At 42.8% G+C, this 70,655-nt stretch overlaps 2 protein-coding genes across 7 annotated transcripts; both read left to right on the forward strand.

Moving 5' to 3' along the window:
• Positions 1 to 17,178: 17,178 nt before the first annotated feature.
• LOC103716461 (25S rRNA (cytosine-C(5))-methyltransferase nop2-like) lies at positions 17,179 to 28,021 on the forward strand. Of its 4 annotated transcripts, none has more exons than XR_003387451.2 (17): positions 17,179 to 17,513; positions 17,625 to 17,785; positions 17,877 to 17,940; positions 18,059 to 18,192; positions 18,292 to 18,375; positions 18,574 to 18,648; positions 18,736 to 18,807; positions 18,910 to 18,983; positions 20,750 to 20,802; positions 21,475 to 21,584; positions 22,321 to 22,389; positions 22,488 to 22,565; positions 23,450 to 23,712; positions 23,803 to 23,902; positions 26,941 to 27,215; positions 27,393 to 27,544; positions 27,755 to 28,021. XR_003387451.2 is itself a non-coding variant. In XM_008804470.4 (17 exons), the coding sequence occupies exons 1-17, from the start codon at positions 17,243 to 17,245 to the stop codon at positions 27,430 to 27,432; spliced, it is 1,833 nt and encodes a 610-aa protein (XP_008802692.2). In that variant the 5' UTR covers positions 17,179 to 17,242; the 3' UTR covers positions 27,433 to 27,721. The 4 variants fall into 4 exon arrangements, 3 of the variants coding, with proteins under 3 accessions (XP_008802692.2, XP_038975948.1, XP_026664025.2); XM_008804470.4 differs by lacking the exon at positions 27,755 to 28,021 and having other exon boundaries at positions 23,450 to 23,542; positions 23,633 to 23,712; positions 27,393 to 27,721; XM_039120020.1 differs by lacking the exon at positions 27,755 to 28,021 and having other exon boundaries at positions 17,179 to 17,311; positions 17,399 to 17,513; positions 27,393 to 27,721.
• Positions 28,022 to 31,392: 3,371 nt separating this feature from the next.
• Positions 31,393 to 36,394, forward strand: LOC120106922 (pentatricopeptide repeat-containing protein At5g65560). Of its 3 annotated transcripts, none has more exons than XM_039120011.1 (4): positions 31,393 to 34,285; positions 34,357 to 34,424; positions 34,533 to 34,618; positions 35,779 to 36,394. In XM_039120011.1, exon 1 carries the CDS (start codon positions 31,428 to 31,430, stop codon positions 34,152 to 34,154), a length of 2,727 nt encoding a protein of 908 aa, XP_038975939.1. In that variant the 5' UTR covers positions 31,393 to 31,427; the 3' UTR covers positions 34,155 to 34,285; positions 34,357 to 34,424; positions 34,533 to 34,618; positions 35,779 to 36,394. The 3 variants fall into 3 exon arrangements, with proteins under 3 accessions (XP_038975939.1, XP_038975940.1, XP_038975938.1); XM_039120012.1 differs by having other exon boundaries at positions 31,393 to 34,203; XM_039120010.1 differs by having other exon boundaries at positions 31,393 to 34,424.
• The last annotated feature ends 34,261 nt before the right edge of the window (positions 36,395 to 70,655 follow it).

Raw genomic sequence — 70,655 nt, forward strand, 5'->3', positions numbered from 1 at the left:
ATTTTGCTGCCAGCCGGCGCCAGCGGCGGACATCGGACTCCTTCCTAGATATCAAGCAGAAGGAGGGGGAATCTCTCAAGGAGTATCTCGACCGCTTCACTGCCGCGACGTAGGAAGTTCGCGAGCTTGACCAGTCAATAGCCATGTCGGCACTGAAGACCGGGGCTCGCTCCTACAGATTCCTCTTCTTTATCGAGAAGAACTTCCCCGCCGACTTCACCGAAATGCTGGCCCGAGCTCGAAAGTACGCTAAGGCCGAAAAGGCTATTGCCTCCAGGCGGGGTGCAACCGAACAAGCTTCAAAGAAGCAGAAGAAACGTCGCGAGGAGCGCGGTCGTCAAAGAAGCCGGTCCCCCCGCTGAGAGAAGAACCCTCCCCGACTGAGGAGCCCGCCTCGGCAGCGGGGACAGCTTCGGCCGAGGTCTCCTCCTTAGCCAAGGTCTCCGCTACGACCTCGGATGCATCTGGGGAGGTACGAAAACTACACCCCCCTCAACGCACCCCGGACTGAGATCTTAATGGAGATTGAAGGTCGGGACTTTTTCCGACCTCCGCCTCCTATGCGGGATACAGGAGTCCCGCGCAACCCTAGAAAGTATTGCCGCTTCCACCGAGACCACGGGCACGACACGGAGGACTGTTTCCAGCTCCGAGATGAGATCGAGGCGCTTATTCGCCGTGGGGTACTCAATCGGTTTGTAAGGAACCGACGTGAGGAAAGGAGGCCAGTGGAGAACGCCAGGCCGCCCGAAAATCTGAATGACAACAAGCCTACTGCCGGCACCATCAATGTAATGGAAGGAGGAACCTCAGCGGGAGAGCCAGCCCAGGAAGGGATTCCCTCAAAGCGCCTGCGCACTTCTGAAGCCATCTCGTTCTCGGACGAGGATTTGGAAAGGGTTGAGACCCCTCACGATGATGCTGTGGTCATCTCTATGATTGTAAACAAATTTGATGTAAAACGTGTCTTAGTTGACAATGGAAGCTCAGCTAATATTTTGTACTACCACGCCTACCAAAAAATGGGGTCAACGGAAAGCCAGCTTCGGAAAATGAATACCCCGCTAGTCGGATTCATCGGAGACTCGGTCCCGGTCGAGGGCAAGGTCAGCTTTTTTGTTACGATTGGCTTCGCCCTCCGAGAAAGTACTGTGAGGACGGACTTCCTTTTGGTCCGCCTACCCTCAGCCTACAACGCTATCCTCGGACGACTAGGGCTAAATACCCTCCGAGCCGTGGTCTCGACCTGCCACCTACTCGTGTGATTCCCCACCAACCAAGGAGTAGGCGAGGTCTGCAGGAACCAACTGATAGCCAAACAGTGCTACATGGCGACCTGCAAAGCGAAGCAACCAACTGAAGCGTCGAGTCGGCAAGAGCTATCAGCCGAGGCGCCAACTCAGGCAATGGGCCGCACGCTGCCCATAGAAACCTTGGACGTGAGGGACGACCTCTGGAAGAAGCAAGTAGAGCCCGGTGAGCTTCTTAATCAAATTCCTTTACAAGTAAATTGCCCAGGGCTAACTGTGCAGATTGGCTCCGGCCTAAGCCCCTGCGAAAGGAAACGCATGACCGAATTCCTCCGGACCAACATTGACGTCTTCGCCTGGTCATCCGCCGACATACCGGAAATCGACCCTGAGGTCATGGTCCACCGACTCCAGGTGAAGCCGACCTGCAGGCCTGTAAAACAAAAGAAACGGGGCTCTGCCCCGGAACGGCAGCAAGCGGCAGCCGAGGAAGTGGATAAGCTCCTTGAGGCCAGCTTCATCCGGGAGGTCTCCTACCCAGATTGGCTTGCCAATGTGGTCCTCGTAAAGAAGGCCAACGGGAAATGGCGCATGTGTGTGGACTACACCGACCTGAACAAGGCCTGCCCGAAGGATAGTTTTTCCCTCCCCAGCATCGACCAGCTCGTCGATTCCACCTCGGAACATCAGCTGCTGACCTTCATGGACGCCTTCTCAGGATACAATCAGATCCGAATGGCGCCAGAAGATGAGGAGAAGACGGCCTTCATCACCGACAAGGGCACTTATTGTTACAAAGTAATGCCATTCGGGCTGAAGAATGCAGGAGCCACATACCAAAGGCTGGTCAGCCAAATCTTTGAAGATCAAATCGGCCGAAATATGGAAGTCTACGTGGATGACATGTTGGTGAAAAGCCGAGCGGTGGAACACCATGTAGCTGACCTCAATGAAACATTCTCCAAGCTCAGGAAATACCAAATGAAGCTTAACCCTGCGAAGTGCGCGTTCGGAGTCACCTCGGGCAAATTCCTGGGCTTCATAGTAACCCAGCGTGGAGTTGAAGCCAACCCCGAGAAGATCCGAGCGCTGCAAGAGATGACACCTCCAAGGACAGTCAAGGAAGTGCAGCGGCTCACTGGGCAGGTCGCAGCCTTGGGAAGGTTTGTCTCCAGGTCGGCCGAGCGCTGTCTTCCATTCTTCAAGATCCTTAAGCGGCCAAAGAACTTCCTGTGGTCGAAGGAATGCCAGCAGGCCTTTGAAGAGCTCAGGTGCCTTCTGGCCTCCCCCCCGCTACTCACTAAGCCTCGGCAAGGCGGGTTCTTTATTTATATCTGGCCGTCTCTCCGGTCGCAGTGAGCTCAGTCCTGGTCCGGGAAGAGGACAAGCTCCAGAAGCCAGTCTACTATACCAGTCGGGTCCTCAGGGATGCTGAGACCCGATATTCTAAGCTTGAGAAGACAATTTTTGCCCTGATCATTTCAGCTCGGAGACTCCGGCCCTATTTTCAGGCGCATACCATAGCCATACTGACCGACCAGCCTATGAAGCAAATACTGCAAAGGTCGGATCGTGCCGGAAGGATTGCCAAATGGGCGGTTGAGCTCGGGGAGTTCGACCTTGAATACCGGCCCAGGCCAGCCATTAAAGCTCAAGCGCTCGCCGATTTCATCGTGGAGTGCACCTTGCCAGACGACCCCGAGCTGCCACTCACGCCAACAGAGGAAATCCCCGAGGCCGCCATGGGTCCTATATGCGGACGGCTCCTCGACCTCGGGGGTTAGCGGGGCGGGACTCATCCTCACCAACCCGGATGGGGTGGTGGCTGAGCAGGCCCTACGCCTCGAGTTCCCAGTCTCAAACAACGAGGCTGAGTACGAGGCGCTCATTGCCGGGCTCAAGTTGGCAAAGGAGCTGAAGGCAGAAGACCTAAAGGCCTTCAGTGACTCCCAACTAGTAGTGAGCCAGGTCCAGGGAGATTTTGAAGCAAAGAAGCCATCAATGCAGAAATATCTTCAAAAGGTGCGGGAACTTACATCCGCCCTAGGCTCTTTCAGCATCCAGCATATCCCCAGAACGGAGAACCTCAGGGCTGACCAACTGTCAAAGCTGGCGACCTCCCGCATGAGTGAGCTCTCCAAGGCAACAGTGCTCGAATACCGCCAAACACCCAGCACAGAGGAACTTGAACCGACCATGTGCATCAACATCGAGCCGAGCTGGATCGACGGGTTCATCAACTATCTGCAGGATGGGACCCTCCCTCACGACGAGCTGGAGGCTCGCCAGATCAGGCATCAAGCTCCCCGGTACGTACTATATGAAGACAAGCTCTATCGTCGGTCATTTACTTCTCCTCTTCTTAAATGTCTCCGCCCCTCGGAGGCAGACTATGCTCTGCGAGAGGTCCATGAAGGAATTTGTGGGAACCACCTGGGAGCCCGAGCACTAGCGCATAAGATCCTGCGCCAAGGTTACTTTTGGCCCACACTTCAGAAAGACGCAACGGACTTCGTCCGGAGGTGTGATCAGTGTCAACGGAATGCCAATATCCAGCGCCGACCTTCAGCCCCGCTGACCTCGATTATCGCCCTCTGGCGGTTCGCCCAATGGGGGATTGATATCCTAGGACCTTTCCCCCTAGCCACCGGGCAAAGAAAATTTCTGGTCGTCTCCATCGACTACTTTACCAAATGGGTTGAAGCCGAACCTGTGGCCCGGATCACCGAGCAAAAGATGCGGGACTTTGTTTGGAAGTCCATAATCTGCAGATTCGGACTCCTCCATATCCTTATATTTGACAACGGTCGTCAGTTCGACAACGTCCACTTCAGAAAATTCTGCTCCGAACTCGGCATTGACCACCGCTTCACCTCGGTCGCCCATCCCCAAACAAACGAAGAAACTGAGGTAACAAATCGTACCATTTTGCAGGGGCTCAAGGCTAGGCTTAATCGGTCCAAAGGACAGTGGGTCGAGGACCTGTACAACGTCCTCTGGGCTTACCGGACTACGTTTCGATTACCCACTGGCGAGACTCCCTTCAACCTGGCATACGGGACGGAGGCTGTTATCCCGCTGAAAATCGACCTCCCATCCTCGAGGGTGGAGCACTACGACGCCGACTCCAACTCTTCTCGGCTCAGGAATAACTTGAACCTCGTCGAAGAAATACGAGAGGTCGCCCGAGTCCGCATGGCAAGGTACCAGCAGAAAACAGTCCGGTACTATAACTCCAGAGTCAAGCCCAAGCTCTTCAAGGTGGGAGATCTCGTCCTCAGGAGAGCCGAAGCTTCTCAGCCCACTGAGCGAGGAAAGCTCGCCCCAAACTGGAAAGGACCGTACCAAATCGCCCGAGTACAACGACCCGGAGCATACAAGTTGGAGTCTCTCGAAGGAACCCCTATTCCACGAAGCTGGAATTCCGAAAATCTATGGATGTATTATCAGTAAAACCCTAAAGGGTCCCTGGTGATCAGGAACATGAATCCCGTCTCCTCCTTACAATGATTTACCTCCCCGTAATGATTATGTTATGTCTCTCCTAATATTGGGACATTTGTGATCCCCAGGTTCCTCGACTAAGTTCGGAATGCCCCGTGTGTCGACCGTAGAGTCTCAAGCTCCCTCGACCTCGGGAAGCGCCACTAGGTCGACGGTGAGCCCAAGCTCCCTCGGCCTCATGATCGAGACCTTGACTATGTTCGGGATGCCCCGTGTGTCGATCGTAGAGTCTCAAACTCCCTCGACCTCGGGAAGCGCCACTAAGTCGGCGGTGAGCCCAAGCTCCTTCGGCCTCATGATCGAGACCCCGACTAAGTTCGGGATGCCCCGTGTGTCGACCGTAGAGTCCCAAACTCCCTCGATCTCGGAAAGCGTCGCAGGTCGACAGTGCGTTCCTAGACCCCTCGACCTGGCGCACGATACCCCGACTAAGTTCGGGATGCCCCGTGTGTCGACCGTAGAGTCCCAAACTCCCTCGACCTCGGGAAGCGTCGCAGGTCGACAGTGCGTTCCCAGACCCCTCGACCTGGCGCAAGATTCCTCGACTAAGGTCGAGATGCCCCTTGGGTCGACCGTAGAGTCCCAAACTTCCTCGACCTCGGGAAGCGTCGCGGGTCGACAGCGCGTTCCCAGACCCCCCCGACCTTGTATATGATTCCTCAACCAAGGTTGAGATGCCCCGAGTGTCGACCGTAGAGGTCCAAACTCCCTCGACCTCGGGAAGCGACGCCAAGTTGATAGCGAGCCTAAGCTCCCTCGACCTCGTGCTCGATACCTCGACCAAGGTCGGGATGCCCCGTGCGTCGACCGTAGAGTTCCAAACTCCCTCGACTTCGGGAAGTACCACCAGGCCGATGGCGAGCTCAAGCTCCCTTAACCTAAGGAGACCGGGGACAGTGCCTTGGCGATCCTCCGGGACACTCGACAGCGACAACGGAACAACGTTCGAGAAAACCTTCAACAACGGCAATACCTCCCGATTCGATTGGTATTCTCGAAACAGACCCCAAGCTAAAGGGCGACTCTGAAGGCCGGCCAAGAATCAAAACGACCTACTCTAGCACGAAGCGCTCGATCTCGGAGGTGCAAGAGGTACATCCCACTTGACACCCGCTTTGTTATATTCATCTACCTATGTATTGCCAGCGAAATCCCGATTGAGATCGGGACCTCATCCCGGCCAAGGCCGGGATGCCCCTCTGACTTGATCTAAGACCGAGGTCCCACCGACCTCATGCGCGCTTTCTCTGCTGGTAATCCCCATGTTAATTCGTACAACCCTTTCTGCATAAGGGCTCGACTCAGCCCCCCTGTACCGAGACATCGACGTTAACCTGTGGAAACGACCTCGACCACGGGCGCGCTGATCGAGCTCAAGAGGGCCAAGGCACTCTCTATAGAATCCGACTCCGCTCGCCAGAACCTCGGCTGAGCCCGAGGCCAACAACCATGAAAGCCTCGACGACAGTTCGACTATTGGCTCACGATCCCCTTTAGGAACCAACCCTAACATTTTTACGAACCTATGCTCGAAAAAGCCGAGCTTAAAAGCTTAGCCAAATACCCCAGTAGTGGCCCATGCAGGTCTAACAATACCCCTCTTGGGGGACCGAGGCCCGAGCCTGGTGCCTTAGAAATCCAGAAGCCAAACCCGGCGACCCCTGCAAGCTTCAAGTCCGAGCTCCAAGACTTGGTGAATCTTCCTAGAGTCCGAGCTCGGAGTCCCCCTAATCGGCGTGATCGGAACTCGAATACATAGAACTCAAATCTACAATTCTAACCGGGCTCAAAGACTTGGTGAAATGTCCTAAGACCTGAGCCCGACCCCAAAAAGTCATTTTTATCGAGCCTAAGCCTGATAGTGTAGCGAGCACATCCAAACTGAAGACATTGAGCTCAGCCGGGCTCGAATACTTGAACAAGTCAGAGGAAAGAAAAGCAAAACACATAGCTAAAAAATATGTTACTATTGATAAGCAGCCCAAAGGCTAGGATACAAAATTGAGGGTCGGTAGAACAGTAAGATGAAGCACCGACCTTGGTTACAACTGAAGAAAACGAATGAAAAAGAGAAAAAGAATTCAAGTCCTAAGGGGCGGCAGTCGCGCCAGCGTCACTCTCGGGGTCATCTATGGTGATGACCTGGGAGCCTTCAGCGGACGCGGGCTCGGGGTCGGCCGCAGGGACCTCGGCGGGCGCCTCGGGAGCGTCTTCGGCGACTTCCCCAGGAGGAGCCTCCATCGCCGCCTGCTCGGCTGCATCCGCCTCGGCCTCGGCAAACTCCTCCTCGGACGCAAGGGCAGCGGGGACGTCGTCATCGGATTCGGCGCCCAACCCCATCCTCGGACGGATCGTTGAGAGATCGAGCTGGGGGCAGAACCGAGCCATCTGCCTCCGAAAATTTTCGAAGCCGCGGAGAAACCCATCCACGGTCTCCTCCTCCAGCATGTCGCGGAATTCTTCCGAATCCTTGAAGAAATTCACGGCATGCTCGGCTCGCTCGAGCGCCCTCCTCTCCCGGGCCTCAAGTTGCTCGATCTTCAAGCGCAAGACCCCGCCTTCGTATTTCAGGCTCGCAACTTCAGATCGGGCCTCCATCAGACGCGCCTCCGAAGCGCGCAGGGCCGACTTGGCCAGGGAGTGAGCAGCCCTCTCCTCCTCGAGCTCCTCGACAATGGCCAGTCGCCTGGCCTCCGTCGCCTCCCTCCGCGCTTCAGCCTCCGCTAGCGCGGCCTCCAGCTCGGCGACCCTTTTCTTGACCGGCTCCAATTGCCGGCTGAGTCACCGAGTCTCTTCCTGACATCCTTGGGCGATGAATATCAGGGTGTCGACCTCGTGAACATGCTGCAAAAAAAAAAGGAGAGCAATCATAAATAAAAAATATATATATATATACACTAGTAGCCGAAGGAAAATTAAAAGAATGGCTTACTCGAACAGTGTTGCAGTAAGTGCTGTCGACTATTTCTTCCAGCGATAAGTTTCGGAACTCGGCCCGGTCCGCTGGAAGCATAGCGCGCCGAAACACCGCGCGCGCAACATCGGCGTCATGGAAGGCCGAGCTCCCCTTAAGGAGTGGGGACCCTGGCTCGGCCGATTCTCCCCTTGGGCCCCTCAAAGAGCTCGGTTTGCCCGAACTTGGGGCCTCAGGGTGAGCGGCATTCGGGACCTCAGGGCCCCTGCTCGGCTCGGGCTCCGAGCGCCGCAGCTGGATGGTCGTCCGCCCCTCCCGCTGGGAGACGGGGGCAGGGCAGGATGGGGCCGCCGAGCCCACGTCCCCGGCGGCCGATGCTCGCCTCCGAACGGCCGCCGAGGTTCCCACCTCCGGGCCTCCCATCCCGGTAGAGGCGGAAGTGACGCCCGTTTTGGACTTCTTTCGGGGCTGAGGAATAGCCCCGCCGGCCTCGGCTTCTCGCCTCTTCAACCGAGAAAAGAGGGATGTGTTGCTGGTCGGCATGTGAGGAATGTCTGAAACAAAGAAACCCTTCTAAGTGTTAGACCAACATCAAAAGAACGAGAGAAAGAAGCGAATAAGGCGAAGACAAAACAATGTGACTGCTCTTACCCTCGGGACGCGCCAAACTCAGGCCAACGCTCGCCAAGGCATCCTCTTTTTGGAGGTCGGTCAGGTTAAAACCCTTCCCGAGGCCCCGCAGAGCGTCGAGGACCCTCTGATCGCTCGTCGAGGGCTCGGAGAGCCTGTTAAGGGCCTTCAGCCGGGGGTGCCCCCACCTCGGGTCGAATCCCCATGGCACCTCGGACGCAAGAAAGAAAAATTTTCCCTTCCACTCATGGATAGAGGAAGGGGCACCTTGGAAAAGCGACATACCACCCCAAAAGGCGAAATATAGCCACTCTCCATCCGCCGGATTTGTCTTTAATAAGAAATACCGGCGGAAAACGCTCACCGAAGTCGGAATTCCGTATGCAAGGCAAAGGGACAAAAATCCTACTATGGTCCTCCATGAATTCGGAGCGAGCTGTGCTGGGACGAGTTGGTACTCCACCAGCAAGCTGTTCACGAACTCATGAAGGGGGAACCGCAAACCGGCCCAGAGTGTCTCGAGATGAATCCCGATCCGACCTGGGGGCAGCCGCGTCACCCTGTCCTCCCGCCCCGCGGTTTCGAGACGAAACCCAGGCCGGAAAAAGAACCGAGTACGGACTAACTCCAGCTCCTCCCCCGACAAATTAGATCCAGCCTCACCCAGACCAAGACCCATTTTAGAAGAAAGAAAAACGACCAAAAGACGAAGGAGACGGGAAAAAGCAAAAAGGAGGAGAAAGAGGGACCCCCTAGCTAACACAAGGAGGGAACCTACGGGAGAAATCGCCGGAAATCGCTCCGAGCACCGCCGGGGAGGTTCTGTTGTGACTGAGAAAGAAGATGAGAGTAGAAACGGCGGAAAAGAGAAAGCAACCAAGCAAGACTTCTCTTAGGGCCAAATTGAAGGGTTTATATAAACCTTTCTAACGGCTCAGATCGACAGGGCTGGTTCCCACCCTCCGTCCAGATCACACCACGTGTCGGCCTCGGAAGTCGAAGCATCGCATTCATTCTGGGCTGATGCCTCGAGTACAGAACCGAGGCGCCGTCCCATCGGATCTCGCGGCCTCATCATGGACCCGCTACGCCGAATCGCCTCGAAAGGCGAGCAAGTGCCGCCCCCGCTCCCCTAATTAAAGGAGCCCCGGGACGCGCGGAGCGCCGACATAATTTTAGCCTCCCAAGTCCCCATTTGGCCGATACGAAACTAAGTACGTCCGACCTCGAGCAACTAGCCTAATTCTCAGCCCTGGACGACCGACTTGGCTTTAGGCCCCGAACGGCTAATCTAACATCCGACCTTAAGGCGTTCGACTCAATAAACATCCTCCGTCTAGATCATACCACGTGTCCGCCTCGAGGATCAAGACAGCGTATTTATTTAGGAAGGACGCCTCGAATACGGAATCGAGTCGCCGCCCCACCAGGTCCTGGAACCCCATCATGAGCTCACCATACGAGACGGGAACGAAGGGTCAAGAGGCGCCACCCCCCGCCTCCCGTCCGTTATAAACGCTTCGGGACGCGTGAGGTCACCAGCATAGTTCAACTCTCCTCGGTCCCTGCCGCCATAATAAAGACTACTACTTCCCACGTCCGAGCTCGTGAGCAGCTCGAACTCGGAAGTCGGGGGTAGTGTTGAGGGAATGCAAGTTCCCCCGAGTACATGAGAACCTTGCCGGTACGGGACCGGATGACGGCCGACCTCGGGCGGCCGAACTTGATGCCCGACTTCAGAACGCCCGACCCGAAGAGCGCCCGACCCCGGGAGTCAGACTCCAACTGACCACTGTGGGTACTTTCCCCTACGGACCGACGCAGGATCACGCCTTAGGTGGCTTACTCCACAGTTAATACGCCCGACCTGGCGCCCCACCAAGCGTCTAGCTTCAGGGCTCTTGACCTCGGAAGTCCGACCTCGCCGCCCACCTACCGCGGTTGCACCCTTCTGAAGTCCGGTCAGGGGCCATACCCTGCCACCGCCTCCAGCATTTAATGCGCATGATCTCTGCAAACCCCCGACTCACTCAACAATTAATGTATATCTCCGGCTCACTCAACAATTAATGTATATCTCCGGCTCACTCGACAATTAATGCGCGTGGCTCCTATTATCTACGGATCTTCAGTCCTCCACGGCAAATCAGCTCGGCAGCGTTCGGTCAGCCGTGACAACTCTCTGATCCCGGCCTCACCACCGACATCAAGGCATTAATTCACCTGGTTGCGCACCAACTCAAGCGACGTGCTAAGTCGTACGACAACCTTGCCCCATCACATCGCAGGTAATCCGACCCCCCTATAAAAAGGAACCCCTATTTCTCAGTGGAGGTTGGACTCAGAAAAAGCCCAGCAGAACATATCTTCCCCCTCTCTCCTTCTCCAAAATTAAGCCCCCCTTCTGATTTAAGCATCGGAGGGCCGGCGCCGGAAACCCCGGCCACCGGCTTTTTGCAGCCCCCCCCACGGAGGACGCCGCTCGCCGACGGATCGCCGTCCGCCAGTGTTCGCCAGAGCTCCTCCTCCTCAGCCGACGGCCGCCCCCGGGACCAATTTTCAGTAACAAAAATTGTGCTCATTTTACACTTTAAAAAAAAGCAACTTGCTTTAATAACCGATAGTGATGATCAGAATTGATATGTGATCTAAAGGTTCTTGACCTATGCATAGTTACAGGAATCTGTGTACATTACTGTTAAAATGTGAAATTATTTCATGTATAAATTTCTTTGATTTTTGATGAATTCTGATAATTTTGTTCAAAAATTTCCTAGTTTTCTTGGCTTATGGGATTGATGGATTGTAGTTCAACATAAGCGGTCATGGGTGAGGAATTAGAGTCGCTAGCTATAATATATAATATATCATTCCTACATTTTGAGGAATTGGAGTCCCAAAACAACACATGAAGTGAGTCTTGGAGGATGTTTAAAGGCATATTAAGATTATAAAATTTACAAGGAGTTGTTTTAAGAATATGAAAGCTTTCAATTGGGTTATTGGCATAAAAGTATAATTTTTAGGATTTTCAGATAACATAATATCATGTAAATTTTCAGTATTTTCACTTGATTTATTGGTCCATTTGCACAGAGATATAACTTTTAGAGTTTGAGGATAACGGACTGTTATAACAATAAATAACACATTCTAACTGTCGTTATTTATTCCGTCCGGGCGCGTGTGAACTTCTATTATAACATAACGGCGGAGGGCTGAAACTGTAATTACAGTCCCCTGTTGATTAAGCCACGTGCACCGCACGCACGGGCAATGCGGCACTATTATTATGAGTAAATTACGGAGGTCAAGATTTACGTTTATTCAGTAAAACTTGCACTTGCACCCATCAAATTAACACTTAATGAATTCATTTATCGTATATAAAAAAATCAAAATTTCTGCTGCATAATGAATAAATTACAAAAAGTTTCTAAGATTAGAATTAAATTATACTTATATTCAATAGTTTAAAAAATCTATATTTATCCTCATAAGATTTATTTTTATTCAATACTTTAACCCATAACTTAAGAGGTTATTAGCCATACCATTAATTTAAATGGAACTTAATGTCACGCCATAAAAAATTAAAAAATGACCAAAATAGCTTTAAATAATATAACATCCACTCAAGTAGGAGAACAGATATGAGGTGCCTTGGGTCTGAGCTTGATCTTGATGAATTATTAGAAAAGAGCCATGTACCAAGAAAAAAGCAATCCAAATCTCTCAAATAAGTGGATGGCTCTAAAATTTTTTGCTGCAAGGAACATTGATTAAGAGTTTTGTCGGTTGAGTCAGCCTATCCATGGTCAAAGCTAAACTATGGAATCATAACCGATGCACCCTTCCAAAAGAAGATGATGGGGACATCAGAGCCCTTCATCCAGATGATCCTGAGCCCCCGGATTGAGTCAGACCCATTTATTTGCATATTTATTTTATTTTTATTTCTGGGCTTGTTTGCATTTTAGGGCTTATTTGTGTTATTTGTGGGCTTATTAGGAGTTATTTTTGTGTAAGGGGGTTTTATGTTAATCGTATTTATTTGGCCCTATATATAGGGGACTATTTTCATGATTAGGATTTTAATGAAGTGATTTGGAATTTTCTTCCCCCTATGTTCTTTCTTCTCTTTTTCTCCTCTCCTCCTCTATTCTTCCTGCATCTCTACAACCTCTTCTTCCTTCTCCTTCTCTTATTCTTCCTTCTTCTCCTCTTTCCCTGCACTCATGCTGCATCAACTTGGTATCAGAGCCTCGAGTTTTGCCTCTGTGCCAAAACCCCGGTCCCTAAACAGCGTCTTTCTCCCTTGCTGCCACTTGAATCCACCGCCACCCCGCTGCGCAGCCTCACCCCACCGCCTCCGCCTCCCCGACACTGCTTCTCCATCGGCTTCCCACGGCCCACCACCCCTTTCCTCTCTCTCTCGATGCTCATCAAAAAAAAAAAAGAAATCCTTTCTTCCCCTCTCGGTTTTCACTTTAAAAAAAAAAAAGAAGTAGAAAGGGGAAACCTTACGGCTGCTCTTCCCCTTCCACCCGTCACCGCGCCCGAGGCCACCACTGCCACCACCAGGTGCCGCCAACAACATCGAACCCCCGTCGGTCGCCCACGCCGCTGGTATCAGGCCCCACGATAGCGCCGCCGCCCCGAGTGTATTGCGTCCGCTACCAACCGTCGGCGTCGGGTCCACAGAGGGGACTGCCGCAGACCTTCGCTGCAGGCCACGAAGCCGTGGCCGTGATCTCGCCGCCGTCGTGATCCCTGCCCTGGGTCCGCAGCCGCCGCCGCGAAGATCGGCGTCCTCCCGAACCGTCGGGAGGTTGAAGAAAGCCCTAACGGGTAAGTACCGAGCCCGTTAACCCACAACCCATTAGCCCGGTTCAAAAAAAAAAAAAAAAATCACGTGCCTTGCACGTGAGGACTAACGGGTTATCGGAGCGGGTCACGCCTGACAACCCGAATCCGACAGGATCCAAGGTTTTTAAAAAAAACGCACGTGACCCCACGTGTTAAAAAAAAAACAAAAACAAAAACAAAACCCTTACCTGTTCTTCTTCCCCGATCGTCTGCCCGCCGACGCCGTCTTCGCCGAGCAGCCGAGGTGCCGCCGTTTCGTCCACGGTGCCTCCCCGCCGTCCGAGTCCAACCGTCGCCGCCCCATCGCCGAGCGCCCCCTCCGGCTCCGCCGCCTCTTCCGAGCACCCCGAGCCGTCACCGCTCGACCTCCGGTGACCAAACCGTCGTCGCCCTCCCCGACGAGCAGCGTCGCCGCGCCGGCCAGCCTTGTGCACCTCCTTCTCCGCGGCTGACCGCAGCGCTGCTCCACCGCCTTTGCGCCGCACCGCCACCGCACCAAGCTGCCGCTGCACCGCACCGCCTCTCACCACCGCTCGCGCCTCACGCCGCCCGAGCTTCTCCCCCCCTCCCCACAACAACTGGCATCGGTCAACAACCCTAAATCGAGCCACCCTTTTCCCACCTCCCTTATCGGGCCAGCAGGGCCTCACCCGAGTCCCATCAGCCCCCTGTGAGCCGCAATCCACCAAGGCCTTCGGGCCCAATTTCCCCAGTCCTTCTCTAAAGGTACATCAGTCCATTGTTTTACAGGCCCATAGGCCAGTCAGGTTCCGTACAGCTGATTGTTTCCCCGCCAAGTTGCTATGATCAGATCCAAGTTGAAGCCCATTGAAAGTGTCCATAAGCTGCAACCGCACACCGATCATCGCCCCAGCCCACGAGCACACATTCTGGTCATCTACTTCACGACAGGTAATGAGGTTTCCACTTTTCTTGGGCTTGTTCATTTAATTATGTTCTAGTTCTCTTGCATGATAACCATATTCTTGAAACTTACTTTTGTTGTCAAAATTTAGAACATAGAACCCGTACTTTCAAACCCATTCTATTCGCCTTTTAAAATCTAGATATTAAATTAGCACACTTTAGTAACAGGACGTTTCTCGATATTATTCGATCAGATTACTTTAGGATCAGAACAACTGTACTACTTGATTACAATCTAACTTCTTAAATTGAATAATCTTAATCCTTAATTCTGAATAACCGAAGTAAAAATCAGCAACATTTAAATTTTAAGTTATTATTGTGAAGACTTGCTGATTTCTGAAATCATAATAGATTGCATTAGTAGGTTGTCCTGCATCAAATTTGGTCTTACATTATAGTTATTAGGGTTTCATTAGTGACACTGCATTTCACATCATCACCCAGTGTCATCATTGCATGCCAACCTGTAGTGATATGGAGTACTATCTCAATCAACCTAAAACCTCTGTAGCTACCATGAATTCCGACATTTTGAGATCTATCATAGAACAGATCGTTGCCATGCGGGCTGGAGACAAGGAATTCACACAAGAGATCCGTGAGCTCATGCAAAATTCTAGGACCTCTACACCGCCAACCCCATCTGTAATCCTTCCCCATTTTCTTGGGCACCAAACCCAATACTCAAGGTGTCAACAATTCGACCACATAGCATCCCAATGTTCCATTAGAACCTACCTAATTACTAAACCAGAAGTTAGGAACCAAGAGGTCGAATATGTCGAAGAAGTCTACGAACCAAATATAGAAGACTATGAAGAAGACTTTGAAGACGAACCTACAGAATTAGACTTTGTCCAAAATGATTCCCAAAGGAAGACTATTGATCTAAGTACAACCAAGCCACTTCACATCACTACTATCGAAGAGGTAGTGACAGATATTGAGAGACAGTCACCTGAATTGGCACTTGTAGCTAAAGATACCCATGTGGCGTCCAATCTTGAACATTCCCCTATAGTAGTTTTTCTTCTAAAGGAGTTTCATAATGTAGTCCCTGATGATCTTTCGGATGCACTTTCTCCAATGCGTGATATCCAACATGCAATTGATCTAGTTTCTGGAGCATCTCTGCCCAACCTTCCACATCATAGGCTCAGACCGAATGCATATGGTAGGACCTGGAATTTAATGTTACCGACAATTGAGTTTGCATGTAATAGTTCGGTTAACAAGTCCATAGGTATGAGTCCATTCGAAGTGGTGCATGATTACAAACCTAGGCAACCCATAGACCTGTTTTTCATGTCTTATCAGTATAGAGTCTTTGAGTCTGCACAATCAATTGCATCACATCCACATTCATTGCATCAAGAAATCAGCAATTGTAGTCACTTTAATAACTTAAAATATAAATCCCTTGCTGATTTATACAGACGTTATAAAGAGTTAAGTGAAAAAGATTACGTCATGATAAGAATGAGGCTTGAACGATTTTCTTCAGATACGTTTAAGAAATTGCAAACTTGTAGTGCAGAACCGTTCAAAATCTTAAAGAAAATCAGTTCGAATGCATATGTTGTGGATCTTCCTGATGATTATGGGATTAGTGCGACATTTAATATTGAAGATTTAGTCCCATACAAAAAGATAATATTCATGCCTTCTAACCCCTTTATTGATATACCTACCCATGTTGGACACCCTGATCTATTACCTACTGTTGAGCCACCACCTCCCAAATTTCATGCACGCAGAGAACAAATAGAACATATATTGGATGAGCAGGTTATTTCAACCAGGAACGGTGGTTACCAACGTTACCTTGTTCGGTGGAAAGGTCGACCAATGTCTGATGTGACGTGGATTTCCAGAGCACAGTTGCAGCACCTTGACCCCGATCTTTTGGAGCAGTACGACAGCCGGTCAGACTTGTACTCGACGGGGTCGAGTTTTTCTCATCCGGGAGGAGTTCATGGGGACATCAGAGCCCTTCATTCAGATGATCCTGAGTCCCCGGATTGAGTCAGACCCGTTTATTTGCATATTTATTTTATTTTTATTTCTGGGCTTGTTTGCATTTTAGGGCTTATTTGTGTTATTTGTGGGCTTATTAGGAGTTATTTTTGTGTAAGGGGGTTTTATGTTAATCGTGTTTATTTGGCCCTATATATAGGGGACTATTTTCATGATTAGGATTTTAATGAAGTGATTTGGAATTTTCTTCCTCCTACGTTCTTTCTTCTCTTTTTCTCCTCTCCTCCTCTATTCTTCCTGCGTCTCTACAACCTCTTCTTCCTTCTCCTTCTCTTGTTCTTCCTTCTTCTCCTCTTTCCCCACACTGGTGCTGCATCCGAAGAGTTCTCACGTACATACTGATTTGGATCTTTTTTATGATAGGCCGTCAAAACTATTATAGCTCCATATGTGGATAGAGAAATCTACAATGACAATGTTAAAAAATTATGTCTACAGTATTACATAAATAGAACTCAAAATTAGCAAGTAATACATTGATATCCCTGACTTCTATGATGTGGTGGGCAGAAAAGCGAGAATAAAACTTGATCAAGAAGGACGGAGACTGGTCGGGAAGGATGCTTGTTATTGGATGTCGATTGAGAAGGAAGTTTGTTGTTAATCGCTCATCGAAAAGTAATGTTCGTTGAGAAGGGATACTCGTGGTGGGGTGGTAAAGCGGAAAATAACCCCTACCCTGTTAATCTTAAAAAAAAAAAACAAACTCTTAAAGATACAGTACTTTGAAGAGTTTCGAGAGTGAGGAAAGTGAAAGAGAAGCTCTATTTTCTTATAGAAATAATTTTGATTTTATACTAATGCTGTCAATTTAAATGGATGGGAGTGTAAGTTTTACAAAATATTAAATGCAAGAATAATAAATCTAAACCTTAAGAACATTTTTGAAAGGTTTTTTTGGTTTTTTTTTTCATATGATATTTGGGTCTTGTTAAAAATTAATGATTTAATTAATATTTTGTTAAGTTATGCGTTGAATTATTGGGCAAAAGTAAACCTCGGCTAAATTTATTAAAATTTAACCTGATCTCCGGTTCCGTTGGAAATCATAAACCCTAAGCCCCCTTCGCTGTTGCTCTCTTCTTCGCCCGCTCCTCTTTGCTACCAAATGCCGATGGCGAAGCCTCCGAATCCCAATTCCCAGAAGAACGAGAAGAGACCGCAGGGGAAGGTCGATGAGGAGGAGGGCGAGGGAGACGTTCTCTCTTCCAAACTTCCCGAAGAGATGGAATCCCTTGACGGTGATTCCGCCTCCGACAACGAGGAGGAGGAGGAGGAAGACGGCAGCCAAGTGTCCGACCTCGACGACGAGCAATCTCGATCGGACGTCTCCTCCGATGGGGATCCCTTCACCGATGACTTCCTTGGAGGCAGCGATGGTTCCATCTCTCTCTCTCTCTCACACACACATACATACTCATTCTTGTGTTCTTTTGGGGAGTAGAGTTCGGGGACGGGACTTATTGTTATTGTTTATTGGGTTATTGCAGAGGAAGGAGAGGAATTGAGGTCAGAGTCGGACGAGTCTGATTTAGAGGCGAAGTCAAGAGCGATTGATGAGGCGAGAGCGAGGGCAGAGGTGGAGGCAGATGAGGAATTGAGGCTCAATATAAAGGAAGAGTCGGATGAGTTCAGATTGCCGACAAAAGAGGTTATCTTTAGTAAATTTGCTTCTTCTTTTGCCTATTTCTGGCTTAATTTTGGATTTATTAGCTCGTTTTTGTGGGAAATATTGCTTTCAGGAGCTCGAAGAAGAAGCTCGTCTGCCACCAAACCTTTCAAATCTCCAGCGGAGGATAAAAGAGAGTGCGTAGGATTGATCTCCAATACTCTGAGCTTTCAAAATTGCTTTTTTCCTGATAATTCTCAAACGGTTCATTTGCTTTTGGTTGATTGAATTCGGCTGGGTTTATTGTCTGTCCAGTTGTCCGTGTGCTCACAAATTTCAAGACTCTGAGGCAGGAGGGTGCCTCGCGGAAGGATTACATTGATCAGCTTAAGGCGGACATAATGGCTTATTATGGCTATAATGAGTTTCTAGCTGATACTTTCATTGAGGTATCTAGAAGTTCTGCCTTTTCTCGGTCTTTGTGCCTACAATTACCGATTTTCTTGCCTTTTCCATTGTTTTACTTTTTGTAATTTATTCTCTCTTAGATGTTCCCAGCTGTTGAGCTCATTGAACTACTGGAGGCTTTTGAGAAGAACAGACCTGAATGCTTGCGTACAAACACTTTGAAGGTACTCATTGCATATTGTTTTGGTTTAATGAAAATGTAATTATTGAGTTGGCATTATGCCCATTTGTGCTGCCTTTAAATAGATAATTTTCATCTAGCAAGTTCCATGTAGATTTTAACACTGTTCTTTTTTAGTTTTGTGTAAGTTGCTTATTTAGTTGTATGTGCTTAATCACTCCATATTTTGTTTTTGGTATAGACTCGGAGGCGGGATCTTGCTGGTGTTCTAATAAATAGAGGGGTGAATCTAGACCCAGTAGGGAAGTGGTCTAAGGTACAAATGATTGTTTAGTTGTTTAATTTGCACATATAAATTTGTTACTGAGAGTACAAAGAGCCATTCATGATGTAAAAATGACAGGTTGGGCTCGTTGTGTATGAGTCACAAGTGCCTACTGGTGCAACACCTGAATATTTGGCTGGGCACTACATGGTAATGTTGCAACTCTATAATGATCTTATTATTTTTCTCCATCAGTGTTTCTGAATTTTCTTGAGCAAGATGATTAATATTTTAAGGCTAATATTTGTGCAGAGACAAGCTGCAAATTCTTTTTTACCTGTTATGGCTCTTGCTCCCCAAGAAAAGGAACGAATTGTTGATATGGCGTAAGATGTCCTGGGCCTATGCTTGAAGAAAGTTGTTTATTCTTGTATCAGAGAACTTCATTTCTTCTTCATTCAGTTAACTGTTATTCATCACAAATGAAAACTCTTATTACATAATTGCATAAAGCATGGCCACTTTAGATTTTATCATAATTGAATAAGTTAGAAATATCGTTTAGTCATTTATGATGACTCAGACTTGTGGGTACTGTCTAGAATCAAACTGCCCTGTTTGAAAAAATGATAAATTCTCTTGTGTTTCTCACCATAAGAAAAATATGTTAATTAGGAAAAGGCAACATAGGTGCCCGGTTTCCCTGACCAGACTTCAAATTCAATCCAAACTTGAATACATGTGGATTTAAATATAGTTGGTACGCAACCCAATCTGATTCCTCTGCCGGGTGTTGAAGTTAAACTGCAAATCAGTTGTGAGCCAATATTCTTTGTAGGTGGTGATGTTGTAACTAAATGCTGGCCCCAAAATATAATTTTTTGCTTCTAGGCTATGTGAGTTTCATACCATCTTTATCATTCGCACTCTAACATTGTTTGGTAGAAAAGGTGGAACTTTACAGTACGTAACTCGAGAAAAATGGGGACCTTGAATCTAATTCTGGCAGAAGTAGGTGTTTGGTCACTTTAATAAGAACCAGAGTCGGCGGAACCGGCACCGTACCGGGCACCGTACCGGTTTTCAGGCGACACAAGTAGGTACGGGCCGGGCCGTGTTGTGCCGTGCTAGGCCTTTACCGACAAAGGAGCAGGCGACATAGATCGTGGGAGAGAAAAAGAGAGAGAGAGAAGGGGGAGAGGGGGATGGAGAGAGAAGGAGGCCGATGGATGGTGGCCGAGGCCGGCGCCTAGGTAGGACCAGTCCCCTGTTTCGTTCGAAACAGGAAAAACGGCCATGGCCTTACCTCCCCCCTAGGCGTCGGCCTCCGCCACCCTTCGCCGGCGTCCGCCACCCTTCGCCGGCTTCCCTGCCTTTCTTTTCCTCCCTTCCCCGCTCGTTCTTTCTTTCCTCTCTTTCCTTTTCCTTCTCGGCCTCCGGCAATATTTTTCGTTTCCGTTGCCGGAACCGTACCGGTGAGCTGCCGGTACGGCTCAGAATGGCCGGAACCGCCCAGTTCAGGATGGTTCCACCGACCCTAATCTAAACCTTACAGGTTGCACTTTGTTTAATTAAGCAAGGGGGGTTAGGCTCTTTCTCTCAAGCTTATTGCTTCCAAGCTTCAAGCTCCAATACACCTTTATAGGCAAAGAATAATCTTAATGCTGATTTGTAGTGATAAACAAAAGATGTTCCCAAGTAACAAAATGATGATGTGCTTCTGAGCTTCCCCAAACTAGTCAATTCTATGAAACAAAGAAACTAAACCCTGAAACATTGACTTAAAGAAAGAAATGGAACCTTTGAGACGCAATCTGTTTGATGATAATCTGAAATGGTTTGTGCTTGCAATAGTATCCATCAAGATACGGTTGCAGCATTGGTTCCTCTTATGCACTTGGCAGGCATCTTCATGTGCGCTGAAGTTGTCTTTGTTCAAGTGGTTGTTGCAGTGGGAATGTCTTAGTAATGAGGCACTGTTTAAATGTTTTTAAATCTATAAGTTGATAATTAAAGGGGTTGAGTATTATCAAAGAAGATTGGTTGCTTTATTATCCTGTTTTCCAAAAAAAAAAAAAATCAATTTTAAATGTTACATGTTAGTTTTGTTCCACATTTTTGTGCTTGATAATATTATTATATGCTCCTTCAGGGCTGCTCCAGGTGGTAAGACAACATACATTGCAGCTCTTATGAAGAACACTGGTAAGTGCAACTTATATTCTACTTAAGTGGTTGCTTCCCTAACTGATATACTTCTTTAAATTAGTTTTACCAATCTTGTTTGCATTATTTCGGATGGCTTCAGGTGGGTTGGCGGGCCCAGGTCTGAAATTGCCACCCTAGTTGTAGCCATGCACACAATATATCTTTCCATACTAATATTTAAAACAATTTAGTATCAATGATATAGAAGTACTTGTGATCTTCTAATCTGAGTTGCCTTTTTGTAAACAACACTATGGTGGCCAAATTTCCTTAAAAAAATTCTGTATTTGATGAAATGTATAAGCGGAGCTGATGCTAATCTTGATAATTCAAAAAAGTATTTGTTATTTGTAATTCACAACTTAAAGATATCTCATACAAACCTTCATTATGTGTACCTTATCTCATCTTTCCTATCTGAGATGCAGCTGCAGATAAGGATCTGCCTTTTCTATTTTTTGCATATTAATTGATTAGTAGATGGTCCCATAACCTAAAACTGAAAACTCTAATGATTGATTAGATAGGCATGTTATCAAATCAATGTTTTTCTGAGCTAACATTGGCCTTTTTATTTCCAAGCTGTTAATCTTCTTTGTCATTGTTTATTTCATTGTGCATTATCTCTATTTTTTAAATGTTTTCTTGAAAGTTGCTTCAATATTCCAGGAGTAATTTATGCAAATGAGTACAAGGAACCAAGGCTGAAGTCACTACTAGCCAACATACATCGTATGGGTGTGACAAACACTGTAGTGTGCAACTATGATGGGAAGGAGGTTAGTTTGTAGACAAATTTACCTTTTATGTGGTGCTGAATATCAGCTGTATGCTGTTGTTTCTTAACATGAATAGCTGGCTGATCTTCTCTGTTTAGTGGCTTTTATGCTTTGTGCCTTTTCTTAAAACTAAATGAATTGAAATTTTTAATCTCTGTTTTTCTAAGGGTGTTCTTGATTCGTGTATTTTGTTAAATCTCATGCTGCACGAACCATATTCTTATTTTCATTTAATCAATATTATATATTTTTTTTCAAAGAAATGTCTCTGCTCATTTTCTAAGTATCTCGAGTGAATTTGTGTTCTTCGATTTTTTGTGTCGGCATAGATCATTCATCGACCTGGTATCTTTTTTAGTGTTCTTGATTGATGTGTTTTGTTACATCTCATGCTGTACAGACCATATTCTTATTTTCATTTGATTAATATATTTTTTTTCAAAGAAATGTCTCTGCTCATTTTTCTAAATGTCTATCTCGAGTGAATTTGGGTTCGTCGATTTGTTGTGTCGGCATAGATCATTCATTGACCTGGTGTCTTTTTGGGTGCTTTGCGTTTGCATGCTTTCATCTGTTTTATAATGATGAAAATGATTTTTTGGATATAATTGCTTGTTTAGTAGAACAAAGTATTGCAATAATTACTGAGGATTGTTTTTGCTGAATACAAGAGATAGAGCATTGGTTAACTAGAGAATTGAAGTATTATTTATGATGTGGTATCTTTTGAGTTCAGCTACCGAAGATTCTCGGATTAAATTCTGTTGATAGAGTATTACTGGATGCCCCCTGCACCGGCACTGGGGTGAGTTTAGCAAGTTACCTTTTATCACAGCATGAAGTTCCTTGTTTTTTGTATGAACTGTTCAACTAATAAGTGCATTACCTTTTTATTCTTTGAAGACTGTATGCCCAGATCAACAATCTATTAAAACATCCAAGTCCATTGAAGATGTACAAAATTGTGCTTTTCTTCAAAAGGTAAATTTGCATTTTCTTTAGTAGGTGATGTTTCTTTGACACTAATGAAAATATCAGATCATGCCTTTCTCCAATTTTTAGGATTGAGACTTGATTGACATTTCTTTTTTCTGTTATCATGTCCTCTGAAGCACTTAGCAATGGTAATATCCCTAAAAAGGCTTGTCGTTTGTTGCTGGGTTGAGCTTAGGGCTGCTCTTATTCTAGTTTTACTTGATTAAATGTTTTTAATGTTTCTCTAGATGAAGTATGAACATTAATCTAGATTCTAGAGAACCTATTAGTACTTAAGGTTCATAATATTGAAACATGTCATGCAAATTAAATTATGTTTTCTTGTGTAAACTACTACCGCGCACACACAATGAGAGACAAAAGAGTTGTCAAAGATACAATAATACATGCTAACATTTGCAAAAGTGACCGAAGTTCTTATTTTCTAGATTCTTTTAATGTTATATCTTTTAATTAAAAGAACAATTGATTTATCTAAACAAATCACAGATTCCTTATCATGTTTAACATTACTGCTGATACCGAAAAACATATCATGTACACCATGCTGACAAATGGTCTCTGTTACTGGACTAGGACTAATCCATTCTGTAGTGGCAAAAATGATATTATTTCTCTTGGGCTACTCCATGACTTTCTGAAAAAAGTATCAGCTGTTTATATTTGTGAACAGTCTCTCTTGATTTGTTTATCAGGTGAGGGACTTATTTGGGACCTATTACCACCTCACCTATCAAAACCATCTGCTTGATATCCAATTATCTATTTATTTTTTCATGTATATTTTCTGATTTATGCTCTCCAAATATTCAAATTCAGATGGGCTATTATATAATGGTCTCCTGATTGTGTATTAATATTTCTTGCAGCAACTGATTTTAGCAGCAATTGATTTAGTGGATGCTAATTCAAAATCAGGGGGATATGTTGTCTACTCAACTTGCTCTGTGATGATTCCAGAGGTTTGTATAAAGAACATGAATGCCTCGTCACTTAATCAAAATTCAAGATTAATGTGTTATCTTTTTAAGGCATTCCTTTATATTGTGCAGAATGAAGCTATTATAGACTATGCACTTAGAAAGAGAGATGTAAAGATTGTGCCATGTGGATTGGACTTTGGTCGCTCAGGGTATGTTAATTTATAGGAATTTAGTAAAATTTTATGTTCATTATATTCTTATAATAGTTTGAACTTCATTGCAAGTTTCTTTTTGTCCAGATTCATCCGCTTTAGGGAGCATAGGTTTCATCCCTCTTTGGAAAAAACAAGGCGGTTTTATCCCCATGTAAACAACATGGAAGGATTTTTTGTGGCGAAGGTAAATGATTTTCTAAAATATATCAAATGAAAAAGGTTCAACTCATTTTTTGGTGATTTATATTCAAAAGATAGTATCTTGTGTTATTTCATGCTTACAGCGTACAAAGTTGACTGCTTGGCTATGAACTAGCGCTGTGCTTTGCCTTGCACTCATGCACCTGTAATAATATCATTTATTGTTGATATGTATCTTGGATTCCATAGGGAGCATGACTAATTAAGCTAATATAGGACCATGAATCACATCCTGTGAGACTGATAAAATTAGAATTTATCTAGAGCATCTTAAAATGAATTAAACACCAAACTATTCTCTTATCGTATGCACTAATAAAGTACATATCATGCCATTTTAACGAATAAAAAGTTGGCAGTACATTAATTCTTTGAAGATTCATAGATGTTGTATGAGCATTGGTTAAATACAATAACTTTGAGAGACATAGATAGATTAAAATAGGTCAAATATAAATTATAAAATAAGGGAGTACAATTTTTCTTATATAATTGCACACACTATACACCAAGATTGGATGTGATTGAAGAAGCACTGAAGCTATTTTAATTGCTCGTCTCTTCAGACCTGTTGCAAATTAGTTTTGGAGAAGAGGTTGAATGGTGCATGTTGTTTGTGAACAATGCTGCTAATGGAGAAGATGAACATGTGCTGTAGCTAAAATTAATGTGATGGACGAAAGATCAGGGAAGGTTTTAAATAACAATGAAATGGAAACTGGAAGTACATAGAAAGCCACAGAGCATAATTGATGTCTGAAAATCTACCTTAAAATTTTATTTATTATCTAGGATCAGTTAAACCAAAAGACTGCAAGGACAGAAGAGTGCTAATAAAAATTTGAAGTCTTACATGGGATCTGCAAGCCATATGAGTTTGGAAGCTGCAAAATGAGAACGTTGATATATCATTGTGGTTAGAATTTTCCATGATAAAAATGGTGCATATGTTTAAGGTGATCCATATGAAAATGAAATTGCTTTCTCAGATACGTGTTATGATTTAGAAGGATATGTTGTGAATAATTATATTAGAGAAAACTTTACAATTTGGTATAAGACGAGGTCATGGAAATCTGTTGGGTTTCCTAAACACGTTAAACTAGTATCTCAAGAGGCCTTGGTTGTAGTTGCATGAATTTGTGTAGAATGGCTGAACAAGAAGGTTTGATGTAAGACATCTTGGATGGAAATTGTGGGGAACAATTTGGAAATGCTTGATTTGACAAAAGGTGTACATTGGTGGGAAGGAATGAAAGAGCTGTAACTAATATTAAAAAAATGGTGGTTTATGATTTATAATTTGTTTTACCATATTGAATTACTTGGATTGAAGTTTGAATGGCATAAAAAAAGGTTGATTTGTATAAGTTCGGACAGAGCTGATATGTTGGCTTATGGTTAGGAGTAGCTTTCAAATCATTTGCAAATTACTAATGGTGGCCTAAGTTCCTGATAATTAGACAATCATCCCTTTCTGATGCCAGCAAATTTCAGTGATTTTCTTGCTAGCATGGGCCTTCTTTGCATCGTTTTAATTTAAGTGTGGGGGAGTTACATAAACAAGTCTCTGATAGTTAGTAAAAGTTGGTTATGCTACATGTAATAGTTGGGATCATGCATTTTAAATTGAATGATCTATATTACTTTTAGGGAATCTTCAATTGTAAGCGCACATTTTTATCCCTTTTCTGATCTTTTGAACCACGAGGCTTGTGCAGCATAGGTATCCTGGAAACCTGCAAAGACTTTAGGCGATTCTTCCCAGATGACCGAAAGAATTCAATCTTGTCCTTCCACCATATTTGCCGCTTATACATCCTGCCTCACATTGAACCTTTGTTAATTCTATTCCCTTGGCTAAAGTTTGATATGAGCATCATTCCAGCAAGTTTTCCACCTCAAATTAAGGTAATCTTGCCCACATTGACACCATCCCACCCAACAAACAAATGAAAAAAAAAAGCAGTAAATCAGCTTCGGATCAATGTCCCCAGAAGCAAGGAGTATGCCTGCGTGTTCCGACGAGAACCACACACAGAAGGGGGGAATTCGAGCCTGCAATTTCAGTCCACATTCCGATGTATCAGTAAATCACACAAACAAAAAGGGGGAAATCAGGCCTGCAATTTCAGTCCACATTCCGATGTATCATTCTATATAAATGAATTTCTTTTTCTTTCTACTTACATTTAGGAGTTCCTGGTCCCCGGCACCCAAAAAACAAGAAGAAAAACCTTAATTCCTTGAGGGTAACTTAATCCTAATTTTGCCCACTTGAGTGTCCTGGTCCGTATTGCATTTTCCCTTTGCATAGTGCCACCCTTACTGTTGTATAACTTTCCCTTAACTTTCAGTTTATGGTCTATCACACAACACTCTGGTCATGCCTTTCACCTCTTTCCTTTCCCCTTGATCCCTTTGGGAAACTCTCCATTTATCTACTCATTTCTTGCATAACAGATCCAAGTTATCATGGAGTACTTGTCCATGACTTGTGATCGACGCCTTATTTCAATCAATCTTCCATTGAAGCTACTCTGTCATCAGTTTTAAACTTCCAAATAAACTGTACTTTAATAACTTAATAGAACTTATGAGTTGCTCTATCATTATGTGAAATGATGTATAACTGCAAATATAAAATATCAATCAAAAGGAGAAGAAACATATTGAAGTCTTTTGAATGCATCAATATGAAGCTCTAGTATCTCCAAATTTCCATGCTTTTCCATATGTCAAAACAACTTCATTCCTCAGATTACTGACATCTGAGCAAATTATCTGTTTTTGGGTTGCATACTTAAAGGCCTCATTTTTCAGTAGTTTATCCTGCTCGGCTTTCTTTGCCCATCAATTTGAGTCTCTGCAGACAGAGTTGCACATGTGTCCGAATTATGCTCCTCTGCAAGGCTTGCATATATCTCTGTTTCCATGTAGAACAATTGGTAATATTGCCACCATGTGTTTATTTGATATAGTATCTAACTTTCTTGATTAATGCCATAATGCTTCCTACAGTTGAAGAAGCTAAGCAATTCCAAACCAGCAGCTCCAGGAGCTCCTAACACATCAGAAAAAACAGAAGAGGCAGCAGCTATCGATGACGATAAGAAGCTACGGAAGGATGCCCCAAATGGAAAACCTGAGCAGCTCAAAAATTCAAGGAAGGGTAAAGGAAAGAAAAAGATTGGTTTTAAAAGCGGAACCCACAGCGAAGGAAAGGTATCACCATCCAAACCCAAGCTGAGGAAAAAACGGAAGTTCGCTTCTAGAGAGGAAATTTCACAAGCCAGGTAAGGGCTTCAGGGATCTGCATCCTCCTGTCTCCCTGTCATTTATGGACATGATATTAGCTTTTCCATCAGATTCCCATTTACATTAGAGTTTTAAATTATGAATTGAAGAGTAGATTTTTCTCTGTCCTGAATGAATATTTTCTTTTTGTAACCTTACAAATGGATCACAAACAGAGAGGAGAAAAGGAAATCCTTGAAGAAGAGAAAGGTCTGAGGAGCATGGTATTGGAAGAGCAAGGGAGAACAAGCTGTTGAATTGATGTGGGGAGGAGGAAAAAACCCTCGGCTGCTCGATCGACCGATTGGGACCTATCAACTGGATTCAGGTTGGGGCAAAGCAAATTTTGACTCTGAACATTTGTATCTCGAAATAGTTAAAAGTCTGATTTGCAGGCTTATAATATATCCTGAGCCTTTGTGCTATTATTTCACTTTTTTTAAAAAAAAAAATTCTACTCGTCGTGATATATATCTAATTATTTAGCGTTTTCTTGTGCTATTGATATTATGATTCTTGTTGTCTTCTTATTCTTCAGAGGCTGAAGCAATGCGGCGTATTAGATGGTTTGATAGAAAGATATAAATCCAACGCCTCCAGACTCCACTCTTTGGTTTTCTAGTTGCCACTACGAGGTGTTGGAACTGTCGGTCAATTACAGTATTGTCTTTTGGAGTTGGGTGAGGTCTTCTTGGGGATGTGGCTGAAATTTTTGTGGACTCCTTGACTCTCGAAGTTTTGTTAAAATTTTGGGGCTGAGCTGGTTTGAGTATGTGTTTAGTTTTACATTGGTTATTCGCTGAAAGAATTTTGAATACTTATAGGATTAAAAAATCTAAAATAATATTTTTCGGCTAGTTTTTTTAGATGAGGTTCTTAAATTATGATTTACCATTCTCCATCAAAGGGCAACGGCTAATGCTTGGTTCAAAATCAAGTGCTTGGGTTGGGCATCCTATCCTGGTATGTGTCATAGGCGGCTCGTCATAGCATATAAGCTTCATGGCGTCTCTACAGCCCGGGATTCCTTTGCCTACCAATCCCTAGTACTGTTAAGTTGGTAAGTTGGTATGAGCAATGAGAATGAGAGATGTTCCTCTCTGGAAAATGCCAAAACTTAAATGAAGACACACATCAAAGTAGGACTCTCCCTTTGTCATGGCCACGTGTCCTCCACCATAAAACTCCAATTAAATAGTAAAAAAAGAGAAAATACTAGCTTAGTCCTTAATTATTATATTGAAAAAATTGAGAAGGAGATATTTTGCCTATCTCACCCAAACTATCACAATCATATGGTCTAACCTAAGGGGAGAGCCACTAATAACATCCAAGAGTGTTTTTATTTGTTTTTATTTTTTCTTGGTGCAACAAGCCTAGTCGATGAGGATTGTGATCTCCGGATCTATTAAATTCAACCATTTGAAGGTTTAGAGCTTCTAAAGCAATACTTTTGCTTGTCGTTTCTTCCTGCCAACTCTCCATATCAGGATCTGTGCAAATGTGTATTTAGTCCCACGTCAGTTATATACTCGGTAGATTTTGAGTATTTATATAAGACTAAAGAATTTAAATAAGATTTTCTGCTAGTTGTTTTAGATGAAATCTTATGTTCTTACATATGGTATTCAATCCATAGTCTATGTGGACTAGGAAATACTGTAGCATAAGACTATTTGAGGCTGATCATGATCCAATGATGTTCTTTGTATAGACACTTAAATATAGCTCAATGAAGATAAATAACATCTTCCAACTAATTTTGTTGGTGAGGACAGAGATGATACGGGAGAGGATGATGGAAAGGTTGGCTGCTATGTTGGCCTTCCGATCTGTGAGCCTGAAGATTCCAGCACCGATGACGAACTAGATGAGAATCATGAGATCACACCATGAGAGCTTTTTCTTTCATCTGGTGCCCGCTCTTTGCTCACACCTAATGAAGCCCTCTCTCTAGTTCAGTGACCGGGGCATGCCAATCCCCTGGAGCCTGCCTATAGTTAGGTTCCCATCTTCTCCATGGAAAATATTTTTGGGAGCAAGAGGAGAAAGGTTTTTTAAAGACAATAGGACTGTCATAATAGGATCGCTACAAGGTGGAAGGAGGAACAGAAATAGATAAAGAATCGGGCACCGCTTGAAGGCCTCGTAATTTGTGCAAGCAAGTTTGACCATGAATGGTGCAGACATGTATTTGGAAAAAGAAACAAAGTTTCTGTTCAACAAATACAAATCCCAGCGATTACAAAGCAAACACATAAATCAAAGCAATTATTTTTGCCACTAAACTCAAACATCAAATTTGGAACAACACAGAAATAAACAAATATTGCATCCAGGAACAAAAATGAGATACACCAGAAATAAAGAATAACGTAAAATGATGTGGAAGAAGAACTCTAGAAATAACAAATCAGAGAATCCAATGTTTCAGAAATCTATAAGATGCCTCTTTTCTCTTCAACCATATATTTATAAAATCCTATTCAAAATTGATCGCCAAAATAATATTAATGCAACTATCATGGGTGATGGATTGGAAGCCTACACATCAATTCCCTTTGTCGAAAGAATTCATCGAGGGAGAATTAGGATGGCGGTGAGGATTTTAATGATGCCCGAAGAGGCCCAAGTTAGCTCTGCTGTAGAGATCACGAAATATTGAAAAGTTCAGACACTTTGAAATTTATGAGGTAGCGTTAGGGGTGGCAAAATATGACCCGACCCGCCAACCCGACCCGTGTTCGACCCGCCATAAACAGGTTTGGGTTTGGCCTAAACAGGTTCGGGTCGTAAACAGGTCGACCCGTTTAACGTGTTTATTAATTGGGTCGGATACGGGTTTTAGATGTCGGACCCGTTTAAACCGTTTAACCCGTTTAACTGTTGGGCAGGTTAAACAGGTCTAAACAGGTTAAACGGGTTAAACAGGTTAAACGGGTTAAATAGGTTAAACAGGTCTAAACAGGTTAAACAGGTCTAAACAGGTCGGGTTGGGCAGGTTAAACAGGTTGGGTTGGACAGATTAAACAGGTCTAAACAGGTTAAACGGGTCAGGTTGGGCAAACAGGTTAAACAGGTCGGGTCGGGTTGGGTAAATAGGTTACCTGTTTATTAAACAGGTTAAACGGGTCGGGTCGGGTTACCTGTTTAATAAACAGGTCAGGTTCAGGTTTGCAATTTCTGACCCGTTTAATAAACAGGTCGGGTTCAGATTTATAGTTTTCTGACCCGACCTGTATTTGACCCGACCTGTTTATGCCTGACCCGACCCGATTGCCACCCCTAGGTAGCGTGCTCAATTTTTCATATAATGATGTAGATTTTTTTGAATTTCCATTTAATAGATATAATGAATTAAATAACTATCACTATTTACTGGTTATCTTTATTAAATTATTGCATTACATGTTTCATTTTTAAATAAATAAATAATTTATATTTTTAAAATGACTTTTATTATTGTCCTTGCATAACAACTATTGTAACAAGAACATATCAAAACTATAATAGCTATCATAAGCCTCACTCTGCATCATTATAGATTTTAGAGTTTTTGGTAGTAGAGCTAATAAAAAGCTGTTTACTATTATTAAACTTTAACATCTATTTGCTAACTAAACTGAAAGTATTTTGAGTAACAAAAAATGACAATAAAAAATATTGCATATTGCTTTCAATTATCTAACTATTTGCACTATCAAAATCTTTTAATTTGTAATATTATAATAAACTAATATAATAATATTATTAATTATTATTATATTATTATACTATCAAAAAATATAAATGTAAAAATATTATTAATTTATAATTTATTTTTTATATTTTAATCTAAATAAAATAAAAAATCATGTAATTATTTTTTATTGGTAATTACGAAGTAACAACAAAAAAATCGTAATAACAAGCTACATGCCTCTCATTCTAATAGCAATATAAATGCTTCATTTATCTAGATACAAAATGACAATAAAATCGTTCATATATCCACGGTCAATTACAGGCATTAAAAACACCAACTTAAGCAATTGTGATCAAAAAGAATTTTAAATTATTTTATTAAATTTTATTATTCTTGAATAAGCTTTTGTCTTTTTTTTTTTTGGTACATCCCAAGTAGAATTTTGCCTAAAAGTAGAATTTTTTCGAATCCTCTCCCACTCCTTTGCCGCACAGTAACATTAACAGGAGGAAACAACCCAAAGACGATGAGAAGAAGATGGACGTCCCTCCTCCCCAAACCCGCCGTCTCCTCCCCCTCTCCCCTCCACCTCCTCGTCCGCCCCTCTTCTTCCTCCCCCTCCCCTCTCCCTCCATCACCACCCCTCCACCCCGACCCCTACACCGAGTTCTCCGCCCTCCTCTCTCGCCCAGGCTGGCCCCAGAGACCCGCCCTCCAAGCCCTGGCCCCCTCGCTCACCCCGCGCCTCGTCTCCGACCTCCTCCTCACCCTCCCCCTCGACCCCCCCACCGCCCTCGCCTTCTTCCGCTGGGCCTCCCGCCGCCCCGGCTACCGCCACTCCGCCTACTGCTACGCCTCCCTCCTCGCCCTCCTCCTCCGATCCAATTCCTTCCGCCTCGTCACCACCACCATCACGTCCATGATCAGATCATCCGGTTCCGTGGACGAGATGCGCTCCGCCCTCGACGTCTTCCGCTCCATCAGTCGGGAAGCCGGCGCCGGCGGTGGTGGCACGGCATTCAGGCTCGGTCTCCGATGCTACAACACGCTGTTGCTGGCGCTGGCGAGGTTCGGGATGGTTGATGACATGAAATATTTGTATATGGAGATGCGGAAAGCTGGTGTCTTGCCGAACCTTCCGACTTACAATGCGATGATCAGTGGCTGCTGCCGGTTGGGGGACGTTGCCGCGGCAAAGCTGTACCTAAGCTCTTTGGTGCATGCGGGGCTGAGACCGGATAAGTTTACGTATGATTCATTGATGCTGGGGCACTGCAGGAGTAAGGATGTGGACGGTGCCGTCAAGGTGTTTGAGGTTATGCGGCAGAAGGGGTGTCAGAGGGATGAGGTCTCATACACCATTCTTATCCATGGGCTCTGTGAGGCTGGGAGAATGGATGAGGCTTTGGCGCTGTTCTCAGAGATGGAGGAAGATGGGTGTCGTCGGGATGCACATACGTATACGGTTTTGATAAAGGCATTATGTGGGTTGGGGAGGAGGGAAGAGGGGTTCAGTTTGTTTCAGGAGATGGAGGAGAAGGGCTGCAAGCCAAATATTTACACTTACACGGTGGTGATCGGTTGCCTGTGTAAAGAGAAGAGGCTTGAGGATGCAGAGGTTATGTTGAACAAGATGTTCGAGAAGGGTTTGGCTCCCAATGTCGTGACTTACGCTGTTCTGATTGATGGGTATTGCAAGAGTGGGAAGATTGATGCTGCTTTTGGAGTTTTAGAATTGATGGAGTCGAATGGGTGTAAGCCGAATGCATGGACTTACAATGAACTAATATATGGGTTTTGTCGGGAGAGAAAAGTTCACAAGGCAATGATTTTGTTTAGTAAAATGCTTGAGAATGGCTTGTCTCCAGATGTTGTTACGTACAACACGTTGATTCAAGGGCAATGCATGGAGGGTCATATAGATAGCGCCTTTAGGTTGCTTGATCTGATGGAAAGGAATGATGTGGTCCCTGACCAACATACATACACTATTTTAATTGGTGCCCTTTGCAACGAGGGGAAAGTTGAAGAAGCTCACTCTCTCTTTGAGTCTCTCGAAGATAAAGGTGTAAAGGTGGATGATGTGATGTACAATGCACTAATAGATGGGCAATGTAAGGTGGGAAGGATTGATAATGCTCGTGTGCTTCTAGAGAAAATGGTCTCCAGGAACTGCTTGCCAAACTCTTACAGTTACAGTCCGCTGATGGATTGTTTATGTAGAGAAAAACGATGGCAGGATGCCTTGTTATTGCTAGATGAAATGTTGGAAAAGGGTGTACAACCCACAACCGTTACTTATACAAGTATTATTGACAACATGTTGAAAGAAGGAGAATATGGGCTGGCTAAGATGATTTTGGATCGTATGGCTTTGTCAGGGTATGGGCCTGATGCATTCACTTATACTGCAATTCTTCATGCCTATTGCGGCGAAGGAAGGCTAGTAGAGGCACAAAATGTGATGGTAGAGATGAATAAACAAGGGGTTGTTCCTGATTTGGTGACTTATAATACTTTTATTGATGGGTGTGGTAGTATGGGACAGATGGATCATGCTTTCTCGGCTCTCAAGCACATGATTGATTCTGGATGTATGCCCAATAACCGGACTTACTCTAATTTACTCAAACATATGCTCAGAAGGAAGCAGGAAAGTACTATCTCTTCTGACAATGGTGATCTGTGGAAGATTGTAGGGATTGATACTGTCTTTGAGCTTTTGGAGGGGATGGCAAGACATGGTGTCACTCCTAGTATCAACACGTACACAGCCCTCATGTCAGGATTCTGTGAAGAGAAGCGGTTGGAAGAAGCAAATCTGTTGCTCTCTAATATGAAAGAGAGATGTATATCTCCCAATGAAGATATTTATACCTCTCTTGTCAATTGTTTCTGCAAGTTACAAAAATACTCAGAAGCATTGGAACTTATTGATTCCATGAAAGAATATGGTTATCTACCAGAATTGGAGTCATACCAGCTTTTTCTTTCTGGGCTCTGTGATGAAGGGAAATTCGATAAAGCTAAATTTATTTTTTGCAAAACTCTTTGCGGGGGTTACAATTGTGATGAAATTGCCTGGAAAATTCTTATTGATGGCCTGCTAAGAAAGGGCCATGTGGATGCCTGTTCCGAGATGTTATCGATCATGGAGGAAAGGAATTGCTCTCCAAGTCTTCAAACATATGCTATGCTGATCAAAGAATTTCCTGATAGAGCAAATTGGCAACAAAAGCAAAGTCAAGTTTGATCTTTGCTAGCTATCTCCTTCATTAAGATTCTCATGCCATCTTGAAAAGGTGAATATATTATTTTTGGTTTCAAACATCTGGTTTTCTGGGAAAAGAGGGACTCAGCATTTTTGCAAAGATCATGATGAAGGTAAGAATGAGTCATAATTTGACTCATTTTCTTTGTACAAGATTATAACTTGTGCTTTTTCTAAACCTTAGCCGGAGCTTCTTACACCAAAACCTGGTGCAACTGTTCCTAGTTGGTGGATTAACTGGACTGCATTCCTGTATGTTCTGCCTCAATCATTTTAAATCTTAGACCTCGACTCATTGCAAAGCCTTGTAATCTCATTTTGCTTAATACTAATGAACAATTTAAACTTTTTTATTTGTAGGATCCAATACTCATATTGGCTGAACGCGCACTAGCAATTCAGTTAGGAATTTACTTTATGGTCTACTTTCAAGTACAGTGACAGTGGTAAGAATTATTCCTTTCTACAGTTTTTGACATGTCATATAAGATTTAAGGGTTGGTCTTTATTGTGTAATTTACTTTAGACAACACAGCTGATTACTTTTATGCAATGAAATTTTCTTATGCTCTGTGTAAATTCTTCAAAGCCAAGCTCACTGAGGATTAAACTCCACTAAGTTAATATTTCAAAAGTGTCTTTCTGGACTCCGTGGCTCAATTTGGTAAACTGGTTTATATAGCAGAAGGCAAGGTTCTGTTGTCTTGGCGGATCAAGCTGTGAAAAGAATACTTCTACTCTTTGCATGATTAAGGAAATGGATGAAAAGTACTTGTTTAAACAGTATAATGGCAACAACTTGAATTTCAGAGAAGTTTGTCACTAAACAGGAACATTGAAAATAATGGCCAGTTGCTCATGCTTGAAATGGAGTTCATGCTTAACACTTCTTCATTTAATGCAGCCATTAGGTTTATGACATATCAATTTTTCATTTTATTAATCTAGATGAGAGTAATATGCTGGCAACAGCTTGAATTTCAGAGACGGCCCAGTTTTCACTAAACAAGAACATTGAAGATAAGGGTCAGTTGCTTATACTCGAAAAGGAGTTCATGCCATATAAATCTTACATTTGACACAGATCATTAAGTTTCTAAAGTACCAGTTTTGGTTATCTCAATCAGAATAGAATATACTTCAGTTACGATAGAAAGATATTAATTCTGAAATGTCAAATGATGCTACTTCTTGGCACATCTTTTTATCTGATTTAATTACTTGTGTGTGTGACCTATTGACGGTAAACTTGTGTTCATGATTTCCACTTCTTACTATTTATTCTGCTATTTGTAATGTTCTGTTATTATGTATGTGTGGTGTAACTCATAAATGGATCTGTTATCATATATACGAGTCAAACTCATCATAAGATTTTTGGCATTAAGCTTAAGTTCCTTGTAGATATTGTTAACCTTTGATTAGTTTTTTTTCCGAGCATATACACTGGGAGGAGCAGTGTAATTTAAAATATCTGGTACAAGAGAATAGTCAATAGTGGAAATGAATTTGATATAAGATGCCTTGTTCATTTTAAATGAAACATAATTTAAAAAGGGGCCTAAAAGATACATGGATAACCTCTAACTTTCTTCTTGTATAGCAGGTTTGGATCCTCTAACAAGTTGATACAAATCTTCAAGTTGTAAACTGTTCCCCAATGGTGTTCAAGATGCAACAAGTTTTACAGCCATTTCATTCAATTAAGGATTGAATTTGTTTATGAATATCAAGATTTCAAAGACCAAGGTATTTCAAATGGCTAACCCTGATGCATGAAATAAATACAAATGAATCTTCAAGTGGCAGCGCTAGCTGTATCAGCAGTGAAGGATGTTTTTGTTAGAATGGTTTAGCGGGAAACACTGCAAATCAACTATCCATTTGCTGTGCACCATTGCTGGAGGACTTGGATTAACAATATTTGCAGGTGTGTGAAGTTTGCACTGCTGGTCTTCAGGCATGTCTGCGGAGAAATTAATATAGGAGCAGATTCGGATACTCATCTTGCTGTGACTGCAATAAGAGTAATATCATTTGATATGCATGCCAACATGCTTTTGGCTGTTGATCGATCTAATTATATAGATGCCTGATTATGCTTCTTTTAGCAAAAGTAAACAAATTATGTGAAATAACTATTGTAAAGTAATTTTGCTCAAGGGAAACCTACTCTGAGGTAATTGTTGATTGCAATAAAGATCATCGGTGTTTCTACAAAAGGACTGCATTTCAGTTAGATTCTGGCCTCATGTATGAACACTATTCTTTATCATACCTTGTCCTCTTTCTTCTTCGGCTGTATTTCTAAGCCTATGGATTTTTTTTTTTTTGTGTGTGTGTGTGTGTGTGTGTGTGTGTGTGTCTCTTTTCAGAACTCTTAGGTGATGGGCTACACCAAGTGCGAGGGCCTTTCCTCATGTGCCCCTAAACCTTCTAATCATAGTGAAGGTGGGATTTGAAACAGGTCCTCTAGCTACAACTACCAAAATTCTACAAGCTTAGCAAGCTAGCACTTTTTCATCGAATTCTGAGTGATATCTCAAGCTCTTGATTTTATGAAACTTAAATAGTAACATGAAAGGAAAATATATATACATACACGACGGTCTTATAATTTTCATGGCAGGCCTCTCTTTTTTTTTTTTTTGTTTAAAAAAAGGGGTAGGGGGGAGGAAGGGACAAGCCCACCCCCGCGTAGCAGCCCCCACTGGGCCCCCGCCCCGCCAGGAGAATGTTCGATGCGGGCAGAAATGGCCGTATATTGGGCACCCCGACCGGTTTTACTCATACCCTCCCCACCCGTGAGCCCGGCTCAGCTATTCCTCTGAGCTCTGGCTCGAGTCCCACGTGTGAGTACGTCACACCCGACACCACCCCGGCTACTAGCAGTTCAAGAGCGGTCCTACACCACAAGTCCAAGCAGTGGCCAAAGTAGTAAGCTCCGGTCCACAATTTAATCGTCGCCGCAGCGATTCGAACTTGGGACCTTGTGGTTAGAATTGCTGCCCAGTACCACTAGGCTACCACCTTGGTGGCGCAGGCCTCTCTTTTTACTTAGTCTCTCTTAACAAATAATTCGATAGCAATTTTTGGAGGGTAGACATCAATTTCAGATTCACTTACAAATTCGCTTGGTCCTTCTATAGGACCCCACTAACTAAACATTTTTACTTCATAGGTACCTATCTTTAGAAAGAAGTCATAGATGGTAATAATTAGGGCAGAATATAAGTAAGGCTTAGTGCATGAATCATTTATTAAACCCAGGAATTAAAACAGATTTTTAGAAAGTTTTTAAATTATACAAAATTTTAAAGCTCATTTCAGTTAACACGAGGATTTATAAGTAGTTAAAGCTCAAAATAGGGACTGGGGATAAATTTCTCCTAACAAAACTCCCTATGAAATAAAGTCGGGAAATTTATGACGGTTTATATGAACCCGGTTTGTAACCTGGAGACTAATACATAATTTTTGATTTAACCAAGGGCTTATAAGGAATCTTTCCACCAATCTAAAACCAAAATTTCTACTGCGCTCCTTCGGCAAAGGACGATGGGAGATGGGATTGCTCCACGACCGTATCATTCTTGAGGGGGACTCTACAATAGTGATCGAGGAAATCTAGAGTCTTAGAAGCGCTATCAGGAGGAAGAGATTGCTCCAGGACATTTGTCGTCTCTTAGGCGAATGCGGTGCTTCTCGCGCAACTCATGTGTTTAGAGAGGCCAACGGTACGGCGGATTAAGTGGCGTTCTATGTAACTCATCACTTCAAAAATTTTATTTGGGAGAACTATGATTCTATTTTAGCCCTACTATATTGCCTTTTATTGTCTCATTCTTTGAACTGTACTTATACCTGTTATGTGTTGGCCGCATGTAAAAATAAAATAAAATAAAAAAAAAAGAAAAAGAAAAGAAAAAGGAAAGAAGGAGGGAAGAATGAGAGAGAGAGAAAAAAAAAAAGAAAGAAAAAGGGGGACGATGGGGTTCCATCCCTTCTTCCCGTCCCCCGTCCTCATCTGCTTCCCCCTTGATCTTCCTCCATGTCCTCGAATCCACAGTCTTTTGTCAAGCTGGGAGGCAGCTCGAGGAGCCATTCCCTTCTCTAGTTTCGACTACATCACCGATGGGGAGCCTACTTCACAAGCCTCTCAAACCATTGGAGGAGAAAAAGCACTCGCCGATGAGCACGGCCACAGCTATCGTTCAATTCTAATGAGGAGATCTCAGAAGCACCCAAACTCGGCGATGGGGGAGCAGGCACCATCATCCGAGGTGGAGCGGTGGCGCCGGCAGACGTCCTGCCGCCGCCTACGGCGGAGGAGAAGGCCACCAAGCCCAGTCTTGTCATAGGTCCCATTGAGCCATCGCCTTGCGATGCACAAGCCAGATTGGACTTGGTGTGGGCCAAACGTTATAGTATAATTATGACATAATTCTTTTCTTCCCACAACCAAAATCAATTTTAGTTCAATGAACCTAAAACTTTATAGTATATTAGAGAAATTTTAACTTGATAGAAAGTAATCACTATATATTGCTATGTTTTTTTTAAAGCTATCTTGTTTGGTCTTTCAATTGGTTAAATCATGTTTACTGTTACTTCTATAATGATATTGTTCACCAAATATTTATAATCCATCTCATTTAATTTTAAATATTAACTATTCATTTTTATTGAAATAATTTAATAAAGCATAATGAACATTATAAAGCAAAATATTTTAAATTAAATGCCTTTGATGATTTTAAGAAATAATTTTAAACATAAATTATTTAAAGTAAAACACTTAATGTGTTGAATTATTTTACTCATTTTTTGATAACATGTATTGGTCTAGCTATTGGATTAATGTCTGTTGGGGGGAATAAGATTTTTTCCCAAATGACATAAATGCCCCTAAGAAGCCGTACAACTTCCGACCCCGGACGGCCGAAGTCGGCGTCCGACTTCGGAACGCCCAACCTCAAGACGACCGACCTCGAGACCTCCGACCTAAGAAAAACCCCGATGTTCGAGGTCTACTCTTGTCAGCCACCTACTACGGCCGTGCGCCTCTAAGGTCTGGCCGAGGACCATACCCTGACGCCCCTCTGGCATTTATTGCGCATGGTCGCTGTAACTCTCCGGCTTACTCCACAATAAATGCGGATCTCCGGCTTACTCCACAATAAATGCGGATCTCCGGCTTACTCCACAATAAATGCGGATCTCCGGCTTACTCCACAATAAATGCGCATGGCTCCTGTCATCTACGGACGCTCAGCTCTCCACGGCAAATCAGCCCAGCAGAGTCTAGTCAACTATGATAAGTCTCCGATCTCGGCCATACCTCCGACACCAATGCAATAATTCGCCTGATAGCGTGCTAATTCGGGCTGTACGACGCCCTCACCGCCGACATCAGTGCAATGATCCGCCTGACCGTGCGCCGACCCGAACGACATGCCGAGCCGTACTACGGCTTCGCCTTGTTACATCGCAGGTAAACCGACCCCCGCCTATAAAAGGGAGCCTTGGCCTCTCAGGAGGGGGTTGGAAGATTGAAGCACTCTACAGACACTGTTCATCTCCTTTCTACACTACTTGCCCCCTCCCTGACTTGAGCGTCGGAGGGCCGGCGCCGGAAAACCCGGCCACCGGCTCGTGTGCAGGCACCCAGACGGAGGACTCCGCCAGCTGACGGATCGCCGCCTCGCCGCGTGGGCCAGCCATCCCTTCTCTCCGACCGCCCCAGACGGAGGACGCCGCCCGCCGACGGACCGCCGCCCCACCGTGAGAACTCGCCGCTCCCTCTCCTCGACCGAAGATTGCCCCCGGGTCCAATTTCCAGCAACAGTTGGCGCTAGAGGAAGGGACCGAGTAGCAGTCATGAAGTTGAGAAGTAAGGGAGCCTCTAACATCTCCCGGCGTCCCCCGCAAAGCCCTGGACACTCTGTCCAGAATTCTCCAACTCCGGCTGACCCAGTTCCTCAGGTCCAGCCGGAACAGTTCGACGCCTTGGTACAGCAAGTCCAGGCCCTGGCCGCCGCCGTTCAGAGTCTGCGGCGCGAGGAAGCCTTACCTACGCTCCCCCCACGGGCTCAGGCCCCGCCGGAGTGTCTCCCCAACGGCCCAGTTTTCCCAAGCCAAAACTTGCATGGCTCTTCTAGAGCCAACAACGGAGAACGAGCTTCTCCCCGGAGGGAGTTACCGGGAGAAGGTTTCGATCGGAGACCCCAACTTTCTGAGGCAGAGTCAGCCCCAGATCATCGTGAGCCGGCGCAAACCACAGCGACAATCCCACGGGTGGGGGAGCTCGACCGGAAAGTTGAGCATCTGGAGCGTCAGATTGCGGCGCTCCACAGCAAGAAGGCAAGACAAGAGGGAGACTTTGAGTTCACCACCAAGTCCCCCTTCTCCCGCCAGATCGAGGATGAGCCGGTTCCCGCGAGGTTCAAAATGCCTCAGGTGGAACCCTACAACGGGACGACCGACCCTCTCGACCACCTGGAGAGCTATCGGGCCCTCATGGCCCTACAAGGGTCCTCGGAGGCCATACTCTGCAAGGCCTTCCCAGCGACCCTCCGAGGGACCGCTCGGCTTTGGTTTTCTGGACTGAAGCCGAATACGGTGTCCTCTTTTGAGCAGCTCGGCAGGCAGTTCGCCACCAACTTCGCTGCCAGCCGGCGCCAGCGACGGACGTCAGACTCCCTCCTCGACATCAAATAGAAAGAGGGAGAGCCCCTCAAGGAGTACCTGGACCGCTTCACCGCCGCCACATGGGAGGTTCGCGAGCTAGACCAGTCGATGGCTATGTCGGCTCTGAAGACTGGGGTTCGCTCCTACCGATTCCTCTTCTCCATCGAGAAGAGCTTCCCGGCCGACTTCACTGAAATATTGGCCCGAGCCCGGAAGTATGCCAAGGCCGAGGAGGCAGTTGCATCCAGGCGGGGGGCAATTGAGCCCGCCTCCAAGAAGCAGAAGAAACGCCGCGAGGAGCGCGGCCGACAAAGGAGCCGATCCCCCCGCCGAGAGAAGAACCTCCCCAGACTGAGAAGTCCGCCCCGACAGCAGAGGCGATCTCAGCAAAGGACCCCTCCTCGGCCGAGGTCCCCACCATGGCCTCGGACGTACTCGGGAAAGTACGAGAACTACACACCCGTCAACGCTCCCCGGGCCGAAATCCTGATGGAAATCGAGGGTCGAGACTTCTTCTGACCCCCGCCTCCTATGCGAGACACGGGATTCCCCCGGAATCCCAGGAAGTATTGCCGCTTCCACCGAGATCGTGGGCACGACACGGAGGGCTGCTACCAACTCCGGGATGAGATAGAAGCGCTCATCCGACGGGGAGTACTCAACCGGTTCGTGAGGAACCGACCTGAGGAAAGGAGGCCGGCGGAGAATGTCGCACCAACCGAAAATCCGGGCGACAACAGGCCCATCGCCGATACCATCAACATGATCGGGCGGGCCTCGGCAGGAACGGCCGCCCAGAGAGCACCCCCGAAGCGCCCACGTACTGGTGAAGTCATCTCGTTCTCGGACGAGGACTTAGAAGGGGTCGAAACCCCCATGATGACGCTGTGGTCATCTCTATGATTGTAAATAGGTTTGATGTAAAGCGTGTCCTAGTTGACAATGGAAGCTCAGCCAACATTTTGTATTATCATGCCTACCAAAAAATGGGATTGACAGAAGGGCATCTCCGGAGAGTCAATGCCCCGTTGGTTGGGTTTACCGGAGATGCAGTCTCGGTTGAAGGTGAGGCTAGCTTCCTTGTCACAGTCGGCCTCGCCCCCCCGGGAGAGCACTGTGAGGATGGACCTCCTGGTGGTCCGACTTGAACAAGGCCTGCCCAAAAGACAGCTTCCCCCTCCCGAGCATCGACCAGCTCGTCGACTCCACTTCAGGACACCAACTGCTAACTTTTATGGACGCCTTTTCAGGATACAATCAAATCCGAATGGCGCCAGAAGACGAGGAGAAGACGGCCTTCATCACCGACAAGGGCACCTACTGCTACAAGGTGATGCCCTTCGGCCTGAAAAACGCTGGGGCCACCTATCAGAGACTGGTCAGCCAAATTTTTAAAGACCAGATCGGCCGGAACATGGAAGTCTATGTGGACGACATGCTGGTAAAGAGCCGAGCGGCGGAACACCACATAGCCGATCTCAACGAGACATTCGCCAAGCTCAGAAGGTACCAAATGAAACTCAATCCGGCGAAGTGCGCGTTCGGGGTCACCTCGGGCAAGTTCCTGGGTTTCATAGTGACCCCAGCGCGGAATTGAAGCCAACCCGGAGAAAATCCGGGCACTGCAAGAGATGTCGCCTCCAAAGACAGTTAAGGAGGTACAACGGCTCGCGGGGCGGGTTGCCGCCCTGGGAAGGTTCGTCTCTCGGTCAGCCGAGTGATGCCTCCCCTTCTTCAAGAGCCTCAAACGGCCGAAAGACTTCCGGTGGACAGAAGAATGCCAGCAGGCCTTTGAAGAGCTTCGGAGCCTTCTGGCCTCTCCCCCGCTGCTTACCAAGCCCCAGAAAGGCGAGATCCTTTACTTATATCTGGCCGTCTCCCCAGCTGCAGTGAGCTCAGTTCTCGTCCGGGAAGAGGACAAGCTCCAAAAGCCGGTCTATTACACCAGCCGGGTTCTCAGGGATGCTGAGACCCGATATTCTAAACTTGAGAAGACCATCTTCGCTCTCATCATCTCGGCTCGGAGACTCAGGCCTTACTTCCAAGCCCACACGATAGCCATATTGACCGACCAGCCTATGAAGCAAATACTGCAGAGGTCGGATCGTGCGGGGAGGATCACCAAATGGGCGGTCGAGCTCGGGGAATTCGACCTCGAATATCGGCCCAGGCTGGCTATTAAAGCTCAGATACTCGCCGACTTAATCGTGGAGTGCACCCTTCCGGACGACCCCGAGAGGCCACCCGAATCCGTAGAGGAGGCCCCGAGGCAGCCATGGGTCCTGCACTCGGACGGGTCTTCGACCTCGGGGGGTAGCGGGGCCGGACTCATCCTCACCAGTCCAGACGGAGTGGTGGCAGAGCAAGCTTTGCGCCTCGAATTCCCGGCCTCGAACAATGAGGCCGAGTATGAGGCTCTCATCGCCGGGCTCAAGCTGGCGAAAGAACTAAAAGTGGAAGACCTGACGGCCTTCAGCGACTCCCAGCTGGTAGTGAACCAGATCCAAGGAGACTTCGAAGCTAAAGAGCCATCCATGCAAAAGTATCTCCAAAAGGTGCGGGAACTCATATCTACCCTGAATTCCTTCAATATTCAGTACATTCCCAGAGCGGAGAACCTCAGGCAGACCAGCTATCCAAATTGGCAACCTCCCGCATGAGCGAGCTTTCCAAGGGAACAGCGCTCGAATATCTTCAGATCCCCAGCACGGAGGAACCCGAGCCCACCATGTGCATCGACTCCGAGCCAAGCTGGATCGATGGGCTCGTCTGCTACCTTCAGGATGGAACCCTACCTCACGACGAGATGGAGGCTCGCCGAATCAAGCGCCAGGCTCCCCGGTATGTCTTGTACGAGAATAAACTCTATCGACGATCATTTACTTCTCCCCTTCTCAGATGCCTCCGCCCCTCCGAGGCGGACTATGCCCTCCGAGAGGTCCATGAAGGGATCTGCGGAAATCACCTGGGGGGTCGGGCACTAGCCCATAAAGTCCTGCGACAAGGATATTATTGGCCCACACTCCAGAAGGATGCAACGGATTTCGTCCGGAAGTGCGATCGGTGCCAACGAAACGCCAATATCCAGCGCCGACCTTCAGCTCTGCTGACCCCCATCATCGCCCCCTGGCCGTTTGCCCAATGGGGGATCGACATCCTGGGGCCCTTTCCCCTGGCCACCGGACAGAGAAAGTTTCTGGTCGTTTCCATCGACTACTTCACCAAATGGGTCGAGGCCGAACCCGTCGCCCGAATCACCGAGCAAAAGATGCGAGACTTCGTGTGGAAGTCCATAATCTGCAGATTCGGACTGCCCCGTATCCTTATATCTGACAATGGTCGACAATTTGACAATGTTCATTTCAGAGAATTTTGCTCTGAGCTCGGCATTGATCACCGTTTCACCTCAGTCGCTCACCCCCAGACAAACGGGGAAACTGAGGTAACTAACCGCACTATTTTGCAGGGGCTCAAGGCTAGGCTTGATCGGTCCAAAGGACAGTGGGTCGAGGACTTGTACAATGTCCTTTGGGCGTACCGGACCACGTTCCGACTGCCCACGGGAGAGACCCCCTTCAACCTAGCATACGGCACTGAGGCCGTCATCCCGTTGGAGATCGGCCTGCCTTCTCCAAGGGTGGAGCATTACGACCCCGACACCAGTTCTTCCCAGCTCAGGAGCAACTTGGACCTCGTCGAAGAGACAAGAGAGGTTGCCCGGGTCCGCATGGCGAGATACCAACAGCGAACGGCCCAATACTACAACTCTAGAGTCAAGCCCAAGCTCTTCAAAGTGGGTGAGGATGATAGTGTTATTTTGATGATTAACAAGCAATTATGTAGAGCATGCTATAAGTTAAATTGATACTTCATTTATAAGTTCATTACTCTCAGTACATTTGTTTAATTGAGAATATATATATGGTCTTGTTCATTTGAATGAATCTAACCTTAAGAATGCAGCAAAGTGTGGATTGAGTCGACCCATAGGTTGATTGGGTCGACCCCGGCACATCGAGGAATCATCTGGCACACTCCTGCAAAAACAGCACAAATGAACAGTGAGTTGGGTCGACCCAAGGTAAGCAAGAGTCGACCCAACCTCCAAAGAACCTCAAAATGCAAAGGAAGAATGCTCTCTGGATTTACTGAGAGGGTCGACCCAAGAAGAAGTTGAGTCGACCCAAGTAAACCTTGAGTCGACCCAAAGAAAGGTTGAGTCGACCCAAGTGAAGAAAGGCTGAAATTCAAGGTTCTGATTTTCCTGAGTTTGGGTCGACCCAAGAAAAATGTTGAGCTGACCCAAGGTTTGAGTCGACCCAAAGAAAGGTTGGGTCGACCCAAGGCAACAGAAGGCTGAATTTCAAGTTTCTGTGTTTTCTGAGAGGGTCGACCCAAGAAATGGTTGAGTCGACCCAAGGCAAAGTTGGGTCGACCCAAGGACAGGTTGAGCCGACCCAAACACGGGCTGAACATAACGGCTAGTTGTGCAGAAATGCTTTTTGGACTCCCAACGGCTATAAACGGCTAGTTTCTTCAATCCAACGGTTAGAAAGGACTATTTGGAGGTTGGAGAAGTATTTAAGAGGGAGTATTCATCAGAGGAAGCAAGACTTGGGGAAAATACATCAAGTGCATTCAAGAGAGAACCCTAGCAAGGCAAGCTTCATTCAAGAGCTTCATTCAAGAATCAAAAGAAAGGGATTGAGCAGATTCAAAGAGGCATCAAGAGCTCCTTCCCCCATTGAAGAGTGAAGCTTCCTTGACAAAGAAGAGCAAAGCAACTTCAAAGCGATAATTTCTTTCTAAACTCTTCTTTGTTGTTCATATTGTCTTATATGCTCATTTAGGAGTTAAATCTTTTATTTTCATTTGCTTAAACACTTTGTAAAGGTTCGTTGGTAAGCCCGCAAAACCAACAAAGGTTTTTGGTGAACCCGTAAAACCAAAGTTGTATAGGTTCGTTGGTGAGCCCGCAAAACCAACAAGGTTCTTGGTGAGCCCGCAAAACCAAGTGTATAGGTTCGTTGGTGAGCCCGTAAAACCAACTAGGTTTTTGGATTGTGAGCCCGGAAAACAATCCAACTGTAATCCGTGTGATTATAGTGAAATCCCAAGGGTACGCTTGGGGAGTGGACGTAGGTGCTAAGGAGAGCACCGAACCACTATATATTGTGGTGTTTGTATTGTGCTTGTGTCTCTATTTTCTCTTGCTTTACCTTCTATTATTGCATTAGCGTAACTCACTAAAATAGCTTAAGAAAGCATCCACCACACTTAATTAAGAAAGTTTTTAAAAGCACCAAAAGTTTAAAAGAAACCAATTCACCCCCCCCTCTTGGATTGTCACCTTGGGCAACAAGTGGTATCAGAGCAAGGTGCTCTAATAGTACTCATTGATCTCACAATCAAGAGTTAAAGATCATGACAACCCAAGTGGGACATTCTATGAGTGAGGGACAATCAATTGATAGACCTCCACTATTTGATGGTATAAACTATACATATTGGAAAGCACGCATGCGCATTTTCATTCAAGCACATGACTACGATTTATGGAGTATCATAGTCAATGGGCTACATACAAACACTAATCATGATAAAGAAAGGGCTCAGCAAAATGCAAAAGCCATGAATATTCTATATTGTGCATTAGATGATAGTGAACTTAATAGCATATCTTTTTGCATAACTGCTAAGGAAATATGGAATATGCTTGAAGTTAAATATGAATGCACTAACGTTTCTAGTGAACTTGAAACTAGTTCCGAAGAAGAAGAGCATCAAACTGAAACTGAAAATCTATGCTTTGGAGCACCTGAAGATGAGGTATGTACTCAAATACAAAGTGATCTCACTTTCAAAAATCAGGTACTTACTGAAACTCAAACTGATTTTACATTTGATGAACTTCATGATGCTTTTCATAATCTATACTTTGAATATAAGAAGCTTAGGTTAAAGAATAAAAAGCTAAATCAAAAAATTCTATCTCTTGCTGAAAGCTATGATATAACTCAGAAAAATAATAAATTACTTTCAGAAGATAATGAAAGGCTAACTAAAGAAGTTAACAAGGTTAAGCCTATAGCTGAAAAATTTACTATTAGCTATGAAAAATTGAACTTAATGATAAATAATCAAAGGGCTGAATTTGAAAAGGATGGATTAGGACATCAATCTTGGTACACACAAAAATCCCTTAATGACATGTGTGTTAAATCCTCTACTATCTATCCTAAGACAGATTCTAATAGGCAAAAACAGAAAATTGTAAGTTTATCTACTACTCATGTTAAATCTATGTTTGTTAAATTTAACAAGATAATGCTGAAGTTCACTCCTTGTAATCCTAAAATTTGCAAGTCTATGGACAAAATAGCTATTAAAAAAATATGGGTTCCAAAAGGAACAATAATAGCTAACCTACAAGGACCCAAAAGAGCTTGGGTTCCTAAGTTGAAAATCTGAATACTTTCTGTAGGTATATCTAGCACTCAAGGCTCCAACAAAAGATGTTAATTTAGACATTGGGTGCTCTAGACATATATTAAAGAATGAAACTTAAAATATACTTAAGAAAAGTAATTGAAATAAAAAGAATAATGAAATTAGTAATCCTTGCATCTCATCATTCTCTTTGCCTTAGTATCAAATAAATTGCAGGTATTGATCATTTCTGTGATATAAGTGATACTTTTGGTATGAAAAGAAAATATAACCAAATCATTCCATCTTTCTATATTATGCTTCAGTTATTGATGGATAATCTGCTTAATCAATATTCTTAGAATAACTCTTTAATTTCTCTATATGCTTGATTGAGTGTTCTTATCCATGGCATTATCTTTTATTGATCATAAACATAAGAATGTTTACTTGGTATATTTTTTAAATATATGTATTAAGAATACCAAGATTAAAGAGTCTAGTTTTGGCATATAAAATCAACTCATACTAGCATGGACTTAATCTCAAAAGACCTTGTCATTGGCTCACTTAGATTAATTTTTGCAAGGTCAAAGTTTGCTATCTAGAAAAATAAACTAGAATCATTTCTAAATTTGAAAACATTGTTTCCACCTTTTAGCCTTTGAAAATTCTCCATAAGAACTTATTTGGATCTCTAGGATTGTGGACCTAGGAGATAAGCTCTCTAATTTTGTAATTATGGATGATTTCTCAAAGCTAATGTTGGTTTTATTCTTGGCACTTAAATTGAAATATTTTCTGCTTTGGCACAAACTTACAAAAGGTTTCAAATGAAAAAGGTTTGCAAACTGTGAAAATTCATGGCACAGCTTTGAAAACCAAATTTGTTGATAAGTTTTGTACAGAAAATGGTATTGAATACAATTGTGCTTGCACCAAGAACACTATTGCATATAGGGGTTATAAAAATATAAAAATAGAACCTTTGTTGTGTAAGGACAATGCTTTGTGATAGCAGTTGATTAATACTATCATCACAGCTTGTCATATTATAAGGTTTCTATTAAATCTATTTTTAAAGAAAACCCCATGTGAACTCATGAAAAACAGAGAATCAAATGTTGCATACCTTCATGTTTTTCAGTTATATATATTATATTCTCAAGAATGAAATATATGCCAAATATGATAAAACAGTGTTTCTTTGGATATTACTCTTCAAGCAATGCATATAGAATATTCAATGAAAATATACTAGTTGTAGAAATATCAATTCATACTATTCTTATTAAAACTAGATCCTTTATTGAGAATATAGTTTATTTTGATTCTATGTAACAATCTGAATTTTGATAGACACAATTGTTTAAGATAATTTGATTAAAACTTAGCTAGCACATCTTATTGATAGTTATCTTAAGCAAATAGAATCTAGGCTAAATTGATTCTGAAAACAAGAAATTGATTTGACCTTGATGAATCTTCCTATTGCCTCACATGCTTGTTCTTGAACCATTTTGGTTAATGAAACTATCTCTCTAGTTCAAGTGACATATGCTTGCTTATATTTAGACAATCTCTTGAGTAAAGTAACTCAATATTCAATTATTGTCATATCTTATGTTGAGCCATCTAGTTAAGAAATATATTGTATGAATGTTTTGTATCTTGAAGAAACTAATGACTCTCCTTCAAGAAAGAAAAAGATTTTGTTAATGATACAGGATTTATGAGCAAGAAATTTCAACTTGAAGGACACCTCGATGAAAGATACAATAAACATTCCCTTGCAAACAAAAAAAAAGGGAGAGATTTTCTTCAGCCAAGGGTGTAAAGAATCTAAAAGATATTTGGCTTGAAGAATGCTAAATGCATTGGTAATCTAAACCCTTCTCTTGTGAGTTAGTTGAGCAAAATTAATAGTCTGAAAATATATGGTAGCATGATCAAATATTTAATTGCTAATCTTCTTGATATCATGCTTCATTCTCATGCTAATGATAATTATTTCATGGTATGATTAAATTGAAGTTCACTTTTGCCTGTATAATGCATAACCATGAAATACACAAGTTTATGCCTCAATTCTCTAATTCAAAATAACTTGTGATAAGCTATGAATCATTGGGCATAATGAAAATGCTGTTTGCATGATATATATTTATAAACAGCATATTAAATTAATTCTTTATTCTGCTCTTTCATGAAATTACTTGAAAATAACAAAAAGAGGGAGAGATAAAGAAAAGAAAATGAACAATTACTCAAGGGAAGTAAAATCTAAGTAAAGGCAAATACTCCAATCTTTAGGAAAAGCAAAACAAGCATAATATATTCAGCATATTTGTGAGACTTGTGTGAACATTCTTTTGGAAGGAATAAAATCCGTAATTAATTATATTTAAATAGGGAGAGTTTGGAGTGAATATTTTATTGCTAAAAAGAACAGTTTAACATTTCTACATTGCTCATTATAGGGATGGTGCCAATGGAGAGGCTAGTGGTAGTACCCGGCACTATTTGACCCAACTATTCGGTGTAGGGCATATTAGGGACGGCACAAGAGGGAGGCTAATGGTAGTACCTCGTGCCCCTTCCAACTCCACCGGATAGGGAGCAAATAGAGTATAGAGCATAGAAAAGTAAAACCGAAAAATAAATGAAGATAATCAAAATGTTCATTGAATGGTTAAAGGAAGAAATTAAAAATTTGGAGAATGAATGATAAATAAATGAAAATATATAAGAAGGTTGTAAAAATCAAATGAAGTTTCAATCACTTGAAAACACACCTTAAGGATAAAATCAGTGCTAAATTGTATTTAAATAAAGGAAATTTTATTTGAAAAGAATTGATTTTGATCCATGACATGCTTGTTATGTTTTGCATACTTTGAATTATATGTTTTCAATATTCAGTTTGAAATGCTTCATGCTTGAATAATTTGATTGAAACATGTTTCTACCAATAGCAAATTTATTTTTTTTCTATGACACTCATAATTTGGAATAGGCTTTAACTTTGTATACAAGTTTTCCCTTCACCTTTGACTTCGAAATAACTTGTGCCTCAAAGCCTAATGAAAATTGTTTTTACTTGTATTCTATACTCATCAATGATATGTTGGATTTCTCTTGTTTCATGATCACCTTTGAAATCTGAAAGTTGAATATATTTATAAAAAGAAGAAGAAAAGGATACTTCTATTTCAATGAATATCTTTTAAAAAAAAAAAAGGATAATCTGAATTTGCAAATTAGGCAGAATGAATTGATTATAATTTATCTTTCAACTTGCCTAACATTAGAACATCATGTCCTCCAATTTGTACCAAAATTCAATATGAATTACAAAGATTCTGGATGTGCTCTAATGTTCTTGAAATATGTATTTTCAATCGTAATGATTTAAGATGAGCTACAATGAGAAGATACATATCTCAAATTACAACTTTGAAAGCCTCCTTGAGAATCTTTATGAAATTCAGAATCTGATCTTATATAAAAGCTTAAACTCAATATGAATTTCTAGATAAAATTACAGCTTAAGAAAAATAGAATAATTCTGATGCCTTGATTGCTTGCTCCGATACGCATCTGAAACATATCATTTCTTATCTTCAAAGTGTACTAATATTGGTCTGAATGATGTGTCTTTTGATGATCTTGATTGCAAATAAATATTTTTAATATATGATTTTATTTTGATATTGAAAAGATTTATTGTGCTTCATATATACATTGCTGAAAAATCTTGATTAAAAAAAATTGAGTTCTATAAATACATATACTTCAATGATCATCTATATATTTTTTTTCCTCTCCTACATTGTTAAGGACTTTCATCAAAATATATATGTATATATATTATTAAAAGAGTGAATGATCTCAAGTCTAGAAATATTTCAGCTCACTCAAATGATTCTTAAAAGAAAGAAAATGTAAATGCTTTTGAAAGAATTTGAGCTTCAAATGAATCATTTTCTGATTAATATTTCAGTACATTTTCTCAAAGATTAAGAGGAAGCATAACTTGTTCTTAAAAGATTAAAAAGAGTGATTGCTATAAATTTTGAATAATTCTAGATCACTCTACATTCTTGATATCATAAAGGTTCAGTTTTATTCACGTTTATCATTAAAATCTGAAATTCAACTAAAGATAAGAGAAAGAATACTAAATGTAAAGTGGTATTAAACTTTGTGCTTCATTGAATATCTTTTGAAAGTTGGATTTTTATCTGTACTTAATTGGTAAATCACTTGTTTTGAAAACTAAGTAAAAAGGATTCCATTTGTCTTAGTATTGAAAATTTACTTTGGAATCTACTAATGAGCTCTTATTGGCTTACACTTTAGTATTTCAATCATGAGTCAATTCATTTTAATTGATTTTGATGTTATGATCTTTAAAGGAGTAAAAGAAAGTTTTTAAGAGAGCTCTAAAAGAACGTTCAAAGTCTTGAATCTTATGTATCCTACATTGCATAAATTCATGTTTTGGTATCTATGCTCCAATACTTTTACATCATGAAAGAACTTTGAAGTCATTAAGAATTAAGGATTCAACATAATCTTATATTTTTCGAGTATATAAGTTTTTGATCTTTATCTGCTCTTATACTATACTCTAAAAATTAATTAGATTGCTCTCATGTTGTTATATACTTAACATGTTAAAAAAAAAAGTATTGGATTTACATTCGTGCTTTCTTTGAATATTATTCTTGATACTCCTTGAAATAACTTGAAAAAGATTCCATCTACACTTGACTTCAAAACTATCTTTGGAATCTACATTTAGAGATCACGTCTGGCTTATACCCTAAATATCTCATTCCTAAAGCCAAACACATAGAAATCAGATATGATTTTATTAGGGATCATGTGCAAAATGGAAACATATGTATTGAACATATATGCACTGAAAAACAATTAGCCGACATATTTATGAAACCCTTGAGTGAAGATAGATACATTCCTAAGGAGGAAATTAGGCATATGTGATCCTTTTTATTGAAGAGATATAAAAGGGAGCAAGCAGTCTCATGATACATTCCTCCCATTTCTAAAAACCCATGAAACATGAGTCAAATTTGTTATCTATAGATTCCTTACTCATGTATCATTGTCCCATAAAGAGTTTATAAGGATTGGAAGCAAGGAAAACCTTTTAGAAGCAAAAAGGAAGAGAAAAGAAAAAGTCTGCACTTGGGCCGACCCAACCCAGAACAGGGTCGACCCAACGTTGAGTCGACCCAAGAAAAATCTTGAGTCGACCCAACGTCGGGACCCCACTGTTAAAAGGGGACCCGAGAGCATATCTAGGGCACTGTTTACCTTTTGTCCTCTTCCGAAAATCCTATTCCCCACTCACAAATCTTCTCCAATCATCTCCAAACAGTAGATTACTTCAAGATCTTGGAGAAATGGAACCCAAGAGAGCCGTAGCCAAGCGATCCGGGAGAGTCTCACGATCTTGTTATCTAGCCTAGGATGTGTATCTAGTTCTCATATGTATCTTGCCTTTTCCCATATGTATCTTGTTTTTCCCTTATATCTTTAAATCTTGATTGAGGAACATTGTACTTATCATCATTTTGAGCATTAATATATGAAAATGTTCCTATTTTGATCAATGAAATTTGAAGCTTGTTATTTATTGCATCTTTTCCCATATATATGTTTTTGATGATAACAAAAAGGGGGAGAAGAGAAGGAAAGAGTATATAAAGGAGAAGAGAAGGAAAGAGTATATAAAAGAGAAGAGAAGGAAAGAGTATATAAAGGGGGAGAAGCAAAGAGTATATAAAGGGGGAGAAGAAAAGATAGAGTATTCAATTTTGTGAGAAAGAGTGAGTAAAGAAGTTATGAAAAGAAAAGAGAAATAAATGGGCAAACAAATTGAAAATCATATAAGAAAGCTTATATATCTAAGGGGGAGCGATTTGCAACAATGAAAATCATCAAATCAAAAATTTCTATCATAATTCAGAATTTGCCACATATAAATTCAGAATTTGGCACGCTCCTCTCTCACCCCGATACATAAGCTGAAACTCATATTTTATCTCAAATTTTTGAAGTTTCATTGCTAATGAATTATAAATGAAAGGGGGAGCCATTCAAAAAGTCAAATTGGCAAATTTTGAATAATATAGGGGGAGATTTCACTTATATATATCAAAAGCTGAAATTCAGAAATTCAATCCCTTTTATAAACTGATTTTAAAGACAAGTATCAATAAGCTTATACTCTTTATTTTGTAATCATCAAAAAGGGGGAGATTGAGGATGATAGTGTTATTTTGATGATTAACAAGCAATTATGTAGAGCATGCTATAAGTTAAATTGATACTTCATTTATAAGTTCATTACTCTCAGTACATTTGTTTAATTGAGAATATATATATGGTCTTGTTCATTTGAATGAATCTAACCTTAAGAATGCAGCAAAGTGTGGATTGAGTCGACCCATAGGTTGATTGGGTCGACCCCGGCACATCGAGGAATCATCTGGCACACTCCTGCAAAAAACAGCACAAATGAACAGTGAGTTGGGTCGACCCAAGGTAAGCAAGAGTCGACCCAACCTCCAAAGAACCTCAAAATGCAAAGGAAGAATGCTCTCTGGATTTACTGAGAGGGTCGACCCAAGAAGAAGTTGAGTCGACCCAAGTAAACCTTGAGTCGACCCAAAGAAAGGTTGAGTCGACCCAAGTGAAGAAAGGCTGAAATTCAAGGTTCTGATTTTCCTGAGTTTGGGTCGACCCAAGAAAAATGTTGAGCTGACCCAAGGTTTGAGTCGACCCAAAGAAAGGTTGGGTCGACCCAAGGCAACAGAAGGCTGAATTTCAAGTTTCTGTGTTTTCTGAGAGGGTCGACCCAAGAAATGGTTGAGTCGACCCAAGGCAAAGTTGGGTCGACCCAAGGACAGGTTGAGCCGACCCAAACACGGGCTGAACATAACGGCTAGTTGTGCAGAAATGCTTTTTGGACTCCCAACGGCTATAAACGGCTAGTTTCTTCAATCCAACGGTTAGAAAGGACTATTTGGAGGTTGGAGAAGTATTTAAGAGGGAGTATTCATCAGAGGAAGCAAGACTTGGGGAAAATACATCAAGTGCATTCAAGAGAGAACCCTAGCAAGGCAAGCTTCATTCAAGAGCTTCATTCAAGAATCAAAAGAAAGGGATTGAGCAGATTCAAAGAGGCATCAAGAGCTCCTTCCCCCATTGAAGAGTGAAGCTTCCTTGACAAAGAAGAGCAAAGCAACTTCAAAGCGATAATTTCTTTCTAAACTCTTCTTTATTGTTCATATTGTCTTATATGCTCATTTAGGAGTTAAATCTTTTATTTTCATTTGCTTAAACACTTTGTAAAGGTTCGTTGGTAAGCCCGCAAAACCAACAAAGGTTTTGGTGAACCCGTAAAACCAAAGTTGTATAGGTTCGTTGGTGAGCCCGCAAAACCAACAAGGTTCTTGGTGAGCCCGCAAAACCAAGTGTATAGGTTCGTTGGTGAGCCCGTAAAACCAACTAGGTTTTTGGATTGTGAGCCCGGAAAACAATCCAACTGTAATCCGTGTGATTATAGTGAAATCCCAAGGGTACGCTTGGGGAGTGGACGTAGGTGCTAAGGAGAGCACCGAACCACTATATATTGTGGTGTTTGTATTGTGCTTGTGTCTCTATTTTCTCTTGCTTTACCTTCTATTATTGCATTAGCGTAACTCACTAAAATAGCTTAAGAAAGCATCCACCACACTTAATTAAGAAAGTTTTTAAAAGCACCAAAAGTTTAAAAGAAACCAATTCACCCCCCCTCTTGGATTGTCACCTTGGGCAACACTCCCCTCTCCGGGACTGGCCGCCGCGCCCCCTGTCTCCGGTGCGCCGGCATCGGCTGCCAGCAGGGTGAGGTCACCCTTCCCTGTCGGTCTTATCCTTCGTTTTTTTTTTTCCTAATAATTATTATAATTATACTGGCTACAGTGAAATTTGGGCCCAAACCCTTAACTGGGCCCATTTCTTATTGGGCCTAGTAGGTTGTGGGCCCGAACATTACATCCTACCCCTTAAAATAAATTTCGTCTCGAAATTAGTCATACCTTAAGGTCCAGGCTTTAAAAGTATTCAACCATTGAGTCATCCTCGAGATCTCAGTTAGTCTCTCTCTCGGAGTACTACTGATAAGATTTTGACATACAAAGTCATGGCATCTCAAAACTTGAACCTTTCCATCTATGACACATAGGAGTTCTTTGATCTCTTTCAAAGAAGACTAATCTTCCAACCTTAGATTTTAAATGCTATGATTCTTGGCCCAAGAAATTAATTGCTCTCGATTAAGTCACACAACGGTCGTAATCGGGTTAATAGAAATAGGTGAGAGCATTAGCATCAAATACTTTTCATAATCTATAATCTCTTTCTTCTCTTAACTTTGCCTACAATTTAATGATCAACCTTTATCCTAGCAAAACCTCAAACCCTTTCGAAGAGGAAGATTGAAAATGTTATAGCTAGGTGTAGGGCCATTCCAGGTCTAAGCCCTAAGGAACCATCAATCCGTTAATACTAAATTTAAGATGCTCAAAATCTTCCAGGAATTGCCACAATAGAAAAACTCACTGGTGAAATTATATAGCTGTCTCCAGATTATTCAGAGAATCAACAACACTTTTCTCCATTAGAATTCTAATTCAAATTTTTCAATAATTCTATTCATCAATACAGTTTCATTATTAGATTCTTATCAAAAGAATAAGGTCTAACTTTTCAGATTTGATTCTTTGGTAGGTGATCTAAATCAAACTTTTCTCTTATACACAAAAATCTACATCTCAATTCTGAATAAGAACTTCGAGTTTCTTGTCAAAGTATCAACTGCTCTCGATTACCCGATCTATCACAAATTAGATCATAAACAACTTCAATCCACCCTTGATAGATATTCATCAAAGTCAATTGACAACCTCAATTTTTTCAATCGAATAAAGGATGGATATTAATTAAAATTTCAAGCTTCAAATTTAGGAGGGAGAAGGTTCATACCAACGTATTCTAGATCCAAGATCAAAATCGATGATCTATTAATTCATGTCAAAAGATGCTAAGAAGTTTCTTAGCATGACATAAAACTGGAGAATCTAGGATAGACAGTGCTATCCAAAAATCAGAACATTCTCCTTTTATTTATCCAGAAAATCTTATACACACAAGAAACAGATCAAATCTCTTGTTATTAAAACTTTCCGAATTAAAAGAATAATACTTCTGGCCAACTTAGATTAATAATTCAGATCACTATGTTTTCGCTGCGCATTCTGATCAAATTCCTTTGAATTCACAAATAACTTTTGATCAACATACTATTTGCCTACAAACAAAACTATTTAATTCCTCATCTGTATTTGTTTCAAATCTTTCCTCCATCTTGATCGAATGTTACTTAGCCAAAACTTCTTTTACTTTTCCATGAGCGAGTAAAGAAAGGGTATCCCAACATAAGATCCTCTTAAATAAGCGACAACGCTTTAAATGAATTTTACATTTTCAACAACTTCATTTATTGAAAATAAGCCTTCTTTCCTAATAAGAGATTAGCCCTCAAGCATCTTAGAATATTTTAAGCTCGGAATTATGTAAACTTCTGAAAATTATTCCTTAGTATCCCAATCTCTTATATTAGGTATCCTTAAATTGCATGAACAATAATCTGCCCTATTGTAGCATTGCTAGAAGGTGATTCTCGATCTCACATATCCGTTAAAAGAAAGAGATGCATACTTTTGTCGTAAGATCTTTATTTAAAATCTTCTTCTTTTGTGCTCCTTCCACTAGACGATGATATGTAAAATTATCATCCATTACTTTCACCTTCCTCATGAAACAATTTAAACTTGCTTCTCAATGATAAACGAAGGCATTTAGTATTGCTCATCTATTAGAGATGAAACACTTTATTCCAAATCTTAGAAGCAGGGATTGCTAAATACAAACTCCTGAAACATCATGTGCTATTGGGCATGTTCCCATATCAACTCTATTACTGATTCCACTCGCATTTCCTAATGACCCCATATCATCATCATTCTCTCTTCTTCTTTTTTTTTGTCAAAACATCAACTAATATTCGTTTAATTGATTTATCACAGGATCACAAACTACTGCACTTTATCCATAGTAGAACATTTGAGCCTAAATATTCTTCAACATTGAAAATTATCCCAGGATTTACTAAATGACTTCCAATCAAAATACCAATCTTGCATTGTAATTTGAAAAGATCTAATATGTCACATTCCAAGTAAACAAAGGAGAAACTCTTAAATGTCATTCTCAGATATATTTTCTTTCTATACAATAGTTTCATGCATAATTGTCATACAGATTTTAACCTCAAAGAATATAAAAGCTTTCCTTGTCCAAGCCTTAAACAACTTATGAATGAACCCTATCTTGCCATCAAAATAATTAACTTCAAACTAGAAGTATTATCCAGTACCTGGTATCAAGTTAAACTTCCAAAATCACCTATATACTAATACACAAATAATCACCATGTACTTTAATATTCCATAGCTAGTACTCCACTTAATATCAGTCAAAATATACTTTAATCATAATCCAAAATACCAAATTACTCCATCGAGAATCTCCAAACTAGCTTATTCTTATCTTGGCATGGCTCGCTACCATTCTGTTTGAAAACACCAAAATTTTTTTTTTTTTCCCTCTCCAAGTATGCAGAATCCGAATGAGACTTAACTACCCATTCCCTTATTAAAATTTAAAATTTTTACTCATGATTAACCTATTGCTCTGATACCTAAAATGTCACGCCCCGGATCCGGATCCGTGACACGGCCGTGCTATTGCCGACTATCGCCCACAGTAGCAGCCTCATACAGGGGTAACAGGTAGCCAAAAAGGATTCATCCTTATAATAATATTAAAAGTTTGCAGTACAACCTTCAAGTTTGAAACCAAAAATACAGAACTTCTATGCTATTCAAATGTACAGAAGTATATAAGCTTCTCCAAAATACGAAGCTCTGTAACAAAATAACATATCTGATGGCGATCACTGTGAGGATCTGAAAGAAAAAAACATAAACAGATGTGAGCTACACGGCTCAGTAAGTAATCCTGCATAATCCTACCGGATCAACCAGTAGACTAAACATGTAAATCAGGGTTTTGAGAAGCTGACATGCATGTTTATCTAATAATCATCCTGGCATAATAAGTATGGGTTTAAACAAAGCAGTAGTGCAAATCACAAAATTTTCAATTATATGCATATGAAACCGTGCCCCCGGCATGCCGTGGTCCTTTTACTCTCGGATGCTACTGCGAAGTCAGACTCGGCCACTGGCGGGGCCAGCTCAGTTACTATTCAGCCTGGCGGGGCAAGCTCAGTTACTATTCAGCCACTGGCGGGCAGGCCCAATTCCAATTCAGCCACTGGCGGGGCAGGCTCAGTTACTATTCAGCCACTGGCGAGGCAGCTCAGTTACTATTCAGCCACTGGCGGGGCAGCTCAGTTACTATCAGCCACTGGCGGCTCAGTCATTCTCAGTAGCATCTTTGAGCCCATTATAGTGCCTCTGGGCTAGCTAAGACTTATAAACTTACATGCATGATTATAATATCAGTATCATCATGTTGCATACATAGCCATAGCTTCTGGGATCATTAAAGTTACTTATGCATTGTAATATGTATGAAACATATATACTTAAAATAAATGCTTAGGAAACATTAATAACATAACATGATCCATAACAGGATTAGGACAGGTTACTTACATTCTTCACTAATCATGCATACAATTCAAATTGTATGAAAAACACTGGTTCATCTTATAAAACGTAATACAAGATCTACGATAGGATTAAGACAGATTACTTACCTCAATTCGCTTTCCAAATTGCTCAAGTCCAGGTGACAAATCCTTAATCACCTAAAACAACATCATAGGGTTTACATTATTCCCCATTTATTTATTATAAAATCTCTTAGTTCATCATACTATGAACTTACTTGCTTGGATCCCATCCAAGGATCTAGCCAAGTCCAATTTAAAGCCTTTGGAGTTTGATTTAACCAGATTGGGCCCACATGGGTTGATTGGGTTTTTAATTGAAGGATTGGGCCTCGTTTATAATTGGGTCCAACCTTTTCTAGCCAATTGGGTCCTCTGTCAATTTACTGGGCCTAATTTAGTATTAATTGGGCCTGCTGGGATTAACTCCACTCAACTGGGTTCGGACCCAAATCAATTTGGGCCTAATTTGGTTCGGATTTGACCCAATTTGCAGTTTGGGCTCGTCCAGACTTAGCACAATCTGATTGAGCTCGGATTTAGACTTGCCCAGTCTAATTGGGCTTAGGTTAGTCAGATTTGGCTAAACCCCCCTTTTTATATATATTTTTTTTCTTTCTTTTTTTTTCTTTCCCTTTTTCTTCTTTCTCCTTCTTCTTTTCTTCTCCTTCCGAAGCTTCCTCTCCTCCCTTCTCTTTCATCCCGATCTCCCCTTCCTCTCTTCTCCGACGATGGGAGCACGACGAGCGGAAAGGGAGGACGGCGAGCGGAAGAAGGCCGGGCCACAACCGGCGGCGTCCACGGCTAGGCCCCGCGGCGTCCTCGGCCGAGCCTGTGACGACGTTGCTCGCGGCCGAAGCCGGCGGCCGCCGACACGACGAGGAGGATGAGTCCCCTCTTCCTCTCTTCTTTTCCTCTTCCTTTCTTTCTTTCATTCTTCTTCTTTTCTTCAACTCCCTTCACCAACCCCATATTCTCTCTCTCGCTCCCAAACCTCTCTCTTCTCTCTCTATCCTTCTCCTGTGAAGGAAGAAGGGGAGTTTGGGAGGGCCGGATTGAGGTCGACCGGCGGCTCCCATAGCACCTGCAGCAGCCGCGGCCCGTGGTCGCCGACCCTCTCTCCTTCCCGTGGAGAAGAGAGATCTCGAGGGAGGAACAGCCCGCAGCAGGGACCAACGGCGCCGACGACGCTCGGGCCGCACACGGAGTCCCCTCTTCCCTCTCTCATCTTTCTTCTTTTTTCTTTCCTCCTTCTTTTCTTCACCGAGACTCCCTATCCCACTGAAGAAGAAGAAGGGAATGGGGCTCCGGCCGACTGCAACCCCCCCCGGCCGAGAGCCGGCAGAGGCTGCAGTCGAGAACCGTGTACGGAGTCTCTCTATTTTATTTTGGAAACAGGAGCTTACCATTTCGGGGATGACCTGCGGTGCCTCCTCTCCAACACCTCTTTTGCTAGTTACCGTTGGGCATTCTTCCCCTGGTAGTCCCTTCCTTCTTGGAGCTTCAGGGCTCCTTCGCCTTCGGCTCCAGGGCTTCGGCTCTCTCTCTCGTTCAGTGTTCTTGGGGGTCTGTGACTTGGGGTTGCCGGCAGAGGCTTAATAATTGTTTAGAGGATGAGACCCCCCTCTGAGAGGTCCCATCCGCTCCATTCCTCCCTCTCCGGGACTGGCTGCCGCCGCCCCTGTCTCCGGTGCGCCGGCATCGGCTGCCAGCAGGGGTGAGGGTCACCCTTCCCTGTCGGTCTTATCCCTTCGTTTTTTTTTTCCTAATAATTATTATAATTATACTGGCTACAGTGAATTTGGGCCCAAACCCTTAACTGGGCCCATTTCTTATTGGGCCTAGTAGGTTGTGGGCCCGGACATTACAGTTCAAACTTAAAAAGCTAATATTATGTTAAATCTATGGATCACAAGCAGGAAAGACGAGACCAGATGGAGATAAAAGGGCTGGTATTTGTCTATTGTTATCTTTTATTGTTTTATATGATTAGGGATTTAAAGCTTTCCGGAGTATTCACCAAATGTCGCTTGCATACACTACTACTTTCTAAAATCATTAGCTCTAACAGTGGACCGGCGTAAAGTTTAGGAAGGACCTCTCTGAAGAATTTTAGCCAAGTTTTTGATATAGTGAGAGCTAATGATTTTTATTGTGATTTTAGCATTTACGCTCTCAAAAAAAAATATCTGCATATTTATCCTTAAAAAATTAAAAAAAACTGCAATTTTATACTTAAAACAGTAAAAAAATGTAGAATTTCTCTTATGCGTTTCTTTTAAATCTCTCTTATGATTATTACATTTTCACATTACCAGTATAATTTGCTAATAATATATTTATTTCTCTGCTCTCAGTGAATGTGGTGGAATAGTAGCTGAACTGCTGACAGTCTAAGCAGCTACACAGGGTCGGTCAGTCATGTCTTTTATTCTAAAAACAACCAAAAATATGACCTATTCAGAAATAAACTGCTTATCTTGGAGAAAATTTCAAACTTGATCATATGCACTTAACAGACAAAAAATAAACATCATTCATTACAAAGAAAAAAGAAAAAGAAAAAATTCTCATACTATTGGTTCTGGAATCATTAATCCTTCAAGAAAAATGGTATCCTCTACACACATCAGTCAGCCAACAACCTTAATGATGCATTTACCCAACAAGACAGAAGGAGAAGGAGAAGCAGGAATTCACAATCACGGTGCCTCACCAGGATGGCCAGATCGAGTATTCAGCAAAGGCTGAAGAGCTTTGACAACAATGCTCATGTTTGGTCGGAAATCAGCTTCATACTGCACACACAAGGCAGCCACCGCAGCCAACTGTTTCCAATATATATAAAGGCATAAGAAGGTTAAAAAGAGGGCATTACCGAAAATCAGACTATCAACGCAAGTAATGAATATCCAAATGCAACATATACAGACTGAACATTTGGTTTTCACCAAAAATTATGCATTTTTACTGCAGTCACTGGTTTTCACCAAAAATTATGCATTTACTGCAATCACCATAAAGAGGAGCAATGGTATATCAAGTTTTCAATGTCTGAGTCAGTTAAAGATAGCTACATTAATAGAAAAGGAGCAATTAATTAATTGACTCATCATCTGACAAAAACAGTACAACCATCATGAAAGTAGAGGGTCAGAAACTAGAAATGAGACGCAACTTTGGCATGGTTCGATGAGTTAAGAGAGTAAAATTTCTAAGCATACACTGAGGAGCCAGAGTAATCATCCTTCGTAACACACAAAGCCTCATCTTAAATATGCTAGAGTGCTGTATAATCACACGGCATTTTTGCACAAAAATTGCTTGGAATATGAGAACCGAACTCTAGCAAGAAAACTTCATCAGATTGTACTAACTATGAAGACGAGGCTGGACAAACTCCATGAACTGAAAACATAGGTTTGGGGGTGTGATAAGTGCTGATTAGTCTATAATTTAATATTTTTTTCAGCACTTACCAATGTTCTTAAACGGATAAACTTATTTTACAATAAAATTGAATAATCATTGAAATAAATTTAATATATGTTAAGAAATAAATAATTCCTTCCTTAAGCTAAGGGCAAGTAATCTCAGAGACTCAATAATATTGGGTTTGAGCCCAATGCCCAGCTGCCATGCATGCACCCAAGCACTATCCACCGTTCGTGGCTTCCCAAGTGATCCAACGGTTCAGAAATTTCCGTCTCCGCATCACGCTTCCTCTCAAGCTGTCCGTGAAGAGTCATCCCAGGGGAGGATCCGCTTCATTCCAAAATCAACCTGATCTCCCCTTCCTTGTCAGCATCATCACGTGATGGAGCTCAACCCATAAACCAAGCCAAAATAGGGAGATCAGCCCAATGCAACACAACCCAAGCTCTGTCCACCTCAGCGTATCAGCCAGCAAAACAGACTCTTCCAAATCGGCTATCCATTCTTTCACCCCGCATCCAAAATAGGGAAATCTCTCCCTTCCATCTCAGCACCGAACCAAGGGAAGACCTCTTCCCAAATCAGCAGAGATTGTCCCAGCTCACATCTCGTTCATCTCCCAGTTCATTTCCCTCCCAGCCGGCTCCAATCCAGCGCTGAACGGGGGATTAAATGGGCATCTCCAACGAAAACCCAAGCCTATCCAAGCCTCCCAGCGCTGAAACAGGGAATTCTCCGTGATCAACGCGGTGCACCAGCGCCATCAGCCCGTTCCAGCCGCATCAACCGCGTGCCCACCGCGTCCGGCTCCTCCGTCTTCATCCAGATCCACTCCCAGCAACCATAGCCAGATCCTCCGCACGTTCCCACTTCTCCCGCGATGCTTCCAGCCGGGCGTCTTCCGCATCCAAGCATCTGCGGCATCGTCTTCATCCCCGGGTATTCCGCCATCAGCCGGTGCAGCAGCGACTACTCCTCCGCGATCCCAGCCGTCTGCATTCAACGAGTCCGTTCCAAGCTGTGCTTCCGGATTAGTCTCCTTCCCAGCAGCCGGTAACCCAGCTGTTTCCGGATCGGCATCCGTCTCTAGCTCCGTCCCCGTCTTCTCCGAGATCCAGCCATTCCCACGGATTGACGCCTTTCATCATCTTCGCCCGAGATCCAGCCATTCTTCCAGCATCACGCCCTTCTCCAGCGATCTTGCGTGCAACAATCAAGCCTCCGCGAAATCGAAGACCGCAGACCACGCCCTCCTCCTTGGTGGGGATCCATCGCTGGGTCTTCGGCAATCTATAAAGAAAGACAAGACAAGGAAGAAAAGGGGAGACAACGGTTTGAAGAACAGAGGAGGAGCCTCTGTTCGGGAGAAAAAGAAGAAAGAAAGGAGGGGGGAGAGAATATTTTGGGTATTTTGGGAAGACGGGAGCGGAAGATTTTTATATGAAGATGGGAGGTCGTCCGGAAGCCATAAGCGGCTGAACGTCCAGTCTAGGACTGGATGAAGCCCTAGCAATATATCAGGACATTGTAGTTCTTACTCTTTTAATCTTTTTGGAGTTTGTTTAAATTCTCATTCTCAATAAAAAAATTATTTTATGATGTTTAAACCTTGAGCATGCCATTTACTATTCATATTTGCTAAAGTAGTATAAGATAATCTGCCTAGGAAGATGAGGTGTGCTGCACCCTAGATTAGCATACTTAGGTAGACACTTCATGCTATACCGAAGATGGATCTTCCTAAAACTCTTTATATTTTTTTTTTATTTTAAAAAGCTTGTAGCCAATTTGCATGCTTCTCCAAAAGATAAAAATTAAGAAACAGTCCCTAATGCAATGCTACACGGTGGATTCCAAACCCTAGATCCATCTCTACTCTGATAAATTTCAATTCGTACTCATAGATTAATTCAGTATAATTAAGTTAACAAACTCTTCTTTTTGATTTATTATTAAAGAAAAATAACTAGTCTCCAATTCCTGTGGACGACCCCGTAATCACTATACTACAGGATACGTGCTATTGCGTGGTTTACTTTTGAAATTGAAAGAACCTATCAATAGGCAAGACACGGAGATTCCCATCAACACAATAACCGATCAGCTCCAAACATTTTCATGTTTTAGCCTTGATACCATGGAAACCTGTATAATCTTATATAAGGAGCACATAAACGTTGAAAGCATATTCAGATAATAGGAATGATTGTCAAACCTGTGCCAAAAATTCTTGGTCTGGCTGCTTGCTTGCATCTAATTTTTTTATGGCTGCACTTCTCCCGTTTTTAAGCACACCAAAATACACTCTGCCAAATGAACCCTCCCCAATTAACGCCTCATCACCAAAATTTCTAGTAACTTCCTTTATTTCTTCTACAATAATGGCTGGAACTGCAATAGGCTGGACTTTTACGGTTTGAACACCCTTAGGGGCAGGCTCTGCAGCACGATATGTACCATCATTCCCTACATAATGCATACCATTCAAATTTATAGCCATGTATGAAAATATGATATTAACAAGTAATTATAATGGTTCAAACATATTGAAGTTATACAAAATCCTACATCCAATCCATATTGAATCGGGACAAGGCATCTTTCCGACACGAGATGGACATCTTATCCACCCAAGCTACCTTATATGGGTTGGGATGAGGGGTAGATTTCAGGCCGAGGTGGAAAACAACTCCGGAAACAATGGCGTTGATACAACTCTCACTATCAAATAGGATTTTGCATGTTTTACTATTGATCTTAATGAGCGTGTAAAAGGGAGCTCCTACACCAATCTTGCTCGGTCTTAGTCTGAGCTAGAGTACACCTAACCACATGAAGCCTAGGGTTTTGGTCATTCCGATCAGTGGGCTCATTTTGGGGTTCAGTCTGGATAAACTCTAACCCGGTCTGTTCGTCTCCAAAGTCTGTTACAAAATCCTCGATGTTTGGTTCATAGACTTCTTAGACACATTCAGTCTCCTGGGTCCCAACTTCAAGTTCAGTCATTAGATAGGTCTTGGCATTACATTGGGACGCTATGTGGCCAAATTTTTGGCACATGAAACATTGAGTTTGGCTTCTCGAAGGAGGATTGGAACCTAGTATGCCTTTTGCTTTATCATTTGATGGGTTCTAGATAGGCATCGGGGATGTCCTAGTCGGTACTTGGCTGGAACCAGGCTGGTTAGGAAGATTAGGAAGTGGTCTGGATTGCGGCAGATAATTTTGATTAGGTCGGGCTCCTAGGAGCAAGGGTCGGAGGTTGGTACGCTCACTACAGGGATCCGTAAGAAACTATCCACATCTTGAGCCAACTGGTATGCTTGGCCAAGGGTGGTAATCTCTCGAAGAATCAATTCTTTCTGGATCTCCTCGCGGAATCCTGCCCGAACCTAGAAAGAGTAACAGTCTCCTCTTCGATTACACCGCATCTCATATGAAACTCCTCAAATCGTGCAATGTAATCGGCAACGGTTGATGTTCCTTGAGTTAATTTCTACCACCTATCCATAAGGCGTTGTCGGTAAGAGAATGGCAGATATTTCTCATTCAACTTTTCTTTCATATTCTCCCAGGTGGTGATACGAGGAAGCCTTTGGGTCTCACGCATATGTTCAACATTATGCTAGTACCAGTGAGCTTGCCCAATAAGCTTCATTTTGCAAATCATACTTTTCTATCGTCACTATTTCGTACACTTGAAATAATTATCCATGGCTACTCTCCAATCAAGATACACGCTTGGCTTTAGTTGACCAGCAAATGTGGGAGCATCTACTCTTACGGTACGAAGTAGTCGCTCGTCAAGATCGCGCTGGTGATCAGGAGGATGTTGTTCCTAGGGGGATGGGAAGACCTATAGGTGGTGAAGCCAAACCAAGCTCGGGATAAGCTGAGATTGGGGTTGATGGTTCAGGAGTCCTAGGATGTTTGCACTAGAGCACAGATCTCTCACTTGAATTCATCATGATCAGCTAGTAAGGCAGCGATTTGTTCCACAAGATCTTGCAGAACTCTGAATCCATTGTGGCTAAAGGGTCTTAGAGTGAGTGAGGAGGTACTCCTACACTACGGGTTAGCATGCAAGGACTACCTAGTTGATGATGTGACATGCATGTTACTAATGAACCTTAACTGACCAAATGTGATGCAGGACAACCGACTAATGCAACCTACTATGAATTCGGAAAATTAGCAAATTTTCACAAAAAGTAACTTAAAATTAAAGTTATACTTTGTACTTTGGTTATTTCATAATTAAAGCAGAAATTAGTCACTATAAGAAATTAAGTTGCAAGCACGTATTACGGTCGGGGCGACAGGCGGCAGCCGAACACGGCGGCGGTGGCCTCTTCTGTGTGCGGTGGCCGGCGGCTGCTATGGCGGATCGAGTGACAGAGCCGAAAGAAGGGCGGCGATGCTCCTCTTCTTTTGGCAACGGGAGTTGCGCGAGGCCCGTCAACACGCTCTAGCTCCGTGGTCGGGGTACGCGTAGAGCTCGTGCGCAACCGGAATCCTGGAATCCGGCGCTGCTGCTCCGCATACACGGCAGGGTTCTCCGACAGCAGTCAGTGGTGCGGCGGCGTTTGTGAGGCGGTTCGGTGGTGCTGGCGGCGACGGATGGCGGTGGTGGGCTCACATGCACGATGGGGAAGAACCACGCCGACGAAGAACAATTCTCTTTTTTTTTTGTTGGTCTCGGTGTTTCTTCCTATGAGGCTTGAATCCCACGGCACAGGGAGGCACAGGAAGGGGTCTTTTTCCGGCTCTCGGCAGCCCAGAAAAAGAAAAAGGTTTTGGCACAGGGCAAAACCAGAGGCTCTGATACCAAGTTGATGCCGGATCTGAACGAGATTACTGTAGCACGGGATGGTAACTTTCGAACGAGTGAAGCTGCTGCAAACCAAGATACAAAGGAAGGAAAAAGAAGAAGAAGAGGAGAATGAGAGGAGGAAAATAGGCAGAGAGGGAGAGAAGAGGGAGAAGAGGAGGGAAGGAAGAGCGAGAAGGAGGAAAGAGGGAAGAGGAAAAACGTGGGGGAAAATAATTAATTCTTCATTAACCCAAAACATCATAAAAGTCCTCTATAATAGGGCCCAAAATAAGAACAATTAAAATAAACCCTCTTACATAAAATAATTCCCATGAACTCGAAATACACAAATAAACCTAAAATGCAAACAAGCCCAGAAATAAATAAACAAAATATGCAAAATAAATAGTGAACTAGGAAGGGGACATAATCAGCTTCGATGTCCCATCAAGCATAGTCAAGCACAAGTATTATCTCCTACAATAAGGTTCCCTAATTTGTGACTAGTGTAATTATCTTAATGGTTCTATGTACAATATTAGAGTCATTGGATGGATCCGAAATCGCCACTGAATAGATACAAAGGTGAAAAAGATGATTGAGCTTGTAGAGAGTCAACCAGATAGACCATCAATGCTAACTTCTTTTTTCTTTTCTTTAGTTTAGTTGTATAGTTGTCTATGGTGATTGGATTCCCATGAACCAGTGCAATGTCCACATATTCATGGTGTATGGAAAGTAGAATGGAAGGATTAGAAGGGTGCCAAATTCAATAATTTTATCTTGTATATCCTAATACCGGGTGCTTCCAGTTTAGGCGCGAATGGTAAGACCTGGTATGGATGCCACTCTTTGCGCCAACATGATCAGTCCAGGTAAACTGAGCCTACATGGCAGGTTGTACCCGTCTTTGCGGCTGTTGTGATTACTTGAAGGGAGAAAAAAGTGGATAATGCTCTTTTGTAAATTGTAGGGGTACACATGCAGGACATAGTCCTTAGAAGCTTACATACAAGACGAAAAAATTTTATTTTGAGCTATCTCAAGAATCAACCCAAGCTTGCAATGAGTCGACTCCGACACACTGTCATTAACTGATACGCCTTTATGAGCTGACTCCAGCAATCGTGAGTCGTCTAGAATAGTCTTAAAGAATATATAGAAAGCCGAGAAATTTATTACATGACAAGTCAACTATCAATATAAAACTGACTCTAGTTTAGCAAGAGTCGATCTTAGACAAAAGCGAGTCGACCCTGCATGGCCATAGAGAAAAGACAAAGAGCCGAAAAAAATTATCGCATTGGCAAGTCGACCATGAAATTCATGAGTTGACTCCAGTCAAACTAGAGTCGACCCTAAAAACAGACGAGTCAACCTCAGAACGGCCATAGTGGAAAGAGAGAATTAGTGAAAACTTACTCTATTGAAGAGTCGACCTCTAAAACACGAGTTGACCTCTGTCATCTGACGAGTCGATCTCTGAACTAAGAGAGCCGACTCCACAAATGCCATAGACAAAAGACAGAGTGCAGTAAAAATAAAAGCAAGTTCTGGATAACTCATGAAGATCATAAGTCGACTCTTAAAAATCTTGAGTCAACCCCAGAAAAATAGCAAGTCAGCCCTCTACACTGACAACAGCAATAGCTAATTTTTTTGTGAATCAGAATGGTTGTTTTAATCTCACAATAGCTCTATTAACTGTCTAACAATTAGAAAGTATTCCAACTATCTCCAAAGAGTATAAAATATATGAAAATACCAAAGAACAAGAAGAACTCAAGCATTGCAAAGAAAAAATCTACCAAGCAAGAAAAAGAAAGCAAAAAAAAAGAGCCTCAAAGAGAATATCATTTCAAGAGCTTTCATTGTGAGCTGAAAGATCACATATTCAACATCAAGAGAGTGGTAAAATACTTTTAAGAGCAATCAAAGCCAACCACCACAATCAAGTTCCATTTATTATGATTCGTATTCATTGTTTAAGAGTTGTACTTTTTATGCTTAAATTCTTTCGTACTTTACTATAACAAATTTTAGGGATTGAAACTTAGAAGAAAGCCCCATCCAAATCTGAAATTGGATTGTGAAGGTTTTGGTAAATTACCTAAAAATCAACTAGGTTGATTGTAAATCGAAAAAATAATCGATTAAAGATTTTGGTTGATTGCCTAGAAAAAATAACTAGGTTGCTTGTGAACCCGAAAAAGAACTGTATTGTAATCTGGGTAAAGATTATAGTGAAATTGCACAAGAAAGAGGTCTTAGAAAGTGAACGCAGGTGTAAGGTTGGCACCAAACCACTATATATCTCTTGTGTTTGCATTGCATGCTTGATCTGTTTCATTTTATTCTTCAACATATTTACTTATCAATTTATTGGTAAAGTTTATTTTCTTCCAACAAGTATTTAATTCTGTTGCACCTAGTAAAATTTTTTGAAAAACCAATTTACCCTCCCTTGGGCAGCGTACCTGGGCAACATAATTATGGTTGCTAAGAATAAATGAAATGATGGACTGATATAATAAGCTCCAAGTATAGTTGCAAAGCTTCAATAAATTAGTTACAACTATAAAGTTTGGGTTGTGCAAATTTGAGTCTTCAAATGTTGGGGTTTTGATGCTTTGTCTCTACTTATTTTTATTTAAGAAATGGAAAATCTTTGGACTAATTTATTATTATTTAAATTTTTATAAAATATTTGTTTTTTAGGCTTCATGTTATTGTGGGCAATACCTTATGGTAGCAAACCATGTCATGTTTCTGAAACTAGGATGTAGATTCCAAGATCTTCCTCCAAAATCAACTTAAAAAGATGAATTTTTTCCAAGAGTAATAAAGTTCAAGCCTTAATTGGCTCCTCATGAGAACTAAGTCATAATCTCTAATGGAAGTTATTAATCCGCTGGATGGAGGAATACTAATCCACTTGCACTCCTGACTAGACACATTCAACAATAGCTTGGTTTCAGTTGTTAAGCTTGACTATGACTAAAATCTATTAAATCTACTTAGAACTAAGAAACTATTTCAGTTTGCTGCATCCTTTATCAAGAATGTTGGAAGCATCCTCAGCCTTCCTTCTCACTCTGAATATGGACATTTCACAAAGAAATGATGGAGTAGATCAATTTTTGGTCAAACAACTAAAACCCTAGCTGCGTATTTGATAGAGTTGAAGACCTGAGAGGCTATAAGATCTCAGTCGGCTGCTGAATATAAGTGGTTTGAATGGAAATGTACTGATTACTGCATGACACTTATTTAACCATTG

Source organism: Phoenix dactylifera, unplaced genomic scaffold, assembly GCF_009389715.1.
Source record: "Phoenix dactylifera cultivar Barhee BC4 unplaced genomic scaffold, palm_55x_up_171113_PBpolish2nd_filt_p 000692F, whole genome shotgun sequence".
NCBI lineage: Eukaryota > Viridiplantae > Streptophyta > Magnoliopsida > Arecales > Arecaceae > Phoenix > Phoenix dactylifera.

Coding starts and splice junctions, on each gene's coding strand:
- LOC103716461 (XM_026808224.2), top strand. CDS start 17,243: ATGCCGATGGCGAAGCCTCCGAATCCCAATTCCCAGAAGAACGAGAAG. Junction 18,193..18,291: donor TAGCTGATACTTTCATTGAG/GTATCTAGAAGT, acceptor ATTCTCTCTTAG/ATGTTCCCAGCTGTTGAGCT. Junction 23,713..23,802: donor TTGGACTTTGGTCGCTCAGG/GTATGTTAATTT, acceptor CTTTTTGTCCAG/ATTCATCCGCTTTAGGGAGC.
- LOC120106922 (XM_039120010.1), top strand. CDS start 31,428: ATGAGAAGAAGATGGACGTCCCTCCTCCCCAAACCCGCCGTCTCCTCC.